The sequence below is a fragment of the Pararge aegeria genome, chromosome 21 (genome assembly GCF_905163445.1).
Source record: "Pararge aegeria chromosome 21, ilParAegt1.1, whole genome shotgun sequence".
Classification (NCBI taxonomy): domain Eukaryota; kingdom Metazoa; phylum Arthropoda; class Insecta; order Lepidoptera; family Nymphalidae; genus Pararge; species Pararge aegeria.
The window spans coordinates 3,395,783-3,467,871 of record NC_053200.1 but is presented as its reverse complement, the minus strand read 5'-3'; the positions used below and the strand labels follow the sequence as shown (position 1 = coordinate 3,467,871).

General features: G+C 36.9%; 1 protein-coding gene across 1 annotated transcript; it reads right to left on the bottom strand.

Moving 5' to 3' along the window:
• Positions 1 to 15,891: 15,891 nt before the first annotated feature.
• On the bottom strand, positions 15,892 to 31,800 carry LOC120633407. Its single transcript, XM_039903614.1, has 2 exons — positions 31,770 to 31,800; positions 15,892 to 16,322 (listed from the first exon to the last, which is right to left on the bottom strand). The coding sequence occupies exons 1-2, from the start codon at positions 31,798 to 31,800 to the stop codon at positions 15,892 to 15,894; spliced, it is 462 nt and encodes a 153-aa protein (XP_039759548.1).
• Between the last annotated feature and the right edge of the window lie 40,289 nt (positions 31,801 to 72,089).

Below are 72,089 nucleotides of genomic sequence, written 5' to 3'. Positions count from 1 at the left end.
CCAGTCAGCCGTTGATATCTTGATAATGTATTGAATCCCTTTACATAAAATAATTCACAAATCACAAATCTGGAGTCAGAGATATCCTTTGATATTACTCAGCTCTATTGACGTGTAAAATGAGTTGTCTTCGGTCATCTATTTATAATAGGTATATGAATTGTATAAACACATTTGTTCCGCTCTTACGAGTATGTGCTCTTATTGTCTAGTGGGAGGCTTTGGCCGTGGCTAGTTACCACACTTATGACAAAGACATGCCACTAACGTTCCTATAGAAACCGATTAGGGCATGGGTATATTATAACTGTAATACAGTTAAGCCCGTTATCATCTTAGACTACATCTCACCAGCAGATGAGACAATGAGACAATCTCACCTGCTGGTAAGATTGTCAGTCTCACAAGGGCTAACTTGTAGAGGACAAAAAACAAGCGAAGTTGTTATGGCATGGAGACTGACCAGTGTAGTTTCGTGGTAAAGTGAAGTGAAAGCCTCGGTTTCTAATTTATTTTACAGTTAATTGATGCTTTGAACACGCTCGACCCTTAAAGCGGTTATATGCGGTGTTATAAGCCCACTTACAAAAAGAGCCTATCAAAAATAAGTTACAGTATCCTCTAACATATTTATATCTTTATATATATATTTCATGTGTCACTGAACTCCTCCTAAACAGCTGGACCGATTTCAATTAATTCGGCATGCGTTTGGGTGGATGGTTTAGATTCACAAATCAGCCAGATAGATGGAGCTGGGGTCCGCTAGTTAAGGATATATTAGCATCGCAAAATATGTCACTTCCTCACTGAAAACAAATCTTCATAGAGTTCACTTCTAAAAATGCATGTTAACAGCTAATGATGGCTGGGGCTAACCATACTGCCTTTTTTATCTTTCCGCCATACAAATATCACTTGCAATTCTATACTTTGTTTAAGGATACATATCCTGCTTAGGCAATCCTGCTATACACACACAAACTGAATTTTACTTGCACGCCAGCTCTAAAATTGCTGTATACTTATAACGTGCAGTCAACTCGCCGAATTGCAAGAGTCACACACCCAGTCGGATTACAGTTTTGATGTAGTTATGCCAACCACACCAAAACTGCTTCCAATTGCTGCAATTTTGCAGCTGGCGTGCAGTTCCAATGCAGTCCATTCGTGAAGACAGTTAGGCTGCAGGGTGAGAATAGACTCAACTAAGTACACGCATAATAATTAAATATTATGAAAACCTGAAATACATTACGTCTTATTATTTGACTGTGATTTAGTAGCTGCAAATTATTGGGCTACGATTGGGGCAAAAGGGTAGTCCATTGTTTTGCACTTGTTGGGTAATATTGTTTAATCTATGTTATAAGATGATGATGATGATGATGGTAAGCATTTTCTACCAGTCAGCAGTGAAGCATGCATGTTATTTATGAAAGAGCAAAATAAACATTTTTCGCTATCAGGGAATGAGTTCAAAGTTGAATGACTTGAAAGATAAAGGAATTAGAGAGGTAAGTGGAAGAAGGTGTGGAAAAGTTCAATTTGGAATTGTAAGAAGATCCAATTTGAGAGTGTAAAGGTAATTAAGTTTAGTTACGAGGTAAGGAAACTTTAATGAGAGCTGTAGGAAGAGAAAAATACATAAGATAAATAATAATGTTATTGAAGTCTTCTTTAGGCGCGAATAGGGAGTAACTCAGATTTTATTTCTGACGGAAGTAACGCTTACGTCAGACGTCTGTGTAGTTTCCGCTATTTAAAAATAATAAGTTGGATTGGTCGTAAGTATACTCTAGAAAAAACTTTGCAATTTAAAAGTATTTTAAATTGCAAAGTTTTTTGAATATCTCTAAATATACTTGTTTATTTATTACTAAATAAATAAATTATTAATGAATTTCCTGACGATTGCGACATTTTATAATATTCAGTGACGAGGTTATATTGACATGTGCTGATTCTAACCTTCAGTTTTCGACTCTCAATTATTAGAAAATATTTATAAATTGTGAAAGTGATATTAATGAATTTTTTATGTACCTCAATAACTCCTGCACAGCATGAACGAAGTAGATTCTGCCATTGTTAGGCATTATTTTAACTAAAAAAACGCTAAGAAGTTCTAGTATATTTCTGACAACTCTATGAACAATATTGGCAGGCATGCAGGTTTCCTCATGCTGTTTTCCTTCACCGTTAAAGCAAGTGTTATTTAATTGATTCATAATTATTTCAATATCTGTATAAATAAAATACACAGATTATGTAAATTGTAAATAGGTCGTAACATACAACCTTCTGTAGCTTTGAAAACTACAATTACATCTTCGGGTAAAGGCCGCCTCCACTCTCACTCCACTCCTCACTCCTCACTCATAATATTCAGTGACGAGGTTATATTGACATGTGCTGATTCTAACCTTCAGTTTTCGACTCTCAATTATTAGAAAATATTTATAAATTGTGAAAGTGATATTAATGAATTTTACATAGAATATAAAATGAAATAGTGAATATTAAATGAAATGGCGGAGCCCGTTAACTCTTTCATCAATAAATAATAATAGAAGTTTTATTTCAATCGCGCGTAAAGGTTACACGCACACACTTTTTTTATGTACCTCAATAACTCCTGCACAGCATGAACGAAGTAGATTCTGCCATTGTTAGGCATTATTTTAACTAAAAAAACGCTAAGAAGTTCTAGTATATTTCTGACAACTCTATGAACAATATTGGCAGGCATGCAGGTTTCCTCATGCTGTTTTCCTTCACCGTTAAAGCAAGTGTTATTTAATTGATTCATAATTATATCAATATCTGTATAAATAAAATACACAGATTATGTAAATTGTAAATAGGTCGTAACATACAACCTTCTGTAGCTTTGAAAACTACAATTACATCTTCGGGTAAAGGCCTCCTCCACTCTCACTCCACTCCTCACTCCTCACTCATAATATTCAGTGACGAGGTTATATTGACATGTGCTGATTCTAACCTTCAGTTTTCGACTCACAATTATTAGAAAATATTTATAAATTGTGAAAGTGATATTAATGAATTTTAAATAGAATATAAAATGAAATAGTGAATATTAAATGAAATGGCGGAGCCCGTTAACTCTCTCATCAATAAATAATAATAGAAGTTTTATTTCAATCGCGCGTAAAGGTTACACGCACACACTTTTTTTATGTACCTCAATAACTCCTGCACAGCATGAACGAAGTAGATTCTGTCATTGTTAGGCATTATTTTAACTAAAAAAACGCTAAGAAGTTCTAGTATATTTCTGACAACTCTATGAACAATATTTTTACAAAAATGAATATAATTACAAACTAACATTAATATTTACAAAAAATATAAGCCGTCTATCTGTTCACTTACGCGCATGGTGTTCAAAATGCTGGCGCTATTGCCCCTTTGAATTGCTAGGCTTAGCCGTTAGCGTCAGCTCTTGGTTCACCAGACGTCAAGACCAATTTTTGGGACACGATGTCAATCAAATTTTTCGTCTCCGATGACCATGGGCCCAGAGTCTCAAACATAAGATTTCAACGTAAGAATAGGTTGAAATATCTAATAACACTGCGTAAAAAAGTCTTAACTTCCATTTACTTGGAACTGTGTATGACGTAATCCCAAATAACTTATCGAAATCATTTCCAAAAGTTATCAAAGATAAAGGAAAAACGAAAATAAATTTTCATCCACTTGATTACACGTTTTCGTGAACGTTTTGCCTTTTTTATCCTGTTTCTTTACCGTTTATAATAGCGGTAGATTATTTACGAATGACGTATTTAAAATACTATTTATGGTCGGACTGTTTTTCTGTTTACACAATACTATAATAGTTTTACTCGTATTTCTAGTATTGATATCATCTAGCTAATTGGAGTTTATTTCCAATATTTGTTTATCAATTTCTCAGGGAATAAAATATTTTATGTAATAGTTTGCCTGTTTTTATCCATTTCGGAACGCATGCAAGTCATGCGTTCAGTAATAGAGACTATGAGCATGTGAGTGCGTTAGATTTTTGAAATAAACAAAATGTAATTTAACATTTTTTAAGTCTGAGCAAAATTAAAAAACATGCACTCAATATTGATCTCAGCCTAAATTATGATTAAATGGTCTTGGTTACTAGTGGGCTTTTAATAAGTTACTTATAAGTTTTTTTTATTTTGACGAAATCCCTACTAGTGTTATATATGCGAAAGTGTATTTAATTGTCCTAACCTTCCTTAGCAAACAATCGACTTAATTCTTATCACAAAGATAGCGGGAAGGACGGAGAGTAACAAAGACTAGTTTTAGTCTTGAAAAAAAACATCAATTTCTAAACAGATATAATAGTATAATCTAGTTCTCTTTTTCTCCGAACTGAAAAATAATGCTCCGTAAACAACGCGGAAAAAGAACGCGGGCAACCGCAAGGCCATCATAAATTTTTAATGTCGATATTAATTAAGAAAAAAGCTATTATAGATTTGCCCATGATAGAGGAAAAACGAATATAGATTTTCATACACGTGATTTAAGGTTTTTGGAGAAAGTTTTCCTGCTTTTATCCTGCGTCTCGACCGTATACATTACTGGTAAGTTATATACGAATGGTGTGGCTCATGTTTTATTTATATGCGTACATACTATTTTTCTCAATTGTTCACACACTGTTATATTGCTATTTTTAGGTTTATTCTTCATTTGTTCTTCGAACATGAGTGATAGTTTGCTAAGGATATAACGTATAGCGAATGAAGTGGTAACTTTTTTTAAGTTAGAACTGTCTATCACCGAATCTCTCATATATTGAGATCAATTCCGAAAGTGGCCAAATATTAAGGAAAAATGGGAATAGATTTTCATCCGTACGATTTAAGGTTTTTGGGAAAGTTTTCGTCTTTTATTCTATCTTTCGACCGTATATATTACTATGTATATATACTTGTAAGTGATATACGAATTTCTTGGCTCATGGTTAATTTATTTTCTTACTATTTCTCTGAATTGTTCACACACTGTAATAATGTTGTTTTTGGTATAACTGCCCTTTTAGTTGGTCTAGTATTTGTTGTTTTTCCTGATTTTTTTATTTGATTAAACTTCTTCGTCATTTGTTGAATTAACTTATTCACAAATTACTCGGCATAGAATTATTATTGTTCTATTATTAGTTACAGTTTCTTTAGAATATTGATTGTCATGTGTTCTAAAACTATAATAACTATTAGACCCTACTCAGTATTTATTCAGTAAATACTTAGTATACATTTAGTGGCTCTTGAAGGAAGTCTCTTAAGAAATATGTCTCTTAATAAGTTATTCTTCTTATTTGCTTTTTTACGTTAATTGTTTGATAGTATCTAAACAAAACTTATGTTATATACATTTACAGTGCCTTGTCGATATTCATGACTAAAAACTTTTTGGAAACATGGTTCAAACATAAGGCTGCTTTCACACCAAACGTACTGTCGACTGTTGATTGTAAGCGAGAGTTGAGAACCGTCTCGCAGTTTATTGCTTTTCATTCATATTCAGCTATTCGCTCACAACCAACCGACAACACATAACCAGCTATTACGCTATGTATTGTCGCTGAATCTGAATATGTACAACGGGCCGCTGACGCTGAGTGACCCCACGGCCTCAACCCTTTTTATTCTGAGAGGAGACGCATGCCCTGTAGTAGGCTGGTTCTGTCCCATAATGACGGTAATGATGATAAGTAAATAATACCAAGGAAAAGACCTAGTATTTTTACATTTAACTCGTTCCCATTAGTTGCTTTTTAGTTGTTCAACAAAGTAGGTTTTTTATGTCAACACTTTTTCTATCATGGTAATGGCACATTTTATTTAATCTCTCATAGTTCTGTACCCAATAAAAAAAAAGGTGTGTGTACTTGTGTACACGCGTTAGAAATTATACTTTTTTGGCGTAACAAGATAAAAATCTTTAAAATATCTTGCGGTCTATTGTACGTTTTAAGAGAAAACGACAGTAGAAAAAAGGTATTTAATACATAGAAAATTTTATTATAACGCATTATCTAGTTATCTCAGTATCGCACGACCAAGTTTTACTAAACATTTAAATTTTACATTTTTGTACAATTAAATCAATTAAATCGCCGGATTTAGTCCACAGATTTTGACAATTGAAAGTGTACACTGTCAAACCTTTTTTTGAAAAACTAAAATGTCAATGTATTTCCCTCTCACTCGGTCAAAATCGTGTAAGTACGTGCGCATTTCGTAACATTTTATAATTTCACTCCCATGATTTTTTCCCAACCCCGCTAAAGAACTATAACTTCAAAAAGTCCACAAAGACTTGAGTTGACGACAGAAACTAGTATAAAATTATAATATAAATACATGAAACCAACCGTAACTTTATCAGGAACAAACTTGCGATGCGAGTTCCTTAATTGTCATCATAAGAGCATTGCATCGTTGGCAATTATAACATAACTTGCAATATAGCAGCTGGAATCTCGACGGGCCCTCATGTATTCATAACGGTGAACGACCCTAGTTACTTATTCCAAGCTCTTCGGGGACACCTGGCTAGCTAGATAGCTTAATACTCTGAATCTTGATTAACTTGAGACAAGCATCCACGTACAGCGAATATATAAGTGCTATTATATTTTAAGAGGCCCGTGGGATTATTAGTTTAACGTACTAAATCCTACTTACATAATAAATGTGAAAGTGTAGATGTTTGTTACTTAATTACGCAAAAACGGCAGAACGGATTTGGATGAAATTTGGCATGCATGGAGCCTTTGTCATGGAAAATAACATAGGTGCTACCTTTTATCCCGATTCCTTAAGTAGCTCCTGAGGGAGACTTGAAAATTGTCGAGCTAAGCCGCGGGCAGACAGCTTTGACATTAGGTATTCATGTCTATACTATGGAAAAGGACATGTACTTTCTCAACCGATCTCTAAAATAGTTCCCGTGGTAGGATTCTGAAGTCAACGCAGAAGAAGTCGCGGGCATAAACTAGTGTTCAAATAACTTAATATAAATAGTTTAGCAGAATGTTCCATCTATGGGCCCTATGTTTAAACATAAATTTAGTTTAATCAGGGGTTCCAAACCTTATATAGCCAGCGACGCATTTACAAGTTTAGAAATTTGCTACGGATCCCGTGCCCTAGAGTAGCCAGTTAAAATAGGTACTAATGAATTAGGCACATAGGCTAAAAAAACATCTTCATGGTGAAACTAATAAAACCATAATCCCTACTAATGTTATAAATGTCAATTATTTACTAATACTCCATAAATATATGCACTTGGAAGAATTATCAAGTTCCGAAATTTTTTATATGCATTTTACATCAGCGACTGTAGCGCCATCTAGTAGAAAACGTTGCAGTTTCGATCTACTTTTCAAAGGTCCATATCACAATGAGACACGTTTGAAACAAGAGATGACACGTTGCTTTTTTTTCTATATTTTTAAAATTTTTACTAGTGTTTTTACCTACACTTGGAGGAATTATCAAGTTCCGAAATTTTTTATATGCATATTAACTATTTCAGAAGCCAGACGGTCCCGCATGTGAGGCGTGCAACATACGAGTACGCTTCGCTACCGAAGTCGCTTATAAAGCTCACTTGAGCGTCTCACCGAAACATACGTGAGTTACTTGTAACGTCTATTGAGAAAAAGAATGGCTTCGCGGTTTTTTCTGATTTTTCTTTGGATTAATTGTAAGTTTGTTTGTTACGCTAAACTACTTAACCAATCCTCATGAAACTTTGTACACATATTTTGGAAGTCTTAGAAGTAATATAGGATAATTTTTATCCCGACATTAAGCTCGGTTCCTTTGGGAGAGGTGATGAAAGTGTTTGACGATTTTACACCATAACTCCGAAAAATTATAACAAAATAAATAATTATTATTGTACTATAGAGGCTATAATCAGTGTTTAATTTTGCCCAAACTTTGTGTAGATCTGATGAATATGATTGAAGATGGAGGACAGAACTCCTCAGCGGACAGCAGCAAACCCCTTATTTAAGGTTTAGCGATACTGAGTACCTTAAATTTTTTTAGAACTACAACAAAATTGAATGCCTCATCAAAAAACAAATCAAAAAATCAAACGCGGATGAAGTCGCGGGCAACAGCTAGTAAATAAATTCAGCATCAAAGCTAGTAAATAAATTTAACGAAATAAAACCATACCAATGATAGTTGAGCTTTGAGATCTTCCCAATTTTTTTTAAAATGTGGACAAATCGTGACACTGCACGAAGGAAAATAATTTTTCATGTTTTTTTACAGTACAGAAGGAGCGTCTTGCGCTGCATCTCTGTTCTTTCTTCTGCGCCTCAGGTGGAAAGCCCTGAGTTAAACGTAATTGTTGCAAGCACCTCTAACATTTTAAAGGTACATGCGTTTAAGTAAGTATCTCAAAGGTGTGTGGTGTTCACCAATCCGACCATTGACCCAGCATCGTGGACTACGGGGACAACACCTTCTCATTGTGGGAGGAGATTCGTTATCTGTAGTGGGCCGGTAATATGTTGATGTGATGATGACGACTGTACTTTCCACGGCGCCCCGAGCCTTGGCCTAGGAAGCCCTCAGTTAATAGTAAATATATTCAATATATTGCACCAGCCACCTTAAATTTATAGTTTACTAAATCTTTAAAGTCCTTTAAGGCCTTTAATTGCTTGGAATAGATCGCTGTGTAGCAAAAATGCTACCAAAATATTATGTCTATCTTACGTTTATTGGCGTTTAGCCCGCTTCCATCTTAGAGTGAATCATTTCCGTCAAGATCGGACTGGCAGTGTAAAATAAAATTATTGCCCGCATACTTAGCTACATTATGGTCGCGTATGGTAGTCGTGGTCCCTTCTGATCTGAATCACAAAATAATCAGAACAAGTTTTTCATATCTTGACATAAATGCTAATAGTACTGAATCTATTTAATTTCGCTTGAAAGTATAGCTTCTCAAGGTCACTGTCCTAACATTTGCAAATTCTATGAATTTACAGATAAGCTATTTGGAATATTAAACAGGTTATTTTAGTTCAAATTCAATAGGTAGCTATTGAATTATAGCTAGGTATTGTCCCTAGTCTTGTCTCTAGGTCAGTTTTCCACTAAAGTTTTCTAAAATACAAAATACAAATTAAGAAGGTAATTTTTAAAACATGAATGTGTTTCAGTGTCTGGGTGTTTATCTGTTTATTATATTATTCATAAAAATATTCATCAGTCCTCTTAGTACCCATAACACAAGCTGCGCTTACTTTGGGGCTAGATGGCGATGTGTGTATTGTCGTAGTATATTTATTTATTATTTATGCACGCACGACTACAAAATAGGTGTTGTCGTCTTCCAGTTCTGTTCCAGTTAAGGGACGCTTGATAAACGCTGCGAGGGGTAAATTTCAGCAAGAAGAACCCAAGCGTACTTCGTTTCTGCGAGTTATATCTATACCCTGCCTCCTGCCCAATACCACTTCAGATTAATAAAAAAAAAACAATACAGTTCAATAAACATCGCTACCTAGCCCCAAAGTCAGCGCTTTTGATATGAGTATTAAGCTAACCGATGAATATTTATGAATACGTGATTTTTTATATTCCGCTACAAGTTAGCCCTTGACTGCACTGCTTGACTTCACATGGTGGTAAGTGATGATGCAGTCTGATATGGTAGCGGGCTATCCTGTTATGGTAATCATACCCCTAATCGGTATCCACGCAACATCGCGCCACTAGCCATGGCCAAAGCCTCCCTCCGGAACAGACCAGAGAAAATTCAGAAATCATTAATTCCCAAATTGCCCATGACGGGAATCGAACCCGGGACCTCCTACTAAAATTCACAGCACTCACCGTTGCGCCAGGGAGGTCGTCAAAATAAACCCCTATAACTTTTACTTTGTATTACTCATGCGGGGAAAGTAGTGTCTTGACGCTCGCTGTTGCGGTTGAAAAAGAACCGTTTGCCCATTTTAAAATTTTCAAATTATTCTTGGCACACGCAAATTGAGGTTGACGCGTCTGACAGTTTAATTTAATAAATAAAATTGTAATTAAATTAAAATTAGTTTAAAAACTTTCCCCGCATGAGTAATACAAAATAGTATGTGCAACAAGTGCGACATCGATTACCCACTCAAGCGAGTGAGCGCACTCGCTTCTCTCGTGCGTTCAACTTCGCTTTCGTGGGCAATCGACAACTTGTCGCACTTGTTGCACAATATACTATAATAGGTGTGTCCTAATTATAGTTTTCCTTCGTGGTACGTACGTATACGTATTTGTAATTACAATCTTTATAATTAAATACCGTTTTTAATTGTTAGTAAAACACTTAAAGTAGAATGGTTTATTTCGTTTTGACGAGCTTAATTTGGCATTTTCCATTAAATTACTCCGCAAGTTCGTTTATGAATCATTATGGTAATATAATTCGGTATTAAATCGAATTACTTACAATAAAGTACTTGACTTACATTTTCATTTTTGGTTTTGAGTGTTTTAATTATTATACATACTTATATTATTAAATTAGTGAAAGTGTGTCTGTTCTTTTGTCTTTTTGTTTGTTTGATGCTTATAACCACCGCTGGAAAGATATGGAAATGAAATTTGGAAAATGTATAAGGATCTTTGTAAACTTTGTAAAAACAAAGTTCCCCCCATATACCCCACCCCATATACAAATTATGTTTAGAAAGTTGTTGACCGCGACTTCGTTCGGAAATTTCGATGTGCAACAGTGACCCCAGAACTAACACAAACTAAAAAACATGTCGATCTCTTGCTCGAAAACAAAAACAAATCTATCTTATGGTCGCTTATAGAGTCACTCAGCGGAAGATGTAGCGAGTAATGTTGATTGTTGGGAGTATCCCTACGTTATCAAATCGGGAATGAGGAGATCAGTAGAAGATCCAGAATTACCGACATTGCTCAGCTAGTCGCAAAGCTGAAGTGGAAATGGGCGGGGCACATAGCTCGGAGAACCGATGGACGTTGGGGTTCCAAGGTGCTGGAATGGCGACCACGCAAAAGAAAACGCAGCGTTGGTCGGCCCCAACGAGGTGGACAGACGACATCAAAGAGCCGCTGGAAACAAGAGGCCTAGGACCGTGGATTTTGGAACTCCCCACAAAAGACCTATGAGCAGTAGTGGACTTCAATCGCTTGAAGCGATGATGACGGTGTCTATAATATTAAAAGAAAGATGCACTGCCTGACGATATATCAATATAAAAAATGGGCATAAAGAAGTTGGCATCATGGAAATATGCTTTTTACCCCGGAATGAAGAACGATGATCGCGAGATTATTAAAAGACCAAAACAAACGCGGACGGAGCATCAGACAAGCTAGTAAAGTTTAAAGAATAAATTACAAGGATATGCTCTTAATGTCTTTCATTAATTATCTATTCTAGAAGCCTGACTTTATGGGTATGATATTAATTTGAATAATTTCAACGAGTCTTGTTCAACATGAGAATAACAAACATTTATTGCCTTCATTGAATATTGGTGAAATTTTAATTCTCTCGGGGACCTCAGTTATTACCATTTAATATAAATAACTTTATAATATTAATGTATAACTAAATTTTAATGTAACATGGTCCATAACAATATACGTTATTGATATGAAAATAAGTAATTACGTAGAGCCCAATACATAAAAAATTTTCGAGGTACAAGTTTATTACTATTTAATAATATATTATGTATAGAGGACCGATTAATAAATATACTACGAAAATACACTCAGCGCCATCAAGCCCCAAAGTAAGCGTAGCTTGTGTTATGGGTACTAAGATGACGGATGAATATTTTTATAAAACAAAAAGCTTCTACCCGCGATTTTCGTGGACTTCAGAACTGGGTCAAAAGCTTCGTTCGTTAAATTTTTTTTATCTTACCACGGTAACTATTTAGAGAGATCGGTATAGAAAGTACATGTCATTTTCCATAGTACCTATGACACCTATGTGTCATGCATACCATTTCAAACCTCGCCAAGGCAAGCTCGTAAACAATTTTAAATTTTCCTTCATAAACTACTTAAGGAATCGGGATAAACAATAGCCAATATGTCAAAGGCTACATGCATGCTTGATTACTTTTATTTTATCTTAATCCGTTCAGCCGTTTTTGCGTGATTGAGTAACAAACATCCAAACATCCACACTTTCAGTAGGATATAATAAATATACTCGTAAATACTTGTAATAACCATGTGTATATTCTAAGTATTTATGTTTATTATTTATAAAAATATTCATCAGTCATCTTAGTACCCATAACACAAGCTACGCTCACTTTGGGGCTAGATGGCGACGTGTGCGTTGTCGTAATATATTTATACATTTATACATATATACATATAAACACCCAGACACTGAAAAACTTTCATACAAAATATAATGGACGTTGAGATCCCATGAAGATGGATTTGGGGCCGCATTAGAAAGCGCTGAGTTGGTAGACCCTCTACTAAGTGGCCGATGACATGAAACGAGTAGCAGGGGTCACTGAACGCAAGCGGCACAAGACCGTGGTATTTGGAACTCCCTACAAAATACCTATGTCCAACAGTGGACTTCCATTGGTTGACATGACGATAATGATGAACGTATTTATTGGGATAAAGATTAATATCAAGCTTATAAAAACACCTTCGCAAATAATGCATTTTAAGGGATAATTTTTCCGTTTTTAACATTCTTCATAGATTCTCCGCTCTTATGGATTGTAACGTAATGTTATATAGCCTATAGCCTTTCTTGATAAACGGACTAATCAACTAAAAATATTTCTTCTAATTCGACCGAAAAAGTTTCTGAGATTAGCGCGATCAACCAAACAAACTCTTCAGCTTGTCAATATCTATATATATATAAAAGAAAGTTGTGTTAGTTGCACCATTTATAACTAAAAAACGGCTTATGATATTAGATTTTTTGGATTTCTCTTAGACCGGAATAGGTATTAAAATATAACATTCATAAAAAAAAAAATGATCCGTGGTACGAAGTTCGCCGGGATAGCTAGTTAAGCATACTTATATATTAATATGGATTTCCGACTGCTATATTAATTAGTTCAGAAGACCGATAAAGACGTGCTGGTTAGCGCTTTAGCGTTACGGTACGATGTCGCTTAGAAACCAAGTTAAGGTTAGAGTTTATTAAACTGCCATACTCCATAACAGGTTAACCCACTACAATCTTAGACTGTAATGAATGATTACTCTCCACCAAGTTTAATTGCAGTCAAGAACTAACAGCTTGTAAAAGAATTTAAAAAAAAAGGTTTTAAATATTGCTTTCAGTTACTGTAGTCGGAAAGATTAAAGGTTCAGTCGATGTTCTAAGATTAAAAATCTTTAGTAACGTTAGTGTTGCTAAACATAAGTGATCTTTAATCTTTAATCCCACTTAAGGTTTTAAGTACACTAGTTAATACTAACAAATAAAAACTTAAGTAGGAGCGCCACCCACGATGCGAGAGTTTAGCTGAATTGCCATTGAATAATCCAAACATACAACCGTGAATTTTACATGAGGCGCAAAACAATGAAAAATGCTGGCATCCGCTTTGCGTTCCACTATGTTGTTTTGTTTGTTTTTCACTGTTATTGCTTGTATTTCCTTTCTGCTATGTTTCATTATTTACGGACATTACCAGTGTTAGATGCCGGTTGAATAATTCGCGGAACTTGTGCACGAAACGTGTGTTAAAAGTAGCTGCTGCCCGCAACCTTTTTTTAGTAGTACTATAGCTTTATGTGTCAGAGCTTGTCCGGGGAAGTAGTATCGCCATGCTTATTTCTGCCGCTAAGCAGCATTGTTGCAATACTGTGTTCCAGTCTGAAGGGCGTCGTTGCCGGTGTATACGCATGTAGGCTCATAAGGCTTAACACCTACGCCTTAAGTTGATGGACACATGGCGACATGTTGCAGGACGTGCTCCATGCACGTGCCCCGTAAAGCGTAACTCTGTTTATAGGCTTTTTATAGTGCCATCTACTAGGTCTGTCAACAATTACTATAATCAAAAAACTTGTCCCGAAACGTTAACGTTAAAACTATGTGCTTTCAATGGATTAAATAAAATGCCTTTAACATGTCTCTATTCAGTGTCCATAGATGACATTTCTGATGAATAAATTACGAGGAAAATTTTGAAAATTTTGAAAATTTTGTTATATAACTTAATGGCATCGTAATCTTGTTGTAACCAGCCGGTCAGAACACACCACTTTTCTAGCGAGGTCACGGAGACAGTTGGGGACTCACGGATTCTCCTAATCTTATACGGTAAATAAAGTCGGCCGTACAAAAATATAGTTTATAAATCCTAAATCAGTGGCGGTCGTAAAATGTGGTCTCTATCCACAAAGCAGGAGTATAAGTTATTCATAAACGACGGGCGCTGTCAGGATTCCCGAGCCTAACGAGACAAAATGCCCTAAAAGGCAGTGACATATGCGGCAGAGTTTTTTTTTCATACCCAACCTCTCCCTGCGGAACAAACAACCTGAAGTCCCGTATACTCCATACGCGCTTTTATTACGGGGGAAAATATGTGAGATTTCTTAAGGAAAATTTGTAAGATCGTAGTTTATGTCTGTTTAGATGAGTTTCGGGGATCTCTTGTGTGCATTTATGCGGAATCTCGGTTGAAGAATTGTTCAATTTAAAGAAAGAAAGAAAGAAAGAAAAATTGTCTTTATTATCACACATTTGTGTAAAATGTTACATTTGTGTCATAAATTTGTTTAAATTGAAAATGTGTTACAAAACAAACTGGCTCAGTATAGCTGCATACTTGAAAGCGAAGCACTGGTTTTCAGCCAGCCCCCTTAACTTCGATGTCGCCGAACCCTCGCGCCTAAACAATAACAAAACAATCAAAATTGGTCTGGACGTCTGGTGACCCAAGAGCTGGCGCTTATTTAGCCCAACGGCTAAGTCTAGCAATTCAAAGGGGCAACAGCGCTAGCATTTTGGGTACCATGGCCATAAGTGAACAGTAAGACGGCTTATATTTATTGTAAATATTAACTTTAGTTTGTAATTATTATTATTTATAACTTAAAGTCTGATTTCTGACAATATTTTGACTTTCCAATAAAAAATTCGAATCTTAGCTAAATACATTCATAAAAAAAGAACAATACACAGAATATAATAAATGAACAAACGATAGTATCGCTTGTCGTAGAAATTCGACCAATAATTGCGTAAGGACTTTAAAGTAACAAAAAAAGCTTTTCATTTGTTAAAGCGTTTCGTATGCTTTTATATTGTGGCTGTAAACCACAAACGTGCATATTTTCTACAACTTTAATGCGTAATTATATAAACACTAGAGGTCCCTCGCGACTCCTTATGAGTTTCCCATACAATCTTTCTTACGCTACTCTACAAACGACCTACAGCGTCGACTCGCCCGCCTCTACTTTTACTACGTTTGTTTGACTCCTAAGGTTTATTGTTAATTACCCTATAACATTTCTCAACAATTGACTGTCCAAAGCCAATAAGATGTATTACTGGATTCCTTAGTATATTTCTTATCTTCTATTCTTATTTTATCAAATATCAGTATATTTCTTGACTTTAGCGCATCCTTTTTTTTTTTTTTTTTGTTGACGGGGGGGGAAATCTTCTCAAAAGATGCCCAATTCTCTGTGGGAGAATTTGGGTTATGTGGGATTTCTACCCACTAAAACCCCCTCGGTTGCCAGCCTCAGTACATAATGGGAGGCGCCGGGATCTCCTAGGAACGCACCGGTGCCTCCCTTGCACAACGCTTATAGCTCGTCCCGGGAAGATTTATGATTCCCGATTACCTGTAGGGCGCTGTCTTCTACGAGCAGGATTGGCTCGCTCTCGATCTCGCTCAGCAGCCTCCTTCTTGACTAGTACAGTTTCGCAGAAGGCCACCGCCTTCCACGCTCTATCCTCCGCGAGCATTGCTGCTATCACTGCTGCAGGAGAAAGATCTCTTCCAACGTGGCTGATCAGTAGATGGCGCTCCTGGTCCCAGGCCGGGCACTCTTCGAGTGTATGCTGCGCGGTGTCCCGGTCTCCTCCGCAATGGTGGCATTTTGGTGTCGCCTCACGACCAATCCGACACAAGTACTCCCCGAAACAACCATGCCCGGTGAGTACCTGAGTCAGTCTAAAGGTTACACTTCCACTTTTCCTTGACAACCAGGCCTCGAGGTTTGGTAGTATGGCACCAACAGCGACTTTAGCGCATCCTAACAAAAAACTTCGCTTAAGTAGTTGTTACTTATACTTCTTCATCATTACCGGCCAACTACAGCGCACGGGTTTAAGACCGTAGCCCATCACGCTGGCCCAGTGCGGATTGGTGGACTGTTACTATACTGTACTGTTACTTATATATAACCTAAGAACATTCCTAATAAACTCACACTGAGTAAAATTAATGCATAAATATAAAACCTTTTTCCAGGATTTTCAGGTAAAGTGGTGCTGATAGGTACGAGTCACATTAATATTGTACCTTGCTCTCTTCGTCACAAATCTAACATGACAATATAACTTATTCCCAAGCGCATACAACTGCGAGAGTCGTATGAGGGTTTTCAGTACCTTTGCCCCTATGAGACAGCTTGGTCGTAAGTAAAAAGATACATACTTTATATTATGTGTCATTCTGTATTTTATGTGACTAACATTATCTTGTCTCGTAAGTTCCTATTAGAATCAGGTCACTAAAGAAATTTCGGTATAACATTTTCAATGTTATTCTTATGTACGCATCAAAAGTGCCACCTATTACTACCTTGGGCCTACTTGAATAAAGATATTTTTGACTTTGACTTTGACTTTGACTTTGAATGGTATAGTAAGAATAATTTAGAAGTCAGACGAGAAACGTGGTGACACACGGGACATGATCATCATGTCCCGTGTGTCACCACGGAAAAACAAAATACAGTTGTCACCACATTTATCCTCGCTGCGTATACCTTACATGATATCTTAATTATTAATTATCAAATATTTATTAATAATAGTGTGATATTAAATCCTAATTCTATAATTATTATATACATCGAAATTAACTTATGTTTTGAGTTGACAAATTCTAATTTTTTGTTTTTTTTAGTTCCAAGTTGACATATTTTAATATTTAAATCAATTGCAATAATAAAATTTTAATTTGGGTATAATAATTTAAATTCAGTAAAGTAATAATAATTATTTCGACAAATTTTATTGCAATGCCCCGGCGGGGCGTCATGTCTCTTATGTATGTACATGAAGCAATAAATAAACAATAAACAATACGACTCCGGGTAATAAGGGTACTCGTACAATACTCGTACAGAGTGAGGAGCAGCGTGCTCTGTGCTACTACCACCATCTCATGCGATTGGTATCCCCAGCGTAGTGGTTATGGGTAAAACCGTTCCGTTGGGGGCCATTAGTCCATCAGTGGACTGTTAAAGGCTATTGACGATATAAATTCTATTCTAACGTCACTGTTTATAAAACAATAAAAATTATAGATCCATTTTGTCAAGAATGTGTTGATACCCGATACTTTTCTGGTGATTTGTACCAGCATTTATAACTCAAGAACGGCTGGACCAATTTTTATGATATTTTTTTTTTGGATTTCTCTTAGACCGAAATAGGATATTAAATATTGAAATATAACATTCATCAAATAAAAAGATCCGTGGTACGAAGTTCGCCGGGACAGCTAGTATGTATTTGACGGCCGACTGGCGCAGTGGGCAGGGACCCTGCTTTCTGAATCCAAGGCCGTGGGTTCGATTCCCACAACTGGGAAAATGTTTTCAGTGTCTGGGTGTTTATCTGTATATAATAAGTATTTATATGTATTATTTTCATAAAAATATTCATCAGCTATCTTAGTAACTATAACACAAGCTACGCTTACTTTGGGGCTAGATGGCGATGTGTGTATTGTCGTAGTATTTATTATTTATGTATATAAACATAAACATAAATACACATACATACACATATAGTATTAAAATATTTATAGTGACAAATAGTGCCTCCTTTGAACAAAAGTCGTGTACTTTTAAAAAACGCAATGGACTTTGAACAGAAATACATAGTAGCTTAGAGATGAGTGTGTTCGCTAGCAAATAATTCTGTTGTATCTGATAACAATACCTACCTAATGAATGTAGCAAACAAGTTGTACTGGTTTTGTTCAATAAAACTCTTTTAATGTTTTCATTTTCATAGCGTTAGAAGGTACTTCCCCGGATAAGCTCTGACAAAATAAGCTCTACTACTGTACTACTGTTTTGCTTTGCACACCAAATTTCGAATAGGTGGTATCCGACTTTTTTGGATCATCATCTTATCGACTTACTTGAGATGAAGAACCCTGCCTGTGACTGATTTGAACTTTTAAAACAAAAAGTTACTTTTGTTACGTTTTATCTGCTGACTTTTTATAACCCCGAATCCAATTTTGTCCTCACATAAACGGGGTTCAAATATATTTCTTATTTGAGCAGGCAAATAAAAGCTAAAACAACATTTGAGTAATAAAACTTCGCGCACTTTCAAAAAGGTTAGACCACTTGAGCTAATATGCTAAAACAATATAAAACGTTTTTCTTAACCAAAAAGACGCTGCTCATGCTAAAATATACGTTTTGCATAAAATCTAACGTTTTTTCATTTATTACTTAAAACATAATTTCATTATCTCAAGTACAAGCTGGTGAAAATTTAGTTAGAAGATGATAAATGGTACTTAATTGTATATGACTGCACTGAAACAAAAACTAGCTTTTCTCCTAACTTCGACGGCGTACTTCTAATCATCCGCTATAATTATTGAACGCAATATCAACTGCGCTACACTTTCTGTTTAAATTTTCGAAATTATCCCCGTGACTTCACCGGCGTAAAACTTCTGAATTGCATTTTTCCCCTTCTAGACTGTCCTATGCTATACTTATTGAACGCAAAAGCAACGGCACTACACTTAGGGTTCTTTCTGTTTAATTTTTTTTCATATGATAACTAGCTTGTCTTGTAACTTCGCCGGCATAAAACTTCTGAGTTGCATTTTCCCCTTTCTAGACTGTCATATGCTATTCTTATTGAAAGCAATAGCGACGATATATGATAGATGATGATAACTAATAGATGATAACATGATGTTTAATAGCATATAATATGAGACATCTATATATGATAACTAGCTTCTCCCCGTGTCTTCGCTGGCATACAACTTCTGAATTGCTTTTTTTCTCTTCTAGACTGTCATATGCTATACTTATTGAACGCAATAGCGACGGCACTACACTTAGCGTTCTTTCTGTTTAAATGTTTTGATATGATAAATAGCTTCTCCCGTGACTTCGCCGGCATAAAACTTCTGAATTGCATTTTCCCCCTTTCTAGACTGTCATATGCTATACTTATTGAAAGCAATAGCGAGGGCACTACACTTAGCGTTCTTTCTGTTTAAATGTTATTATATGATAACTAGCTTCTCCCCTCGTCTTCGCTGGCGTACAACTTCTGAATTGCTTTTTTTTCTTTTGTAGACTGTCATATGCTATACTTATTGAACACAATAGCGACGGCACTATACTTAGCGTTCTTTCTGTTTATTTTATTGTCATGTGATAACTAGCTTCTCCCGTGACTTCGCCGGCATAAAACTTATGAGTTGCATTTTCCCCCTTTCTAGACTGTCATATGCTATACTTATTGAAAGCAATAGCGAGGGCACTACACTTAGCGTTCTTTCTGTTTAAATGTTATTATATGATAACTAGCTTCTCCCCGTGTCTTCGCCGGCGTGCAACTTCTGAATTGCAATTTTTTTTCCTTCTAAACTGTCATCCGTTTGACTTATTTAACGCAATAGCGACTGCGCTATATTTCTTCCAAAAATAACGCGTTAAGACAACAAAAAAGTAACTCTCAGCATAAATATTATTAATATAGATTAAACTGCTCTTCGAAGTTTAATAAATCTAAACCTTTAAAGAACTTAATTTATTTATATGAACAGTACATTTTTATCTGTCGAAAAGTAAAATGTTGTAAAGTTGTGTTATAAATATGTATGTAATATAAATAATGTAACGTAATGTTGTGTTGTAGAGGTACTACGGCGTAGTAGCAAAGTCGCCGTAGTACCTCTACGTGATGTACTTTTAAATCAATACGAGACATCTATTTATAAAAACAGCTTTCAAACCCGAATACAAACAAATGGAAAAAGATGTCCGATTTTCGGTTGTAATTTTAAGAGAACTATGTTCGCTTCATAGCACGAAGTGAAGGTAAATAGCCCATGGTAAAGTAAACGTTAAAGTCATTTAGGCTCAAAACTTATTATTCATAAAGTCTGTCAAGAATATCTCGCCCTTGAGCAATAAAATACCGTAGAAGAGGGTCTTATGACACTTTCTGTAAGGTCAGAGGTTTTCTACATAAGTTCAAGTCTATATTACATGTAGTCTAGGCTGGATCAATTTAATTGACAAATATATTAGATATCTGATTAAGAGTCTCTTCAGTAGTCGGTACCACTTACGTACGTATACGTAATATATACATGTATATATATATTGCCAAACCTTTTGATTTGAACCCAGCAATATTCTGTATATTGTCAATATAATGCAGCTGGAATGCTTTGCCAGTTTAGCTACGGTCCACGTAGGTACGTGGACTGCGGCTAAACTAAAACCATTTCTACAACTTCGTTTATATACACATATAAATAGTTATACTTCTTCGCAGACTTTATCTCGGTAAAATTTGCCTTCTAGACCTATGCAATGGTAGAATCACTACTAACAGATAAACTAAAATTTTCAATGCTACCACTGCTTGAAATAAATTAATTTAAATTTGAAGATGATGGAGTGAATGACTGATTTTAAAATGCACAAATAGATTCGGACTATGGATGTTAACCTGAACTACGGATATTATGCTAGCTTAATGGTAAAGCGCTCAGGCCACGATTGCCAGAGGTTCAAATCCTTTCGTTTCCGATATTTAAATATTTCCTGTACCTTTTAAAAATGTATAATATTGATATTTCTTCCGAGTGTAGGTAAAAATACTTAATAATTATTGCAAAATGACTGGTTGTTATCAATGCACAATCTAAGCTACTGGACGGATCTAGCTTATATTAAGTAAACAGATGGCTTCGTAACGTTGGCTTAAAGTAGTTTTGAAAATTCAACCACTAAAAGAGTGAAACGTGAAATTTTTGGAGCCTAAACCATTCTAACTCTTTAAATAGAGAATAGTTATTTCATAGAGAGTGAGAAAAGTTAACAATGATGAAGAGGAGATAATAGGAGTTTGAAATTTCAACTTAATAATCAAAATTGAACTTAAAGTGAGCGCAATAGCAAAAGCTTTTCATATAAACATTAAAAAAATATATAGAGATATATTAGAATATATTTCTACGTTATTTGATAGAGAGTGAGAGAAGTTGACAATGATGAAGAGGAGATAATAGGAGTTTGAAATTTCAACTTAATAATCAAATTGAACTTAAAGTGAGCGCAAGATTTGCTCTTGCGCTCACTTTAAGTTTTTCATATTATAGTGCATTAAAAATATAAAGAGATTTATTAGAATATATTGCTACTATCATTTATATTTTCTAGATCAATTAATGTCTGCACTCGACCTCAGCTTGTCGTGTGTGAGAAAATATTCGTCCCCGAGCTGTCACATCAGGCTGAGTCTTAAAATATTATACCCGTAGTTTTGTACACTCACCTAGAGTGTATGGTACTGTGGGGTACGCCTAGGTGGCGTAACAGGGTAAGGACCATTGGGCATTGGTATTGATTAATTGATAAAACTTGTAAGGATTCCCATAAAGAGCCGATATAAGTGACAGGAAACAGTACGAACTTTATTGTCTTAAATTATAGCTAGCTAGCTGTAGTCTGCGTTCTTCGCCCGCGTTAATAAGGGTTTTTTTTACAAATTCCGAGGTAACCGTTAGTTTTATTCAGATAAAAAATAACCCGCGTTAGTAAGTGGCTTGGTTAGGGCGTGAGCAAGGACAAACACAGAAACTTTCACATTTATTTTAGAATCAGTTTACGATGTCTACATGAGGTCGATGTGGTGTTACATGAGTCTATATAATCGTAATCAAAAAATATTGAAATTATTTAAATAAATAACTAAAATGCCGAAATTGAGGTTACGTACAAGTAAAAGGTAACTCTTTAAGAAATCTGTGTGTTTGTGTGTGTGGATGTGTCTCTCTCTCACTCTGTGTGTGTGTGTGTGTGTGTTTGCGTGTGTATCCAAGTTTCGGTTACCATTAAGATTATGTACAAAATATAATAACAAATTATTGGAGTTATGAGTGTGTTACGATGCAGCAACCCAAGTTTCCGATACTGGACGCCTCGTCTGAACAAAACCACGCGAAGATAGTTATATCACGACGTCTGCTACTTGCCAAGTATCGGCGTTGCCTTCCCAACTAGAGTATTTTAAACATTCAGTAGTCTCGGGTACCGATACGTTTGGTCTAGACTATAGAAAAGTCCTATTATAGTATAAAGGACTACATAAACGATAAAAAAGCTTGGGTGTAAACTATTGCTCTAACCAGGTTGCTCTTCTAATGATTTAAAATGACATTGTGAGATGGTGATAACAAAAAAAAAAAAACACCCGGCTAAGTTTGTTGTGGGCTTATTCTTAGACCAGGACGCGTTTGGAACCCTCGTAGCTTTAGTTTTAAGTTTACGAATGTGGTTATCGCCATCATCTCACTACCGTGTAATTCTTATGTACGCATCAAAAGTGCCAACTATGGGCCTACTTGAATAAAGATATTTTTGACTTTGACTTTTGACTTTGACTTTATAGACACGATTGTGTTGTTAATTTTTTATTATAATAATTTTATTTAAAAAGATATAAAAATGTATTTGCTCCCCGCACAGATTGGAAGTTCCATCTAATAAATTTAATCCTCCTGAATGCGTTTACCTTTATAATGTAGTTTTGTAACATTTGTAGAAATTATATTTGTGATTTAGTTACTTTGTTTGTATTCAGTCTACATTCAATTCAACTGAATGAATTTAATTGATTAAGTAATCCTAAAATTGCATTATTTATTGCTACATCTTGTCAAAGAATAATAAGTTGCTTAATTTCTTTGGAGAAGTCTTGTAGTCTTTGGAGAAGTCTTGCAGTCTTTGGATATCCGAGAACTTTGATCTTGGATGTTGGTGTCCCGAGATTTGAAAAAGGTGAAACTACTCCAATTCCAAAATAGACCTGATGCAACTACTACTCACAAAATTCCTCTTGTTAATTAAAATTTAACACATCTTAACGAAATAACTATCAAAGTTTATCACAAAAATCAGGGCCTTCACTATTAAAACCAAAAGCAATGCAGCAATTTATACATCTTGCTCCACTTTAATCTACTACAATCCACACTTACAAAATAAAAGCAGCGAGAGATTAAAAAAATATAATGAAGATAACATCATCGTGGAAACTGTGGTACCCATTATACTAATGCTGAAACACCTCGTTGGGTGAAACTTAGATTATTTAACTCGAGTATAAAATACGTGCTGCTTTATGGATGCGAGACGTGGAAGAACACAGTTCAGTTGACACGTTCACCAGGTATTTGTTGATCGCTGCCTATGACGTAATTTAAAAATCTTGTGACCAGATACGATTACTTATTTGGATTAATGGAGGCTTTGCCACGAATATCCAATTGAAGTCCAAATACTTCGCCGCAAATGTAACTGGATTGGTCACACCCTAAGGAGGAACCTGGGTCACGTTCCCAGACAGGCCTTTGACTGGACCCACAGAGGAATCATAAAAGGGGAAAACCGAAAGAAACCTGGCGAAGAACTTCCATAATTGAATCGCGGAGGATTGGCCTAAGCTGACAGGTCGCAATGGAGAAGTATTGTGTCTGCCCTGTGCCCCAAAGCAGGGCGCAAAGATGAAGAAATGCTGATGATATTTATTTAGTGGCAGACAAGACGAAGCGGTGATATTTATCATTTATTATGTTGCTACTTATTATAGTATCCAAATTATCACATTTGAATAGATTATAAAACAACTAATCAACTTGACCTCTGATATGAGATAATTGAAAGCCACTACAAGATGAACAAATAAAACACGTATTTTAAAGACCGGTGATTATTCGAGCCTAATTATGTCAAATGAGTAGATTATTCTAACTTATGTATATTAAATCAACGAAAATATTACTAAGCCTGCAACATAAGGTGATAAGAAAATGTTTTATGATCTAATATTTTAGCCATCTAACGCTAGATGGTCATGATAAATTTGCCTTCTTGCGTATTTCTGTTGCTCTTTTTTTATTTATAATTCTAAGGAGAGAAATCTAACATTTTTTTCTCTTTTTAATATTTTTGTTTCAAAATATGAAAAACTTACCAATAGTCGGTCATTTAAATGAATCTCTTTGGTAAAGACATAGGAAGTTGCTCGCTGTGAATTTTTTAATTGCCAGCTAAATAAAACCTGAGTGGACTCCAATTATAAATAGCAAACTGCAAAATAAGAAAAATTATGAGGACAAGATTGGAAGAAGCGGTTGAAATTCAGAAATTTCATAAAAGAAAATTACATTAATTAAAACGGCTTCTGATGCTAAAGCCTAATTAAAAACATTTTTTGGTTTATTTATTCTTGGCTTCCGAAAATGGACGCGACTATGTTTAACAGATTATTTTATTAATTCATAATAATTAAAATTATATGGTTTTTGGGTGGCCTATTTTATTGAACTGAACTTTAGAACGTGCTATTTGTAGGCTGCGCTGGTACAGTTATTACAAAACATTGCTTAAAATAGAAGAATGCTCCGTTTTGATCTGTTTTTCTTCGAGCCCTAAGATCTAACCCCTGCAGTAGCCACCTTATTGGTCCAAATCCTCAGTGTTATTGTGACAACCAATCTGATAAATAGTTCTGTGCTAACCAAAAGGTGTAGTCAATGCTGTGTATACACATACAAGACAAAATTATTATTTTAAATATGTTTTAGAAAAACCTATGTTAATATTATAAAGAGGAAATATTTATTTGTCTGTTTGTGATCGGTAAACTCTTAAACTTTTTTTTTTTTTTTAGAAGAACGTTTTTAATAGCTCTTTTAGCCAGAAATAACATATGTTTTATTTTATTTCAGTACCGAGAAGAGAGAGTGTATCTGTATATTATAAGTTTATGTACATTATTCATAAAAATATTCATAAGTTATCTTAGTACCCATAACACAAGCTACGCTTACTTTGGCGCTAGAAGGCGATGCGTGTACTGTCGAAGTATGTATATATATTCATTTCAGCACGAAATAATTTTATATACACACTAATATCATAGTTCTTGTTCATAGTTGTTTTTTATGTTTATAGACGAGCGCTTGGCTGCAATCACACCTGATGGTAAGCGATGATGCAGCCTAAGGTGGAGCGCGTGAAATAGTGCTACTGCAATGCTTTATCCGCGTGCGCTGACTAAATAGTACGTCGGGCAGGGTCTTTAGCTTTCGTTCTGTCTCCCTCTTTTGAGCCGCTCCATTACTGGAGGTTGGCCGTCAGCTTACGCCAAGCGAAACAATGTTTCCACGCTTACGATATTGGTCCAATGATGCGCAACTATGCCTTCTTCCTTCTTCCAATGATGTGTTCGTCATTTGACCTATACTTTGTCCATATTATGAGCTGGAGCAGTTGGTAACGCTCATGTCTCAGGACGCGTTGGAGTACTGGAGAGCATTATGCGGTAGCACCACATCTCAAAGCCTTCGAGACGTTAGCTTTCGTTAAGTTATACTTTTTAATGCGAAAAAGAACCCTCCAGAACACAAAATAGCCTTTGTTACGCGGACTTACTCGTACTTGCTAAATCCTTGACAGCATGAATCCTTGAGGTGGTCGAAGAAAGCTTAGCGCGTTCAGAAATACGGTTCCCGACGCGGACTCAATCTAATAAAACAGCTAGATGTTTGCTAGTGTAAAATTACTAGTAATTTTATACCAAAACCGCACTGTAAATCTAGTACTAAATAAACATCGTTCAATATAATATTGATCTAGTTATCGTGATTGTTTATTTAATGGGAATACCATGTAGTAACAATCACTTCAATTTACCAACACAATATTTGATTGGCCAAATATTTGTTCGAAGGTGACGAGGTTAAAATATTGTATAATAAAATCGCTATCAATAATATATATAATAAATTATTTTATTGGTTACTGTTGTGAATAGGTTATCAGAAAAACGTGGAAATTCATAGAAACGAATAAAACTGGTTTGGAGGATCTGTAATGACAACCCCGCACCCGTAGGCGCAGCGATGTCCAACCCAAAACGAGGTGTACAACGATATCGCAAGAAGCTAGAAGCTCACAAAGACCTACGTCCCGAAGTAGTTATAAATTGGTTGATGGTAAAAAATGTGCTATTTGGAATGCTGGCTCTTTTTAAATACATTTACTTATGTGCATTATTTATCTGGACGATAGCATATTCTAAAAGCATGTTCTTTTTCAGGCAATAGTTCCAGGGTTATTGTTTGTATTTCTTTCTATTTGTTCAGCCAAAACTTTGGAACGGCTCATGCGATTCGGACACAGCTTTTACAGACTGAGCGCTACCAGTCTGTAAAAGCTGTGTATCCTTTTTTCGAGCAAGGATTATAGAAAATCCGAAATTAGCAGCAGAAGTAAGCTAAGGCAGTTGCGGTAAACTCTTGCGCTGATTCAATAAATTGCAGGAATTATCACGTGAATTTCACTTTTATAATCGACTTACCGCACATCTGCGAATCGGCGTGAAGCCTTTAAATTTTGCCTTTATTTTGAATTTTCAATTACCTATTTTACACAAAATTTAATTTTTTTAAGTGATTTTTATTAAAATATTATACCCACAACCAATATTGTCACTTTATCTTGGCGAAATGACCATTAAGCTTATTTAGCTAGAATCCGCGTAATCCAGGAAAATCTCAACGGTGGAATTTTTATCTTAATCTATCTTTATACTCACAACCAGATCTTCCAAAAGAAGAAGCAGAAGAAATACTTTATTGCACACAAACATCAAAATATACATAAAATAAAAATAAACTAAAAGAACTATAAGAACAAAAATTGCACAACACAACATAACAAAAGGTCTACGCAAGTATTTTCACTCCGACGGCGGAGATTCATAAGATGTTGAACGTACAGTGAATAATTGCAAAATTAGTCAGCTTTTATACCTTTTTTCTCCATCTTACACGTCTAGAGCCACCTCATAAGCACCACTTCATAAACTGTTTTTATCCGACCCCAAATAAATAAACTATAACTACGCAATATATTTATTCAATATTCGCAGTAATATAGATAATCTGTCAAATTTATTCTTTAGGTATGTTACCTAATGATTATTTGATCGGTAGAAAATAACCTACTTCGTAACAGAACACCTTTCCACACTTACTATAGTAATATGCTATAAGCAATACTGAGCTTTATTTATACTAGTCTCAATATGTATCAATGTCCCCTGCACACATTTCACAAACGATATTTTCCATGCTGACGTTTCATATCGCACATTGGTCGCAATTAATATGGCAACATTTCCTCTCTAAAACGAATTCTATTTGAAACCTGTCGCAATATGACAAGCTGTATTTTGATTATATATATATATATATATATATATATATATATATATTCAAACTATTCAAAGGTCCCAAACTCGTCTATCCCGCTTTTGTGATGTCCTTTCCTCTAAAGTTCCCTGTTTTTAATTGTTATTATATGTTCAATATATATATATATATATAAAACTAACTGTTAACTGTAAATGGTAAGCGTTGGTCGACCCCCAACGAGGTGGACAGACGTTATTAAGAGCGATGCAGGTAGCCGTTGGACCCGAGTGGCACAAAACCGTGGAATTTTGTACTCCCTACAAAATACAGCAGCAGACATTTATCGGTGGATATGATGATTATGACCAAAATTAAAGTTTAATATATGTAGATTTTTCATAAATAGGAAATAGTACCAATTTAATTAGTTTATTACTCATATTTGTATTGTCGGTGCTGCATAAGAACTACCAATCTAATTTCAATCATCTCTTTTTTTTTCTTTATTGCCGCCGATCAATCTCCTTCCTGCCATCTCCACGTCATTCGCAAATACCTTGTGCCCACTTGGCACACTCAAGGCCATAAACAAGAATTGAATTAAATTGAATATATTCAAACTAAATAATAACCTCGCTGCGGTGGTTTCGAGGACGTTTTAGATTTTATTTAGTTTTTAAATAGTTTACTTTAGGTTATAGTTACGTATTAATAAAAATTATATTTACTACAAATTAATTTGATAAAAAATAAATAACAATTAATATATTCAAACGAAAAATATTTTTACCTCAAGTAGACTTATGTTTCGTTCAAAAGTAAGTCCGAGAAAAAACACGATCTTGGGTTCATTGCAAATAAGATAGGTTAATGAAGTAAAATAACTTAGTATTGTTTTAGCGCAACAATAGTCTGTAACAGTCCACTTTTGGAATACAGGCCCCTGTCAATGGGAAGGTTTGCTCATAATCACTACGCTGTGGAAAAGGGTTGGCGAATCGCAGTAGATGTAGTAATAGCGCCAAGATCACTACTGCCCGGTCTCCGATATATTCCCTTAATCGCCTCGTACCACACCCGCGGAAAGTTAAGTGGTGGTAACAATTACACTCTAATCTGCCGTGCTGACCTCACATCATAAAGATCTTGTACTACTAAAATGCGAGAATACTTGGCGTTATAACTTTGCTGTTAGCAAAGTAAACCATGCCTAAAATATCTTTTAAAAATTCAATTCAAATAAATTACGGTAAAAAATTAGTGTTACTGACAGCTGTAAAGGATTAAGGCCACTTATAAAGTCTGCCTTTGAAACTCAGAAGTGAAAGGGATTCAATTTAAAATGGGTTTAATTTAAATTACAAGTCTTATTTAATAACTAACATATTGTACGCACACCAAACTTTTTATTCATCATCAATAAAAAGTCGCGACGTCCACTGCTTGACATGGTAGTTTTTATCGATTTCAAGCCACTCACTACGATTTTAAGCCACTTGTACTACATGACACATATGTCCGACACTAACTAATCTATCCGACTCGTAGGGGGTCCAATAATTTAATAAACACGCACGTAAAGTTTTGAACCACGTTTCTGATACATAATGCTAGGATGTCAACCTCTTTCCTTCAACTGTGTTTCCTGCCACTTATAACTTGTACAACTTCAAGGTATGATATCTTCGTATGATAAATACGAAGAAATATCATGAAGTTTGTAAGGATGAATGGGTGGATGCATGTTTGTTCACACAAAAATCGCTAAACCATTCTGATTGAATTTTGGAATAGAGATAGATTATGCCCTAGATTAACATATAGACTGCTTTTTATCCCGGAAAAATGTTCGGTTCCGCAGAACTCATGAAAAACCAAAAAACCGCCTTCGAAGACGCGGGCTACGGCTGGTTTAGTCATACGTTTAATTGTTACATTATTAAAATTGTATCGTTCTCATAACCTGTAATATCTAAAAATAACAATAAAAATAGGCACAACATAACGAAATAATAAAATAAACATATATAGCTTGGAGGCGAACTGTTAAATAAATACACAGACAATGTCCTTCTATAGCACGTAAGCACATAAAAGCCTATACAAATTCGGAAAGAGGCCCTTCACAGACCGCAGGTAACCGCATGCAATCCACCCTCACGTTTATAAGCAATAGAAAGCGTATAACATTATACGGATGACGCCGAAACTGTGTATAAGCGTCCATTTTGGGCCCCTTCGTGTAATTTCACGTCTTTTCGTTTCACGGAACTTTTTGCTACGATAGTCTGTGCTCGCGAATGACGTCACAATTACGCATTTTTAGCTATGAAAAATGGCAGCGCGATATACAAATTTTAGGGTAATAGTGCTCCTTACCATAATGATAAAATATAGTTGTATAAAATAGTGTGTAGGTGCATATACCGAAAAACCCAAAAAAAATTGAAGTAGTAGTTTGGATTTCAGTGGCAGAGCTCGTCCAGGGATTATCGCCATGCTTATTTCTGTCTGTTATTGTACAAAGGGCGTGGTTGGCGACGTAATTAGATACATTGAGATTTACACCCACGCTTCTGGTTAATGGAGACTTGGCAGCACAGGGCGGCGTTCCAAGCTTGCTTGGTCTTTCAAATATTATTATAAGAAAAAAAACTAAATCAAATAGGAGTAAAAGAAAGTTTACGTGAACTTTACGTTTTACGTGAATTTTACGCTTAAATTTTCTTTGTAAATATTTAAATGTAGAATGTAAATAGTTGATGTTGAAAAAGCACAACTGCTGAGTTTCTTGCCGGCTTCTTCTCGTTAGAATCTGTCTTCCGAACCGGTGGTAATGTCACTACAAACAGACGAACTTGACGTTTTAAAAGTACCTTTACTACTTGAAATAAATGAAATTAGATTTATTTTTTAAATTTTGCGTATCAGCGAAACAAACAATGTTTGTTTTGTGCTTCATTAAGAAAAGGGGTTTTCGTAAAATGGCCTCATCCATGAACTGTTATTTTAGTTTAACTGAGATTTTATACTTAACTAGCTAAAACCCTTTTTTGGCCGTGGAAACATCAAGATTAAAAACATATAAATCACTCTTATTTAGTAATGCAATAAAACAATAAAATAAATCTTTTTCCGGAGATTAGTTTGGTCTAAAACCCTTAACGTCCAAGAAATTTTCTAAGCTTTCATCCCGAATTATCCCGTCCATCCAGAGTCCCTGGGGTAGCTAAGTGTGCATGACAGCTAAAAGGATTACTCCATTCCAGAAGTCTGCTTTCGAAATATTGAATGAAGTACGCGAAGGATCCAATTTAAAATGGCTATTTGAAAGTCCCTTTTAGAAATAAATTAATGTTTGGTTAGCTCGAACCGCTACTTTGGATTTAATATTATCATTTTAGCACGCTTAGGAATATTTTATAACTGTTAATTATTTCGCTGACTGTAATTTGCCGAATTTCCATTTTTTTTTCGTTTTGATTGAAAATATCTAAAGTACTTGCAGGGCTTTCAGTCGTAGTTGTAAGCGGTTGCCCCCCCTGGCTGATACCTACGCTACGCCATAAACATGTTGTGACGTTACTACAAGATTCATTAGTATAGAATTGCTTTAACAGTTCTATGTTGCTTTCGTAATAATACTTGCCTAAATATTTACGAACGAACGACGAATATTACGACACGAACACGAATGTAAAAAGCGGAAAAATAGTATTATTCCAAGTCCTATCCCCACGTTCTCCAACATAGTACAATTTTGGTGACAGAGCTCATCGGAGAATGTACTATCACCATTTTTATTTCTGCCGCTAAGCAGCATTATTGCAATGCCGTGTTCGCGGTCTGAAGGGCGTGGTTCCTGGTGTAATTACAGGCACATGAGTCTTACCACCTACGCAATAAATTGCTGGACACGGGGCGACATGTTGCAGGACGTGCTCTTTGCCTGATGCTGTTTTATAGGCGATGGTTGTCCACTTACCATCAAGTACGCCATCTGCATGGTCTGTCATTATTGTAATCAGTACTCTTGTTAAAACTTTGGCAAGTTGTTTGAATCAATAATAGTACCATAAAAAATAAAAATCATAATATAAAAAAAATATATATTGTCCTAATCCAAAGGTTGCCTGGCAGAGATCGCTACTAAGCGATAAGGCCGCCTTTTGTATTGTATTTCTGTCTTTGTATTTCTTTTGTTATTTTTTTTAGTTTCCTAACTTCATAGTTGGGTACAAATAAGGATTAAAATAATAATTATTATTATTATCGACACAGCTTCGACCAATATCTTAAGAAGCTTTCGCTTGGTTGTTGGATCAAGGGTCGGATACAGAAGGAAGTAGTCCTTGAAACGGCCGGTTGCTTGGGCATTCAAAAGCCCCGCAAGCGAAGGGTGGATGTTTTTTTATAAATTTTTAATAGTGTTTTTTATTTTATTTTTTAGCATTGTTAAGAATTAAAAAAAAATGATGAAAAAGAATTAATGATAGATAATGATAATAATAATAAAACGTAAGATTAAGATTGATAATATGAAGATAAATATGTGTCCGACATAAATTCGTCTTGTTTTAAAACTAACTTGAACTCGATCTATCTCAAGTTCTTTGTTTGCGTTAGCCTGTCAAAAAAAAAAAAAACATGTTTGGGGATGTTATTCATAAATCCCCTCGTATATTTCTGTGCTCCTTTTTTTGTTTTTTTTTTATTCTGGGGAAATGGAGACCACCACACCACAGGGAGGTAAAGTGGTTATGTCGGACTCTTACCAACTAAAACCCAACTATGTTCCAACTCGTCGCTGGTGACTGGGTCATGGGACGCTTTCGCACAAAACCGCAACAAAGCCAGCGGCGCCTACCTAGGCAGACACTCCTCTCAGAGAACAACAATAACCCCTAAACACCATCGAAGGCAAATCAGGATCACGGGGTGTACCTTTTAACTCGAGGACTCATCTCTGACGGGCTACAGAATCAAATACTTCAGTGTCCCTAGAGTGATTTAACAATAATAAGTAACTGTGGCGTTAAGAAAACCTGGTCAGTTTAATAAATAAATAAATATACTACGACAATACACACATCGACCCAAAGTAAGCGTAGCTTGTGTTATGGGTACTTACGAATGATGAATATTTTTATGAATAATATACATAAATACTTAAAAAAATTCATGCTCATCACACAAACATTATCCAGTAGTGGGTATCGAACCTAAGGCCTTGGGCTCAGAAAGCAGGGTCGCTGCAAACTGCGCCAATCGGCCGTCAATATAGTTTGGTATGAAGTATCAAATTTAGCATTTGGCCCTCCATAAACATTGATAGATTTACGCTAACCTGTGACTTTAGCTTACATGAAAAGCCTTAGTTTGTGTTTTCTGGACTTCGAAATATTATCACCTGAAGTGGATGATTGGTGTTATCTGAGTTTCTAAGTTATATTGTAGTATGTGAAAGTGAAAATAATGTTTTCATTCAAAAAGCATACATAACGATTGAATTCAATTTGAATTCATTTTGCCGCAGAAACAAAGCATCCATATTGCGGGCTCCATTTTAATTGCGAGGCGTCGTGTATCCGCGAAACATCATATCGAATGGTGGAATATCAATTGTTAATAACCAGCAGGGCATATTGAGCTCTATGTTGTAAGAATAGGGTTTAAAATAGCAGAATGTGTTGGTATAACGTCGCATGTCGTTGGGCAGGTACGAGTGGATGTGTCAGTTTTCCCGTGAGAATAACCGATTTGGTTCGGAACAGGCGAATATTTGCTTACGTAGGATGTTCATTAGTACACCGTAGTTTCTTTTTACCTAGCTTTACGACACCGCTTTAACCGCAAGGAAAATGTATTTAGGTATTTGTTTGTTTACAAGGTCATTTATTTATCAGGTTCACCAAGAGATTATACACTGAAACTAGCGTAGGAACTACAAATTGAAGAAACATAAAGTTGTAGTACTATGGGCCTCATAAGAAGGCTCAGAGTCACTCAACGGGCGATGGAGAGAGCTATGCTCGGAGTATCTCTACGCGATCAAATAAGAAACGTGCAGATTTGTAGAAGAACCAGAGTTGCCGACATAGCTCAACGAGTCGCGAAGCTGAAGTGGCAATGGGCCGGGCAAATTGTTCGGAGAAAGGATGGACGGTGGGGTCCCAAGGTGCTGGAATGGCAGCCCCGAACTGGTAAGCGCAGCCTTGGTCAACCCTTAACGAGGGTCTACTTCACAGTGTTATTATTGTTGTAACGAAGGAAAAACTGTATAATGAAGTTGTTACGTAGGCATACCCACGGGATAGCCATAGTACGCGTGCTAACCAAGAAGCGGCCGTATCGCATCATGGTTAAGTTACGTCGGCGCAGCAAATTCCGAAGGCTAGCTTTGAATCGTGATGCGATACCTTTTTAAACTCGCTTCCTATTGGAATTAATTATAAGACCTAGGCTAGGGAGTTAATAAGTTTAGTTTTAATATTAAAATAATTATAAATGTAATTCTTACACAAATAAGACTAATTTATATTAGTCTAAGATGCTAAGACTAATTTATAGTGTTAGCATCAGGGTGCAGAGTAAAAAGATGTTAAGTCTTAACATCTTTTTACTCTGCACCCTGCTGCGACTCTAAATATAAGTATGTTTCTACAATATCCATGAGTTTCAAACTTTATAGACCTCGAAATCACGACTTGCATTATCTAATCAGGTGTATATTTTAAAAGTAGATAATAGGAAATAATAAATACTATGTTATATATATATAAATCTCCTGTCACGATGTTTGTCCGCGATGGACTCCTAAACTACTTAACCGATTTTAAATTAAATTGGCACACCGTCAGCATTCTGGTCCAACTTAAGAGATAGGATAGCTTAGATCTTTAATTATAGTCGCAATTTTATTTTATTGCAAATTATTTGTCTATAATTAATTGACAGTCACATGTTATATATATATATATATATATATATACTACTATACTCATTTAAGGCTTAGTGATACCGAATACTTTAAAAACAAAATCAAACGCAGACGAAGTTGCGGGCTAGTGTTATATAAAGTTAAATAATCGTCTTATTTCAATTTATTTTCATGACATACCACAGTAATTTTTAACATAATTTTATGACAAAACAATTGGCTGAGCAATTATTTAATATTAAAATAGATTTATTAACCTGACGATAACACAAACCTTTTCCAGTTGTGGGAATCGAACCCACGACCTTGGACTCAGAAAGCAAGGTCGCTGCCCACTGCGTCACTCGGCCGTCATAATTTACGCCGTAGTTCTAACCCGGATATAGTTTCACGACCTCCCCCGCGCAACGGTGAGGTTGGATGTCCCGGGTTCAATTCCCGGAAGGGCTATTTGGGAATTTATAATTTCTGAATTTTCGCTGGTCTGGTCTGGTGGGAGGCTTTGGCCGTGGCTAGTTAGCACCCTACCGACAAACACGTACCGCTAAGCGATTTAGTGTTCCGGTGCGATGTCGCGTACAAACCAATTAGAGGTATGACTACCATAATCCCTAAAAGGTTACCCGTTACCATCTTAGTCAGACTGTCGAGGGCTTGCAGTAGAATACAAAAAAAAATGGTTCAACCAAGCTGGCCAAGTGCGGATTTTAACGCCCATGAGTATATTATGAAGAACTCTCCAGCATGCAAGTTTCCTCACCATGTTTTCCTTCACCGTTCAAGGAAGTAATATTTAAATGCTTAGAACGCACATAACTCCGAAAAGTTCATGTGTGTCATCATCATCATGGCAAGCAATCGACGTCCACTGCTGGACATAAGTCTTTTGTAGGGAGTTCCACAATGAACGGTCCGGTGCCGCTTGCCTCCAGCAGCTCCCATCGACTCGCCTGATGTCATTCGTCCACCTCGTTGGGGCCCGAGCTACGCTGCGTTTACCTGTGCGGGGTCGCCATTCCAGCACCTTAAGACCCCAACGTCCATCGGTTCTCCGAGCTATGTGCCCTGCCCATTGCCACACCAGCTTCGCGACTAGCTGAGCTATTTCGGATCTAGTTCTTCTACGGATCTCCTCATTTCTGATTTGATCACGTAGAGATACTCCTAGCATAGGTATAGGTGTGTGCCGGGTATCAAACCTACATCCACCGAAAGGGAAATCGAAGCCCTTCCCACTAGACTATCACCGCTTCTAAAGTATAGATATGGTAGCTAAGAATGTTTCATGACTTTTAAAACATATTCGGGACTATTTTAATTACCTACCAATTTACTTATTAATTTTTATTGTTCCTATAAAGAATAAGGGTGAATGGAGTCGTTATTGTAGTAATGAAATAATTTCATTTTCAGATTGTTTTGTATTTATGTTCTATGGAATCAATTAAATAAAAAACCTTTTGTGTTTATTATTTTCTTTTCATTCTTATGCTATTGTTTTTTTATTTGCCAATTATTGGTTTTAGAACAATAAATAAGTGTGAATTTGTACACCATTTTTTTTTCAGATAATTGATTACGCACCTTTCTAGTGGGGTAATCCCACTGGACTTATAAAGTAACTGCAATAAAGCACACTTTATGGATCTTTGGCAACATCCTTTGCACAGTGGTGAGCGCAGTGGTCCCAGGTTCATTCCCCGCCAGTGGCAATTTAAGAATTTATAATTTATCTGATTTTCTCTGGTCTCGCTTGGCTTTGGCCGTGGCTTGTTACCACCCTATCGACAATAACTTCCCACAGCGATTAGTGTTCTGGTACGATGTCGCGTAGAAACCGATATAACTTTCCAAAAGGCTAGCCCGTTACCATCTTAGACTGAGGTTTCTTTATAATATGATTTTTGTATCGTATAGTTTTGTATTAAAGCCTCTTAAATAACAGAACAGAGGGATATAGAGATCCGCTATGTCACTCCAATGCGAGTTTAGGAGCCTTCAGCTGTCCCATCATCAACTCAACCACGGTACGTCCACTTATGAACATAGCGTATGTAATGCCGAGAGGATACTGACGTTTCTAGCAAATAAATACCACTTTTTTTTTTTTTTTTTTTTTATATTAGGAGGGGAAAATCCTCATGGACATCCCTATGGATAGTGCCGGACTCCTACCGACTAAAAACCCCTCCTGCCTTCTAAACGTTAGTGTACCTGCCATTTGGCCTACCACTAGCGTCGTTGTCCTACCTTCCTTCTCTTTTCTTTTTTAGCTTGTGAAAAGGCTCAAAAGACTGTTAAAGCACTCTGCACAATTCTACCCAACACACGTGGACCAAGCTCAGGAAAAAGAAGGACTTTGGCACTAGCAATGCAGGCTGTAGTTATGTATGCGGCACCAATCTGGGTAACAGCCATGCACAAGGAAGTACACAGAAAGACGGTTCTAAGCGCCCAGAGAACGATGGCACTTAGAACTTGCTCTGCATATAAAACAACATCCACCGACGCTGCCCTTGTACTGGCAAACCTCATCCCAGCCCACATCTTGGCACAGGAGAGATCAGGTACATATTGCTTAAACCTACCGGAGAAAAGATATGCGGCCAGAGAAAGGACCTTGGAGATATGGCAACAAGAATGGAACCAGTCTACCAAAGGCCGATGGACGCATAGACTAATTGGGGATATAAAGGGATGGGTACATAGGAAACATGGAAATATAACGTTTAGGATGACACAGTGCTTTACAGGCCATGGGGTTTTTATGCAATACATAGCACGCATAAAGAAAAGAGTGAGTAGTGATTGCATGTATTGTGAACACCCATGTGATGATGCAGAACATACCCTGTTTCACTGCCCACGATTTGAAGAAGAAAGGGAGAATGTGAAGAAGGAAATAGGAAGTGAAATAAAGACAGAAAACCTAACCTCCATAATGCTAGAGGCATCAGAGAAATGGGAGTCCATAAAAAAATACATGGAAGAGATAATAAAAGTAAAGGAAAGGGACGAAAGAGAAGGAAATAAATACCACTTGCTTTAACATTGAATGAATGAATGAATGATTTACTCGTATTTATTTCTCAACATGAATACTTTTATAATTACAGTAGATACTAATAAATTGAATGAAAACATCGATCTCCATAAAAGCGTGTAAACTCAAATAGTCCCACTGGGCCAGCGTGGTGGGCTGATGACCTAAACCCTTCTCATTCATAGCTGTCCTGAAGCGGTCACGTACTAAGATGATAATGATAATGATAATTGTATGATTAATATTAAGATTTTTTTTTTTTTAAGTATATAGTCAAGTGCTTGACTGCAATCACACCTGTTGGTAAGTGATGATGCAGCCTAAGATGAAGCGCGCTTGCCTAGAAGATGCCTTTCACTCTTGATTTGAAGGTACACAAATTATAGGTATCGGGGAAGACGGAAGATGGGAGGGCATTCCAGGCCTTTGCTGTGCGAATCAGAAAGGATGCAATTATACACGGTTTTGATACAAAGCCTTTTTTAAATTTAGTTTGCCGTCCAATATAGGTACTTTATAATTTATGGTTAGTAGGGTCAGACATGATCTGAAACTAAAAGCTGAGTCTTGCGCTAATTCCTGTAAAATATTTCACAAAGTTCGAGAAAACTCGATTCGATTTACGTAATATCGTTAGAGATTGGAAAAGGCAAAAGAAAACGGGAAAGTGGGATTAAAATTTGGATTCGTAACCGCAGGCATGTTAAATATAATGAAATAATAAGCCAAAGTCACCATTTTTCATAATTCCCTGCCCCGTGGCCGTACCTCCATAATTTACTTTTGTTTCAATTGTAACAAGTTTAAGAAGAAAAAGATTTATTCGACAGGCCCTCAAAGTTTTATCGTAAAAAAATGTTCCCAAGATTTGATGGGAAATTTTCACGAGGAAATATTACTTAGAGTTAAATTTCACCTAATTTATTTTGTATGGTTTCAACAAAGAATTAAGAACGTACAGAATCTTCATTTAACCATTATTGCATGCAGTGCATTGTGTCCAAAAACAGGGAAGACGCCCCGAGCACGTGCCATTTCACACCCACGGAATGTTTCTAGCTCACAGACTTTTCCCAGTTTTTGGTAAACGTTAAGAATAGTAGATGTAAAATATTTTCTATAAAGTGACTAAAGGCCTGTTCGTAAAACACCACTAAAGTGGAGTGGTTTTGTATTACAATATTACTCGTGTACACGGATTCTGTGTGTTTTTGATTACGGTATGAACTAATTTATACACTGGATTACGATAACTGGAAAAATCGCTTTTCTGAATATATACTTTTTGAAAAATGCTACTGGAATCTAGTTAACTTTTCGGGAAAGCAAAAAACTTTGTTGAAATTTTAAACTTAAAATTTTAAAGACTCATTTTCAAAATGTTTCTTTTTTAGTGAACCTTGTAAATTCGCTTCTGCATTTAAACAATGGCAAAAGTTTTGCCATGTAGTTTTAAAGCACGTTGGACTTTAGGACCTTGATACATAAATAAATAAATAAATAAATAAATATACTAAGACAATACACACATCGCCACCTAGCCCCAAAGTAAGCGTAGCTTGTGTTATGGGTACTAAGATGACTGATGAATATTTTTAGGAATTATATATAAATAAATACTTAGAAAATACATATAAACATCTGGGTGTTTATATGTATTTTCTAAGTATTTATTGAAAAACACTTATGCTCATCACACAAACATTTTCCAGTTGTGGGAATCGAACCCACGGCCTTGGACTCAGAAAGCAGGGTCGCTGCCCACTGCGCCAGTCAGCCGTCATACACACATAATAGATACTACTGATAATAAAGTCACAAAGTAATCTTAACCAAGTAAGCTTCTTAAAAATAAAAATTTAATGTCTCAAGCCACCGCTGAGCGTTATGAAGAACTTCGAGTCTAAGCCCATTAAACTACAAAGTCGTATTTTCAATACCACAAGTTATTTCATACCAAGTCCCAAGGAACTTGGAAGTTCTTTACTTGGGTAACTTCCAACAACGGACTTTACCTGTAAGGTACCCATTGTTTGAATGTTTACTTTAACGTTTAACAGAGAAGAAGAGTATAGTGGTAAAGAGGGCAAAACAATCCAAGAGCTAAAAATATACTTTCTTGAAAATTAAAATAAGACTTTTATTTTAACTCTCAAACTTTTATTTTAGTTTCCTTACATTTTTCCCATACATTATCAATGATTATTTATTTGCAGTTTTTAAGGTTACTTTTAATATTTATGAAGCATTTATTGGATATAATATAGAATATTGAATAGAAGCAGGCGTTACTTTGCGGAAATCCATAAAATATTATGAAAATTAAGCTTAATTTGCTATACTCCGCGAACAGCAGGAGAATCTGTATGGTGTAATTTATAATTACTTAAATTTGTATACTACACCCCAAACAGATCCTCGGCAATGTACCCTCTACGCACGTTTTGCTCCGAAACCGGAAAATCCTCAGGAGATGTTGACTTTACAATGAATGATTGTTAAGTGAGGCCTTTATTTCTTGACCTTGAAACTTTGGGCATGTTTAATGACAGCGAAAATTGCAGTCTATCACACTTTTTCCCTTCTTGTTTTTTACATGTTTTGTACAACACATATGGATACTATAACTTAAACAGGCTTGCGATTTTAGTTTTGGCATAGTTAGTTCTCTGCTTTGTTTTCTAATTCCGGGAATAGAAGTGGTATTTCAATCTTAAACCTCTTTACTGTATACAGTCAAAAACAGTTTCCCTGGCCGATTCCGGCCACGGTGATCTTCAGAGATTTCCAAATTGTGCAGGAGATATCATAAACACAGGCGCCCTCTATTTCCTCACTCTAATAGTGCGATGGAATGACAGCTCTGACACGGAAGTTAATAAACAGCTTAACATAATCTCGGAGGTTCGGGGGTGCATCACAGCCAATTCCCAAAGTCAGGGCTGGAAGGTACGGAAGGTTTTTGTATAAAAACCAATAAGTACTATTCATAGGCCTAACCCGAGGATCGAACCAAGTACCTCGTGATCTGCAAACGAACATGCTTACCACTAGACTAACGACGCAGTTATCTAACCAAAAATTGAGTAACATAGCAAATAATACTCTTTGGTATCGTCATCATCAACCCCTTACCGGCCCAGTACAGGGTTCGGGTCTCCTCAAAGGATCAGACGGGCTTAGGCCGTATCTAGGATGATGGCCCAGTGCGGATTGGTAGACTCCACACACCGTTGAGAACATTATGGAGAACTTAAGCAAGCAGGTTTCCCCACGATGTTTTCCTTCACCGTTAAAGCAAATTATACTTAAATTGTTTGAATTACTCTTCAATATATTTTATAACAATAGTAGGGTTAATGGGGTCATTTACTTGAGATTTTAACATTAAACTTTAATTTTAAACATAAAACCCATAAAACCTCCAACCTGTGAATTGTGATTTCAATGGACCCAAGTTACTTAGCATTACAAATGCCCGAGAAACTTGGAAGTTCTTTCACTTGGATAACTTAGAAACTTCACCTGGCACTGTTACAATTTGTTACTTATTATTTTACAGAGTAACTTTAAAGGCGTATCCTTGAAAGGTTTTTTGACCAGTTAATGTCGTTGAAGATTTCTCTACCTATAAAACTGTTTTTTATATACTAATTGTAATTGGAAAACCATCGCCTGAAAACAAATCAAAAAATCGAGAAACAACTCCTACAACGTGCTACCCCGCGTCCATCAACCTTATACGTATTGGATAGAAGCAGGAGTTACTTTGCGGAATTCCATGATATATTATGAAAATTAAACTTAATTTGCCATACTTCGCGAAAAGGAGGAGAATCAGTATGTGTAATTTATAATTTCCCCAATCTTTATACTCCACACCAAACAGATCTTCGGCAATGTACTCTCTACGCACGTTTCGCTCTGAAACCGAATACACAAGAGATGTTGTTTTTACAATGAATAATCGCTAAGTGACTCTTTCGCTTTTTCATAATATAAACCGGAGGCGTATTGGATAGTGTAGTATATATGTGGGTAGTTTAATAATGAATGTTAATCTTAAAAACTAAGTGTGTGTAACTAGCCAGTTTGAAATAAACGATTGCTCGGACTACGCGTTGTTATTTCTCAAGTATATTACAGTGGCGCAGTCGGTATAGTTTTTTTTTTTTGTGAAATTCAGGGCGTGCGAGATGTCGGTGGGACGGTTAGGCGAATTTAACCTTAGTTCGGGGACATGGACAACATACATTGAAAGGATGGAGCAATATTTTCTGGCAAACGATGTAAAAGTTAATTTACAAGTGCCTACTTTGCTCGCCTGTGTCGGTGACGCAACATATGAGCTAATGGTGGATTTGTGTTCGCCGAGGAAGCCCGGCGAGATGAAATTCAGTGAACTCGTCCAACTGGTTAAAAAGCACATCCAGCCTACGCCATCTATTCTCGCTGAGAGGTATAAATTTCGGAAACGAACACAGACTGTGAACGAAACGGTTGCCCAGTTTGCAGCAGCTTTGAAACATTTGGCCAGAGATTGTGAATTTAAAGATAATCTTGAAGAGAATTTACGAGACCAGTTCGTATGTGGCTTGTCAAGGGAATCTACGCGGCAAAGATGTTCTGCGAGGACAGCGTGACCTTCACGGTAGCCTTCAAAAAGGCTGTGGCGCTGGAGGCGGCGGCTAATGACGCGGCGGTAGTCGAGCAACGGGCAGCAGAGGGCGCGGTGCACGCGGTACAAGCGCGTGGCGCGCGGGCAGCTGTGGCCGTCAGGGGCGCAGCTCCACGATGGCGCGGCGAGGTTTCGAGCAGCAGGGTCCGGTATTCCGGCGGTTATAATAATAATAGGAATCGTCCAATGAATCTATTGTGTGCGTGTTGTGGGAGCAGAGAACACACCAGACTAACATGTAAATATGCAGATTGGACCTGTAGAATCTGTCTGAAACCCGGACACCTGAAGCGGGTCTGTCCAAATGTAAGCAAGAAACCAGAGGGTCAGGTTCTTCGATTGGATACGGCGCGATCGGGAGTGCTGATTGGATGTGATGACATCAGCAGTGAACATGCGAGCTCGGCCGGGGAGTATGATGACGAGGGGACCGGCGGGCCCAGTGGATTATACATGGTGCAGCTTACGGGGAGTGAGCCTGTCATGGCCGAGGTTACCGTGGCGAAGAGACGGCTGGCTATGCATGTGGATACCGGTTCGCCTATATCGTGTATAGGCAACAAAATGTATACGGAACTGTTTTCGGATTACCGGTTACAAGATAACAGTTATAAGTTAAAGAGTTACGACGGAAGCGTTATTAAGTGAATGGCTTACAAAGTTGTCTTTGAGTGTAATAGTGCCAAAATCGGTCCTAGCCATCAATAATGATAAACGTGATGACGTCGGGGGCGTATTCGATAAGACTAGGTTCATAAGTAAGTACCCGGCAGTGTTCAGCGGCAAGCTGGGCTGCCTGCGCAGCCAACGCGCCACGTTGCGCGTGCGCGCCGGCGCGGCGCCAGTGTTTCGCCGCGCACGCCCTCTGCCGCTGGCGCTGCGCGCGGACGTCGACGCCGAGCTACAGCGCATGCAGGCCGCAGGTATCATACAGCCCGTACCCTCCTCAGACTGGGCCTCGTGTTTGGTAGTTGTGCTCAAAAATAATGGCGCTTTAAGGATTTGTGGCGATTACAAAAGTACGATCAATCCTGTGCTAGAAATTGATAAATATCCGCTTCCTAGGTCCGAGGTATTATTCAATAACTTAAACGGTGGCAAAAGATTTACTAAGATCGATTTATCTGAGGCGTATAGCCAAGTAACCTTAGATGAATCAAAGAAATATACAGTTGTTAACACCCACCGGGGACTATATGTTTACAATAGACTAGTATACGGGTTAGCCTCGGCTCCGTCCATTTTCCAGCGCATTATGGAGCAATTGGTGGTAGGTATTCCTAACGTATCTATATTTTTAGATGACATTCTCATTACCGGTAAAACGGAGCACGAACATGTTAGAAATTTACATTCCGTTTTTGAAAGATTAGCAAAGGAGGGGCTCACCGTGCGGCAAGAAAAATGTAATTTTTTTGAAAAGGAAGTAAGCTACTTGGGTTTTATCATATCGGAACACGGGGTTAGGACCGACGATAGAAAGACCGAAGCCGTAGTCAGAGCACCGAAACCGGAAAACATAACTGAGTTGAAATCGTTTCTTGGAATGGTTAACTTTTATGCAAAATTCATTAAAAATATATCGATTTTATTAGCTCCCCTCTATGCATTGCTAAGAAAAGGTGTTGAATGGCAATGGACGGAAGCACAGGACAGGGCGTTCCAGGAGGTTAAGGCCGCATTAACTAGTTGCCCGGTTTTGGTGCATTATGACGAGCGGCTCCCGCTTATCGTGTCGTGCGACGCGAGCGCGCGGGGGGTGGGTGCCGTGTTGTCGCAGCGCGGGGAGGGAGGCGAGCGGCCGGTGTCGTACGCGTCGCGTACGCTGAACTCCGCGGAGTGTAATTATAGTCAAATCCAACGCGAAGCGCTGGCGATTATATTCGCGGTAAAAAAATTCCATACCTACCTGTATGGACGGAGGTTTGTTTTGCGCACCGACCATCAGCCTTTGATAGCTATTTTCGGGTCTAAAAAGGATATCCCTCATATGGCTTCCGGGCAGTTAATCCGATGGGCTATTTTACTGTCCGGTTATCAGTACGATATCGAATACGTACAATCGAAGGCAAACAGCGCCGACGCGTTATCTAGATTACCTATCGATACAGGAGAAGAGAATAACGATGCAAATACATTTATTAAATTCATAGAAAACAAATTTCCGATTGACTCGAACCAAATTAAAATTGAATCGGGAAAGGATAAATGCATATCTCGGATTTTAGAGTTTGTTAAGACCGGCTGGCCCAAGTCAGGCTTTAAGGAACCGGACCAAGAAATGACCGCATACTGGCGGCGTCGCGAGGAGCTGTATGTGGAGAACGGGTGTCTGATGTGGGGGTGTAGAGTGGTTGTGCCGCGTGCACTTCGGCCAGCGGTTTTGGCTGAGCTGCATGGCTCTCATCTCGGGATGGTCAAATGTAAGGGACTGGCTCGCAGTTTTGTGTTTTGGCCGGGGTTGGATAATGACCTGGAGCGAATGTGCTCAGCATGTCGGACGTGTGGAGAGGTGGCGGATTTGCCACCAAAAGCGCCGGTAGTTCCGTGGTCGTGGCCGTCTAATCCATTTGATAGGGTTCACATTGATTTTTTTTCATTTAGAAATATTACGTATCTGATTTTGGTTGACGCTTACTCTAAATGGATAGAAGTTAGCCCTATGTCCACGACGACCGCTTCGAACACGATTTTGAAGTTACAGGAGATATTTTCGCGATTCGGAATTTGTCGCGTCCTTGTTAGTGATAATGGCCCCCCGTTTTCCAGCGAGGAATTTAAGCTATTTTTGAAAAACAATGGGATCAAACATGTCACCTCCGCCCCGTATCACCCCGCTTCGAACGGAGAAGTTGAAAACGCAGTTCGAACGGTTAAAAGATCCTTAAAGAAGGCGGACGTCGAGAAAATTTGTATTTTTAGTTTTTTACATAGATTTCTTCTGGATTATCGTAATAGTATTCACGGCACAACAGGAGATACACCTGCGAGATTGATGTTCGGGCGGCACCTTAGATCGCGATTAGACTTACTAAAATCGGGAATCGTAGAATCCGTTTCAGATCGCTTACAGCAAAGGGCGCTTGCTAAAGGGGGAACTTTTAGATGTTGGGTAGAAGGGGATAAAGTATGGGCTAAAGATTTTCGTAAGAATAAAAGTTGGTGTTCTGCGATCATTATAAGTAGGAAAGGTCAGAATATGTACGAGGTCGAGACTGTGGAGGGTTTGCGTTGGAATCGGCACACTGATCAATTGCGTTCTAACTCGGCGGTTGACGATCGAGACTCGAGTACACGGGATGGACAGCCGACAGTATCTGCTCAGGCAGCTTTAGCTGACTATGCCATCGCGGGTAATGGTAATAGCGCTATGGATGTTGATGTTGGCGAATCTCATATTGTAACGTCACCCGTTCCGAATAAACGTGACCGACGACCACCAGTTCGTTTTGGCTATGATTAAAATAAGTAACTAGTTAGTTGTTAAGATAAGAGAATGTAGTAGCTATTATAATATAAGATAGTTAAGATTTAATTATAAAAAGGGGGGGATAATGTAGTATATATGTGGGTAGTTTAATAATGAATGTTAATCTTAAAAACTAAGTGTGTGTAACTAGCCAGTTTGAAATAAACGATTGCTCGGACTACGCGTTGTTATTTCTCAAGTATATTACAGATAGAAGCAGGAGTTACTTTGCGGAATTCCATGATATATTATAAAAATTAAACTTAATTTGCTAAACTCCGCGAAAAGCAGGAGAATCTGCATGGTGTTATTTATAATTTCTTCCATCTTTATACTCCACACCAAGCAGATCTTCGGCAATGTACTCTCTACGCACGTTTCGCTCTGAAACCGCATACACAAGAGATGTTGTTTTACAATGAATAATCGTTAAGTGACTCTTTCGCTTTTTCATAATATAATCCTGAAGCGTAGGTGATAAACCTCTCGAAATAGTTTTATTTAAATGTGGTAAAAATCTTAAGATTGAAATTTTTTACCACAGCAAATCCCAGACAACATATTAATATTTTAATTCGTCATTATCACCATTGCCAACCTGCCACTACAGGCCTCAGGTCCTCCTCCTAGAATGGGCAGGGTTTTGAACGTAGTAAACCACGCCAGCTTAGTGCGGTATTGCAGTACTGACTACCCCTTTGAGAAAATTAAGGAGAAGTCTTACGTATTTATCTTTTGTAGGGAGATAAACAATCCTCGGCCTTGGGCCGCTTGCTTCCAGCGGCTCATTGCGACTCGCTTAATGTTAATGTGCATTTATAATATTAGTAGGGATAGGGATAGGGATGACTTTTTTTAGCCATGATCATCAGGGGGGCCACTGCTAAGTCCATCAATTATTGCAATAAAATAATGGCGGGAAAGCTAAGCAAAGGAAAAATAAGACCTAACTACTCAAAAACCTATTTCTATTTCCACAACTTCGCTATGAAACTAGGTATGAAGTTTACTGCTAACAGGCAACGTATGTCGCAATATATCCTCTAAAAGCCTATTTCCACATTTCCTGTGCAGAATCCGGCATCATTATCATTGCATTATCATCATTTTTATGCTGCTAATTTATGTCATCTTTCCACTAGTTGGGGTCCAACCTACGCTGCGGTTACTGCTCCAGGGTCGCCATTCCAACACCATAAAACCCCAACGTTCGGTTCTCCGAGCTACATGCCCTGCGAATTGCCACTTCAGCTTCGCAACTTGCTGAGCTATGTCGGTAACTCTTGTTTTTAGTACGGATCTCCTCATTTCTTATTTGATAACGTAGAAATACTCCTAGCACAGCTCTCTCCATCGCCCGCAAAGTAGCTCCGAGCCTTCTTAAGAGCCCCATAAAAAAGTGAGAATATACTTTTCAACAATTATCAAAACAAACTGGTGATTTGTTTTACCTGAATTGTATAAGTCCCTAAGCGCAAATCTGATACTCAACATCAATATAGTCGGATAGGGAAAATAAAGAAAAATATATTGGATACGAGAAAATACACACAATTCTAAAGGCTTTTACGGATAAACACAAGAACGGTTGGAATAACAACAAAGAGTTCGTTCTAAAATATTCATTTGAAATACGAGAATGTAAGAGGTAAAATTAACTCCGTTTCGTTATGTTACAAAATACTGCATAAATAAAATACGCGACTACAAATGGGTCATGATTTTATATTTGTAGTCTGTTATAACCAACGAGGCTCTGATAAAATTGTTAATCTAATGTATATACATTACTGAGACGTAGTTTTTGACACGAGTTCGAGTGAAAGTACTGTAATTTTTTGTGATTTGACTTTTGTCTCTAATGTTTTGTAATTTGTTATATACAACGTGTAACAGAATTACAAAATAATATTGAAGGATGCATTAGTATATTTTATAAGGAATAACCCTATAAAAATATTAAATCAAAAGAAGCAATTCTTTCAACATTTATTACACACAAGTATTTACTTATGACAACCCTATTGAAGATAAAATACCGACACGCGCATAGTACCTATGCTATGCGACGCGTGCCTAATAAAGTGACAGGTGTCACATGATTTTAATTTTGCATGTGATGTTAGGGCTGTATCAGATAAGAGGAAGATAAGTCTCAGAAACATGATTTCCATCCTCACTTTGAAGAAAAAGCTTTACGAAATTTTGATGATCGGATTCAAAAGCGGGCTGTTCGCTTTGCTAACAATCCCAAATTGACTTGTCACTTAGTCCCTCGGGCAGCGAAGAGATGTTAACTCCCTTTGTGTATTCTATAGACTTTATAATGGAGGGTTTTTATACCACCTTCAATGTTCTCTGGCCGCCCCCACGCCGTGGAAACAAATGACATCTTCACCATCTCTGGACGCCTGGTATTCTTTAACAAGTATCACTTCTAACGCGTTCATGCATGTTGTGTAATAATCAATCATCTAATGTGTCCTTAAAACTAAGATTTAGGATTATTTGAGGGGCGGACAAACACGCATTCGTTGCTCCTCTGATGCTGTAGGTGTTTAAAAGTGGCGGTGATCGCTTAAAATCAGGTGGCCCACTCGTTTGCTTGCTGTTATATAAAAAAAGAGTTTTTTAATAATAAATAAATAAATATACTACGAAAATACACACATCGCCATCTAGCCCCAAAGTAAGCGTAGTTTGTGCTGCTGCTCTCTTTGTGTTGAATGTTGGGATAAAAGTATTCTATGTCCTACCGCGGTGTCATTTTATTCCCATACTAAAACTGTTTTTTGACCGACCTCCTTTATACTAAGACACCATTAGGTACCTTTGCATCGTTCGAGTCTCCTGAGACTGAAGTGAATCGAAAAAGCACCCGTACCAAAATACCCACCCACCGAAAACAATAAATTAATTAAATAAGAACTAATTATCAGTAGGTTAAAATGCGTATTAATTTGATAAAAATTAATACGCATTTTAAATTAAAATTAATTAAATTTTTAATTTAAATTTCATTTCATTTGCATACTGACAATTATCTATACCAAATAATGGACAGCTGCCTCGCTACACTTCCACAGAAGCATGGCTTCTCCTGAGGGGCTCCACTTCTTGTGGTTGTCATGAGAACTTATCAATGATGGCGAGAGATATGTGTTATTGTTTAAAATTATAAGATAATTTATATATTCGTACATTTCCCACTACAACTCGTTCGTTGAACTCTTTAAGCAATATGGTGGAATCGCGACCACTGCCCAGCGTCCGTACTAGCCCTCTACAACTACCCGAACGTTAAGATGTGTTAAGATGACTGATAAATATTTTTATGAACAATATACATTAAAACTTTTATCATACCGATAGACACACCTAGGCAATGAAAAACATTAATGTTCATCACACAAACCTTTTACAGTTGTGGAAATCAAACCCACGGCCTCGGACTCAGAAAGCAGAGTCGCTGCCTACTGCGCCAGTCGACCGCTACCTTCAAATACCATATATATCTAATGAAAACGATTTCCGCAAATCCTCGATCCAACTGAAAATGTTGCTGTTTCTTTGTTTGTTCGTTACCTATTTTAGGCTCTACGGTTGGACCGATCTCGAAAAAACGCCTCTATATATATTGCAACCTGGAGATATACATAGCATACTAATAAAAAGAAAAGCTGCTGGTAAAATTTACCCGCAGGACTTAAATAATAAGGCATTTATTCTGTGCACGGCTTGACCGCTATACTTATCTTGCTAAAATTTTGCATATAAATAGTTTGAAACCTGTAGATGGCCCTAGACAAACGTGGGCGAAGTCGCGGCCAACTGCTAGTCAAGTATATTGCGATGAAGATAAGTAGGACATCGTATATCTTGTAATAAATTTTATTTTAGGGCACGTGTGTTTTACACGGCAATATAAAGCTATATTCACAGTAGCCTCTGAACTAAGTAAGTTTATTTATATTTTGAATATATAGTAGACCCCTGGTAGTTCTACAAACATTTTGCAGGGCAGTGTCGATCTATCGAATTCGTCGGATTATAGAGTACTGCCTAAGAGCCCCTATAGTCCGGATTTTTTTACAAAAGAGTACCTTGTAATCCGACCACAATAGTGATGGTGCGTACAAGTTGTAACTTGTTCAATCATGCTTAGCGAATACGTATTCAATAATAAATAATAGACCATGTCGGATTACAGGGGGCGCCGGATTAGACATGGGCTGGACTACCGCGGGTCCACTGTAGTAGCATTTGCTCTGTTTTGGTCTGAAGGGCGTTGTTGCCGGTGAACTTACAGGCACAGGCTTTGTAGGACATGTTCATGGCATGCCCTGCGAGGTGTTGATCAGTCTACTATAGTTTAGAAATTAGTGCACAACCGAACCAGCGCACAGCGCAGCGCAATACCAGCGCACAGTATCTTATTAAACGTAAGCCTAGTGTGAACATTGCCTTATGGGAAAATAAATTCCCATTTTGTCACGTGTCCAGAATTTGAAATTGGCTTATGTAATCCACGTTATGCCGGGTAACACAGGTTTTAGCTAATTATGTAACAAAAATATCCTACTGCTGAACAAAAGCTTTGTATTATCTCTGTTTGAAGAGAGGTATTACTGAATTGCCAACCGGTGGTTGAACCCTAACAGAAGGTAAATGCCATGCATGTAATTATTTCATGTGTACGAAATGTCCACAGGTACCTACCTGTGGACATTTCCTATTGAAAAGAACTGCAAAAATGACAGATGGTGATAACAAAAAGAGCCACCAGCTAAGTTTTTTGTTGGCTTCGTAGACTCTGGGCGTGTTTAGAACCCTCGTAGCTTACGACCCGTAAACGTCATGAGGCCTAGTTTTAAAGTAAGGAACATTATTTCAAGTTGGTTTTTTATTATTAACCGTGTCAAATTAGAAAAGTTATAACTTAAGCGTCATTCAAGTATAGTTTTTAATTCGGCTTCCTTTATAAATTTGAAGTGTAGTTTGGCGCGTTTTAAGTGTGTGTGTGTGTGTGCGGATCTACCAATTTTTATTTTGTTTTTGGGCGGCAAATTGGTCCAAGATGGCCGCCGCCAAATGGCGTATGGATGGCGGATGGATGGCGGAGGACCTTAAAATGGCGGATTACATTTTACTGTCACAAGTTGCTCAATATGGGTATCAATAACGATATTGATAGTCGGTGGTTTGTTAAGTTTTAATTTATATGTTAACCACAACGCAGGTAGACCTTTTAATTATGCCCTCCCGTTCTCCCCGTATGCTCTTGCCTTTAGGTAGAGGAGTGGTGCGTAATATTGTCATATTTTGATATATTTAGGAAGCTTTATACGAAAGCTTTCCATCGCTTTAAAGTATTATTATTTTAAAACGACTGTTGATGGGATATACCTTGACGTCATAAAATATAAATTATAGTTTTGTAACAAAACGTTAAAAAACAAGTCAATATGAAAATATTACTCCTTTAAGCAATGGTATTAAAAGTCCTGCTATGCAATACCTTAACATGATCTTAACTTATGAAGATATATATTTCACATGACTCCAAAAGTCATATACAAAACGGATAAGAAGAACAGACGGCTGTTATAATAAATTTTAGAGCCCTTTAATTTCAGGGGACGTCTAATATATTACGATGTAACGGGGAAAATTAATTCCCACTTTGTCACGTGTCGAGAATTTCTTAATTAATTGGCTTACATCGTCTTTGTTATTTTGGTATATTATAATTTAAGGATTATGAGATTTTGGCTGACTTTCATCGGTAACACACATGAGAATCGTTAACAGAATTTCACTTAACTTTGCAGCTTGTAACACTTAACTGTGCAGCTTGTGACATGGCCGCTTACTTTGGGCATCATAAGAAGGCTCAGAGTCACACAGCGGGCGATGGAGAGAGCTATGCTAGGAGTATCTCTACGTGATCAAATCAGAAACGAGGAGATCCGTGGAAGAAATACAGTTACCAACATAGCTCAGCGAGTCGCGAAGCTGAAGTGGCAATGGGCAGGGCACATAGCTCGGAGAACCGATGGACGTTGGGGTCTTCTCTCTCTCTCTCTCTTTTTGTGCCTCTCCACTACTGGAGGTTGGACGTCAGCTCAGCGAACTTCTCGCGGTCTTGTGCCAAGCGAAACAATGCTTCCACGCTTACAACATTGATCCATTCACGGATGTTGCGCAACCACGACTTCTTCCTCAGACTTCCTCCAGATGACATCAGGCGAGTCACTTGGAGACGCCGGAGGCAAGCGGCCCAGGACCGTGTATTGTGGAACCCCCAACAAAAGACCTATGTCCAGCTGTGGACGTCGATTGGTTGACATGATGATGATGATGTTCAGCTTTGTTTATAACTGACGAAGCAACAAATCGAAATTGTAGAACCATCTCCTGTAAACACAGCAATACTCTCTCGCAGGGCATATTAGAAACATGTCCTACAAGTTGCCGCCCTCTATCCATCAATCTAAGGTGTTAAGTATTGGAAAGAAGCAGCCGTTAATTTGCGGAATACCATGATATATTATGAAAATTGAGCTTAATTTGCTATACTCCGAAAGCCGGAGAATCTGTATGGTGTAATTTATAATTTATTCAATCCTTTTACATCCTCACCACACAGATCTTCGGCAATGTACCCTCTACGCACGTTTCGCTCCGAAACCGAAGCATCCGTAGGAGACGTTGACTTTACATTGAATAATTGTTAAGTTATATATTTTGTACTCATGCGGGGAAAGTAGTATCTTGACGCTCGCTGTTGCGATTGAAAAAGAACCGTTTGCCCATTTTAAAATTACGCGTGAGATTTTTCATAAATAAAACTGTTATTTGAGTGCGACAAGTTTACTTGTCGCTCGCAAATTATTCTTGGCACACGCAAATTTAGATAAAATTGCTTAAATAATATACTATACTGACGGTTTTGTAGCGATACGTGCGTAGAGGTACATTGCCGACGATCTATTTGGTATGGAGTAAAAGGATTAAAGAAATTATAAATTACACATACATATTCTCCTGCTTTCCGCGGAGTATAGCATTTTCATAATTGGTTGTTAAGCCGCATGAGCCTGTAATAACGCCGGTACACACGCTTTTTAGACCGGAACACAGCAAAACCTCCTGGCGGCAGACACAACCATGGCGGTAGTAGATTCCCCGGACAGACTCTGTTGCAAAAAGCTACTACTAAATCTATTAATAAAAAGTGAATTTCTTCGCCTTGCATTCCCGCCTTACACCGTACCCGCACTCGTGCCTTAGCCGTACACAGTGTTACCGTGCAGGCGAAGCGCGGCGTCGTGATTAGCATGTGCGGCTTAGTTGGTCTAATGTCAGAGTGGAGAGCGGTGTCCTGGGAAGTGGCGTAGTCACTCCTAATTAATCATTCCTAAATAGATTTAACAAAAAAAAAATAGATGAATAAAACCTCTTCTCGGCTTGGCTGTTTATACCACTGCACCATAGTAAGTTTGCAAAATAATAATTGTCAACATAACTACTACCTAAATTAAATGCAATCAAGATACAGTGTAATAATGATATGTTTTCATTCCATTCGTATTGCGGTTCTAGAAAATAATTTCAAAATTGCAAACCAATTATCGATAAAGTATCAACAAAATACAAAAACTAATAGCACGCGAAAATATTGTAGTTTTCGTAAAATTGGATCCCAAACGGTTCGACGATTTAACGGACCGCTGCACTTCGTATTGGTGAACTAGTACTTTATTTAAGTTATCGAAGCAATAGATATTAACTTATATTACCGGAATGAAATAAAATGTTACTTTGTGTTTAATACACAAAGTTAACATTTTAGTCTATCATGTAATAGTAGATTGTTCAACAAGGGGGTAAAGCAATATCTTACGTTATGGACGCCGGGATAAATCCCAAGTAAACGAGGGAGTAGCATCTAGAATCCTGAGTGTAGCGAGGGTTTAAGGGCGCCCAAAACAATGGCAGCTCTAACCGCGAGTTTAATACTTTACTTTTCACACCTCGCGAGGCACTAAAATCTAGTTTTAAAGGGTTTTTTCCAATCTATACTCTATCGTTTGTGTTTCACAGGCTCTCGTGAGTGATAGGGTAGCCATTATGCGTTAGAGCGAGACAGCAATATTAGAATGAACAGATTTTATTCAGATACATATTTATGTTCCTTATTCAAATCATTAGAGCCCCAGTCCCAATCCAGTACAACATTACATACCCGCTAAGCCTGTAGGATGTATTAACATACTTGACCTTCCAATAGGCTAGGTAATAAAGCATTGTCGAGGTAAAGAAAATTTACATTTTTGATTTATTTTTATTTTGACAACCTCCCTACGGCGATATTCAATCACCCACTATTTACTAAATTACTCCAGTGCTACTAGTTTCTGTACTGCTAGTTTAATTCTCGATTTTACTAAACGACCTTCCTGGTATGTGAGCATGAGTGCGTGTGTGCGTGAGTGCGTGTGTGAGTGGGTGTTTGCGTGTGGGTGAATGCGTGTGTGTGTTAGTTTGCCTGATTCAATAACTATGTAAAAAATTAAAATAAAAAAAATCCGCCAAGGACTGCCGATAATCTAGAGATGTGTAGTCTAGTAGAAGCAATAATACTTGATAGCGCTGGACAAACAATTTTGGTCCAAGTCAGTAAATGGATGGGTGCCCGACTTTTGAAGTTTGAAAGACAATTTGGCATACAAAAGTCTTAGCTTCCATTTACAAATAATGGTGATGATCTTTAAAAGTAAAGTCGAAATCGCATTGTTAGTTGGCCCGTATACAGATGGTTAACCAATAATGTTTCAATCATTTTTATTCTGTCCTAACAGTGAAGCCTACTATATGTAACCACACTTTATGTATTCAGTATCTAAATAAGGGTTTTGCTGCTGTCCGCTGAAGAGGTCTATCCCCTTTTTCCAACCATATTCACCAGGTCCACACTAAACTGATGATACGAACTATCTTAAAGAATCATTAAAATCGGCTTACCTCTGATTTTGTAGTGGAGTTATGTTGTAAAATCGTCAAACACTTTAATCCCGAAGATAATTGTACTAACAATTACTTAAAATTACTTTTTGTACTTTCCTTTATCATTATGAACAAAGCAAACACAGATGCAGATTATTATGACAGGGCCCAATTCTACAGGGCCCTTCATAATCTCAAATACAGCATTACTGTATTCCGAGTTCATAATATAACAATAATTATAAGCCACCGGGGAGGGAAGGTTGGGGCGAGGTAGACATTTTCCTAACGGCGTCAAATTAATTATCCAACATGACCTAACCTAACCCTTTTATGTTTTACGGCGTTCTCCACAGGTAATGTAGGGGGCTGTCATATAAAATTAATTGTTTTGTTAACTTGATTACTCACTTGGTTTTACTTGATAATGTTCTCAAATTTGATTGGTGCATTTATGTAAGCTTTAGTTGGCAATGACGTCATAGTGGAAGCTTGCTCTGTGAGAATAAATTTCGTTCTTTTGCTTAAATATAAAATCATGTTTGAATGAAATTTTCCGTGATTAATTGTAGACATTATTTTATATATGTATTCTAAAATTTATTCTTTAAAATAATTGTTTTATAAATATAACCTAAAATAAACTATTTAAAACTAAATAAAATCTAAAACGTCCTCGAAACCACCGCAGCGAGACACAGTTCCTAAGATGCTGGCTGGCTGCATTGCCCCTTTGGATGGCCAAACTAATTCGTTGGCCAAGGTAAGTGCCCGCTCTAGAATCACCGGTAGACTCGATAACCCTTTTCTATAATTCTTTGAAAAGAGCTCTTGCCTCCGGACCCCACGGTCCCAAAGTCTCTACTCCAAAAGGCACAAAAATGAAGCTGCTATCCAGGTTTTCATATTTACGCCTCTTGGCCTGCTCGGCACTGGTAGCAGCCGTTTGCTTAAATAGTTTATTGCACCCAAATATTAAACAAAAAGTAAAGTCTATCGCCAAAGCGATCTCTTCTGAACAACCTTCGGCGAAGGGAAAAACAAAGAAACAGGTTGGTGCAGTAATATAATTTTAAATAAATACAAATAAAAAATAAATGAACATACGAGTAGTTTATTTTTTTCATAAATTTTAATTCTATACACGTATTTTACAAAATATTACACGTAATATATACAATGCATAGATAAGAAAACGTTTTCCAAATACTTCTTGAATATACTAAAGTATGTTTGTTTTTCTGTCTGTATGACGATATTTCACGATAAAACGAGTATCAGACCTTGAATTTTGAGTAGAAATGTTAACAAAAACCAAACAAAATTAAAAATACTAATCATCGCTTTACAAACAAAGAAGTTATGCGCGAACAAAATAAAAAAAAAACATATTCCTTCATACACATTGACAAACAACGACAGTCCCTCAAATATTTCCCATCTGAAACAGTAAGGAATATTCTAAATGATTGGATTTTCCCACATCAGTGATACAAAACGAAAACATTAATTTGTGCATTTTAACTAACTAAAACACGGAAGCAGCCAATCAAATATGTTTTTCTACTGGATCAACGGTATTTGATTGAATAGATACCGCCGCCGCACCGCACCGCTTACATTTTATATAGGATGCTTCTTATACACCACACTATTAGTTTCATTTATATATTTTTCTTTTTTTTTACCAAGGGTCAGATTAATAGATCTCCTTTTTTTAAAGTCGTGGGAAAGGAACTGCTTCGCCTAACGAATATGTTTTTTTTTTTTTTTTTTTTTTATATTTATAGACGAGCGCTTGACTGCAATCACACCTGATGGTAAGCGATGATGCAGCCTAAGGTGGAGCGCGCTTGCCTAGAAGATGCCTATTCACTCTTGATTTGAAGGTACTAATGTTGTAAGAACTGGGGAAAATGGAAGCTGGAAGAGCATTCCAGATCCTAGCGGTGCGAATTAGAAACGAAGATGCGAAGCGCTTCGTACGCGTCCGCGGTATATCGACCACGTAGGGATGCAGATCCTTCCGGTGCCTCGCGGTTCGATGGTAAAAAGGCGAGGGGGGAACTAGATCAAATAGTTCTTGAGCACACTCTCCGAAATATATCCTATAGAATACCGAAAGGCAGGCAACCTTGCGACGATGAAGTTGTATGTTGAAGAAAATAGATTGTGTTAGTATGTTTCTCTAATAATGTTTAACTACTGAATACTAGCAGTAGAATTAAAATAAGCGTCACTTAACTTGAGGCTGAATGTTTGACTCTGTACCTCTTCTTTCCTTGCAAATTCAAATTCAAAAATTCTTTATTCATGTAGGCCTACCACTTATGAAGCGTTCATACATATATATTTACACAATTGTAAGGGAATATAACTTCTTTCGCCAACCGAAACCTAAAGCTACAAGGGTTCCAAACGGGTTCTCATCTAACAAGAGCCCATAACAAACTTAGCCAGGTTTTTTTTTTGTTATCACCATCTCACAGTAAAATCATATTAAGCTATGAAGTTAGATCACACCCAAGTTTTTTTTGTCGTTTAAGTAATCCTTAACATCATAGTTAGCACGATCAGCTAGTAGATGCATCTCTATGGATTTCTCAACAAACTAAAGCAAGGTAGGACCGCTCATTTTTTTTTTACGATATATACCCTTATATATATAATATGAAACGTTATTTTCAGTGTCGACACAGTTGAGTCGCAAGGGTCTGATTTATGTACGGTGAACTTATATGGGAAACACTGTAATCTGGTATAATCCTATTAATACCATAACCCTTGTAAACCGATGGATAACTGAGCCTCCAGGCGCCATATTTATTTATGATGCTAATCTAATAATACCTAACTAGCTAGTACGTGACAGTGACAGTACTTTGGTTTTTTTTACGCGCCATCGTCTCGCAAAGCTAATTGTTTCATGACGTTTAGTTCTGGTGCTACTTTATTTATTTATTCATTTAATAACAAGTCCATTACAATGTCATATAACATAATTATTATATTTTCAAAAAATAATGTCAATCTAATGTTTACATTTGAAATTGAAGATTGAAACAACTACTAGATCATACCAGAGAATATTCTGAAATAATAAATTTCTAAGAAATTGGTAATTTTGTGTTGTGAATCGTGTGATGACGGCATATCAGTATAAAATTTTATGTTGTCACCATCCCTATTCTTCCAGCGGATGTCGTACGAGGCGACTAAGGAAATAATACAGAGAACGGGCAGCGTCCTCTGTACTACTACTACGATCTATTTCGGCAAACCTTCCGGTTGGCAGAGGCCTTTAGTCCTACAGTGAACTGTTATAGACTATTGAAGATTATTTTTGCGCTAAAGTAAGTCTATTAATTTAAGCAATGTTGAAGGAAAACATCGTGATGAAACCTGCATGCCTGAAAGTTCTCCATAATGTTCTCAAAGGTGTGTGGAGTCCACCAATCTACACTGGGTCAGCGTGGTGTACTAGGGCCTTAACCCTTTCTCAGTGTGGTTGGAGATCCGTGCTTTGTATATATATATATATATATATATATGTTTTGATATGATGATTATGATGAATAGTAAATTACAGGAACAGAATTAAAACGGCTTAACCACTTTTAACGAAACTTTCACACGTAGATAATTTTACCCAGAAGGATCTCTCGAAAACTTCCAGATGGAGTCGCAGGCAACTTCTAATAGTATATATTTAGTACTCACCTAGTGGCCAGTGGGTGCATTCTAAGATGGTAGTGCAAACCCCAGTGGTATGGCCCCCCAATCGATTACTACGCGGCATATACTAAGTCAGTATATCTTTGTCGTTAGGGTGGTAACTAGCCACAGCCGAATCCTCACCCCAGACCGGACCAGAGAAGATTCGGGAATTATAAATACCTACATAGCCTTCGCCGGGAATCAAACCCGAGACCTTCAATAAAAATACCACTGTGCTAGGGGGTCATCAAAGTAGTTGCAAGGTTGATAGGGATTGGAAGTAAGAGGATTATAGTAGGTAATTATAACGAGATATTATGCAAATGACATTAATTAGTAAGTCGTTAACGGAGTTAATTATATTAACCTGTTTTATTGTAGGTATTATATAACTAAATTGTTGCTCTTGGAATTATTGGGATGGAGACTGAACGCCTTACGTACTCTCTGAGGCACGCGGGTGGAGGTAAAAGGGGGATGGCAGTCACCATATTTCTTTATGACGACCACCCTAACGCAACGGTAAGCGCTGTGAATTTAAGTAGAAGGTCCCGGGTTCAGCATTTGGGAATTTATAATTTCTGAATTTTGTCTGGTCTGGTCTGGTGGGAGGCTTTTGCCGGGGTTAGTTCACTATCCTACCGACAATGACGTGCCGTAAAGCGATTTAGTGTTCCGATGCGATGTGTGATGTTGCATAGAAATTATGGGTTTGACTACCATACTCTCTAACAGGTTAGGTTAGTTAGTCTTCTTAGACTGCATTCGCGTGCCATCACACGTGCAGTCAAAGGTTAACTTGTAATGAATGAATGAACACACTTTTATTTTAGGTGTTAAAAAGGGTCTATTAAAATATATAGTTAGTTGAATATGTATTTTTTTTTTAATTTTCTTTCTTATATTTTAATTTTTTAAGTTTTCACTGAACCTAGGCTAGGCTTTGACCTACACCGAATGTAATGATTTAGACGATGTACATAGTAAAAAAAAGGATTCACCAACTCTTGATAAGTATTGTTGAACGGTAAATAGAAGCGGTAATTGAACGGTGAGCGAAAATTGAAGGAATTCTTAACTGACTATCATTAATTTGACATGAATTTTACTATTATACGAACATGATTTGCATTAAAGCTTAAGGAATTTGCTTAAGAGCTAACCATATTATTTAAGACCCAAATATGTTTTAACTAAAACAGTGGTTACCACCGTTCCTTACATTATAGAAGAAATCCGTTTTAAATGAGACACAATAAAGACAATTATTATCATTATTATTCATAATAATAAAGCCTTTCAACTTCAGCAAGGCTATTCTGAATAATGCCATCTCGATATCCAAGCTCACTTAAGTGAGAAAGATCACTTCGAAAGCGATCTCACATGAAAAAAAAAAAAAAAAAACGTTAACGTTACAAACACGTCCTTCCAGAATAGCAGTGCTGGCCGGATTAGAAACTCGAACCCACAACCTCGTGATCCAAGTCAAGCTAGTCACTTGACTCACGGGTCAGTAGATGTGAAACAGCTATACAAATTCCGATAAAAATCTCAATCGTGTAACAACATAATATTATTTTCTTTTATAAAACTCTACATCGAAACCCCTAGTGATTTTGCAGATCGCTGCACATTGTTATTGAAAAAGCATTCCACTTTTTCAACTAGTTTACTTTTGTAGTAAAATGCAGAATAAAATTTTTATTACAAAATTAAACTAGAAAATATATGAAATATATTTTTATGAGAACCTTCCATCATACTTGTTTCAGATGAAAATAATTTGAGCATTGAAATTAAATAAGCTTAACTAAAGTTCTGTTCATTTTTTTTTTTTTTTTCGTGACAAGCTTATTATTCATTCAGACAGCCGATTGGCAACGTTTGCAGCTTTCTGAGTCCAAGGCTTTGGGTTCGATTCCAACAACTGGAAAATGTAAGTGTGATGAACATGAATATTTTTCAGTGTCTGGGTGTTTATCTCTACATTATAAGTATTTATGTATAGGTATAATTCATAACAATATTCATCAGACATCTTAGTACCCATAACACAAACTAAACTTACTATAGGACTAGATGGTGCTGTGTGTATTGTCGTAATATATTTATTTAAAAAAAAACACTCATTCCATAACATGCGTTCCTTTACACGCAGACATACATACGATGCGACATAGAAAGTGATAAGGGATATGTGCTTAATATAACCTAATATTTCTGCCTACAGTAACTACTGAAGTGTGATAGATTAAAGAGGATGTCGACTACTGATTATGCGCCAGTGACGGCCGATAAAAATACAGTTTTCACTATCCCTTCTCTTTCCGAGTGTCTCGTATGAGGCGAGTAAAGGAATATAACGGAGAACAGGAATCAGGTCCTCTGTGCTGTTAATAATACTATTTACTGCGATAGCCCACCCAGCTGTCCGGCGCTGTGATTATAGGAAAATGCTCCCATTGGCAGAAGCCTTTAGTCCATCAGTGGACCGTTATAGACTATTATATGATGCATAGGCTCTTATTGCATGTCGATAAAAAATGCTAAAAGCAAAATGAAGAGCATTTTGTTATTTCCTGTTTGATTGATTCGAAAGCGTCAGCGTAACAAATATCCCGCCATCCACAGCGCCCAATTCCAATATTGATGGCAATATTTTTAAGCCAATACACTTCTTTTAAAATTGACCTGTCTATTAAATATCATAAAATGTATACAACTAACCACAGTGGCTTATTTCTGTTTATAAAGGGCTTAGTTGGCTTATCGATAAGAGCTACAGAAGTAAGAAAATGCTAATTACTCAGTTATATTAATGATAATTAATGACAAGGTTGCTTGGAAGCATCACAAGATAGAAAAATGAATGTTAAAATGTAAAATGTAAATTGTTGATGTTGGAAAAGAGCAACTGCTGAGTTTCTTGCCGGCTTCTTCTCGGTAGAATCTGCCTTCCGAATCGTTGGTAGAGTCACTACAAACAGACCGACTTGACGTTTCAAAAGTGCTTATATTAGGCCTACTCGAAATAAATGAATTTTGAATTTTTTGAATTTTTATTTATTATTATTGTCGTTTTATCAAAATTGGCCTATAACAATTCCAATATGGATGCTAATATTTATAAGCCAATATAATTTCTTCTGAAATTGACATGTCTATAAATATCGTAAAATGATAAAAACTAACCTTAGGAGTATATTTCTGTGTATGTAGGGCTTGGCTGGCTTATCGGTAAGAGCTACAGAAGAAAGAAAACACTGATTCATTATCATCATCATCATATCAACCCATTGATGGCCCACTACAGGATACGGGTCTCCTCCCACAATAAGAAGGGGTTAAGGCCAGGTCCAACACGCTGGCCCGATCAGTCTTAAAGCTGTTGTAGCTTGTTTATTCCAAATCTAGGTAAAAACACTAAATAATAAAAGTATATTAAACGCCGTATACTTGACAGGTTATAACAGTTACACGTTTTCTGTTAATTTATTTTTGACAAAACGGCCTTATTAAAAACAACAGTCTTATGCCATGCTCCGTGAAATGTAACATAATTTCTGGATACTTGTGGCTATTTTTTCGCTCCGCTTGCCATTGTATGTCTGACGTCCAATCAAGATAATAAAGCGGTATACATATATCGCGTGACCAAAATATTTCATACTTTTTAACTGTAAAGACTTTCTTTAAACCTTAATGTTATGACTTAGGCAATTTTAATGTACATTCCTTTCCTTTTCTGATAGAAATTAGTGGAATGGAAACAAATTCAGCAAAAATTTGAAAAAGCATTGCGGTATTTTGTTTTTTTTATTGAAAGATTATAAAGAAAACCGGCAATGTTTAGTTACCGAGTTTAGTTAGATAATCGTGCACTGAGCGTACCGTTCTTTGCCGAACAATTATTATTGTACGTATTATTATCATTTTTGGAGTTTACTCCTTAAGAATCTATTTTCATATATAAGGCGTCTGGTATGAGAAAAATGTGAGGAGTAAAATCTACTGATGAATTACCTCGTTACGTTTTCGCTTTGCGACGTTGCATGCCTGTAATGCGCAAACAGGCAACGTCGCTTTCTTTTAATTAACGTAATTTTCCTATTTAAGGAAACCGAGGAAACCAAGGAAACCGAATATTATCTAGGTATACAAAAAAACACATAAATATATGGGACAGAGTGAGATAGAAAACATTATACATTTTTTTTCCTTTACTTGTTACCATGGAAACTAAATAATAAACATTACATTTATCCTAATAGTTCTGATACTCTACATCCACCTCAATTTCCCGTAGGCTACTTTTAAGAAGTTACACTTCCCCGTGTGTGAATAAATTGCACATGATTTTAAATTACCCTTTCATATGGTACTTATCTTTATTCAGTTAAATAAACTCTTTTTGCGTATGTTTAGACAATCGTACTTAAGGAGTAAACTCGTCGTGCGTTGGAGCTGACACACACTTTTTTTTTTTTAATTAATAATGTTACAATAAAACTCATGACTAAACTAATTAGAGTACAAGTCAAGCCCGCGTGGAATGGTGCCAAGAATGCTGGCTGTATTTACGCATTGAACAGCTAGGCTGATTCTTTGTGTATCTCGCAAAATATCATCATATCAACCCACTACTTGCCCACTACAGGGCACGGGTCACCTGCCACAATGAAGGGGTTACGGCAGTAGTCCACCACGCTGGCCCAGTGATGTTTTACTTCACCGTTGCAGCAAGTAATATTTTAATGTTCCAATGGGAGGAGAACCATGCCCTGTAGGCGGGTAACGCAACTATACCTTCAAGGCCATCAAGATACAGTTCTCTAATCTGGCTCAGAAAGCAGCAGCGGAATCGACAGCAGGGTCGCTGCCAGTGGGCAGCGACCCTGCTGTCGATTCCTACAACTGGACAATGTTAGTGTGATGAACAAATAAATGTGATGAACATGAATGTTTTTCAGTGTCTGGGTGTTTATCTATATTATAAGTATTTACGTATATTATTCATATAATTATTCATCAGCCATCTTAGTACCCATAACACAAGCTACGCTTACTTTGGGGCTGGATGGCGATGTGTGTATTGTCGTAGTATATTTATTTATTTAATAAAAAAAAAAATACCTACCAATCAATACCCCGTGGAAAAAAATCAAATTTACATTAAAAAAAAAAATACGCGTTTTATAAGTCGCGAATATTACCACACTACACCAAATGTTGTTTATTTAACCTTATCGAATAAATAATCGCACCACATTATCGAGTTTGACTCTGTTATTGTTTCGGCAAACCGCAAAGCCTGGGAGGAGTCACGTGATGCACTTGGTGTGTTCTGTGACTTATCTAAGGCGTTTGATTGTGTTCAACACGAAACGTTAGTTAGGAAACTACACCACTATGGAATTCAGGGTGTAGCTCTAGACTTAATGAGTAACTATCTACGCGATAGAATTCAGAAAGTCGACGTGAATGGAAAACGGTCTAATGGATCAGTTATGAAAATAGGTGTCCCACAGGGGTCTATATTAGGACCATTTCTGTTCCTTATTTACATTAATGACCTTCCTTACCTTGCCAAGGATAAACACGGGATAGTTCTGTTTGCCGATGATACATCACTGACTTTTAAAATAAATCGACGTGAACTAGCTTTTGACGACGTAAACAACTCTCTCGCTAAAGTGGTACAGTGGTTTGAAGCTAATAATTTGGTTCTTAACGGAAAAAAAACCAAGTGTATAAAATTCACTTTACCTAATGTTAAACACGTGAAAACCACTGTACTACTTAATAATGAGGAACTGAAACTGGAGGATACGACAGTTTTTCTAGGAATAACGTTAGATTCTAAACTTCAATGGGGCCCTCATGTAAATAATTTATCGAACAGGCTTAGTTCTGCTGCCTATGCGGTAAAGAAGATACGCCATATGACCGACGTAGAAACTGCTAGACTGGTATATTTTAGTTACTTTCACAGCATTATGTCATATGGAATTTTACTTTGGGGTAATGCTGCTGATATTAGCACTATTTTCGTGCTGCAGAAGAGGGCTGTTCGTTCTATCTACAAAATGGGTCCGAGAGAGTCATTGAGAGATAAATTTAAAGATTTTAAAATAATGACAGTGTATAGTCAGTACATATTTGAAAATTTAATGTACGTCCATAAAAACATTTCTAAATTTAAGAAAAAATGTGACTGCAATAATTTAAACATTAGAAGTAAGAATAAACTTACAGTGCAATATACTAGGTTACATAAAATTCATAATTCGTTTAAAGGAAATTGCATACAATTCTACAATAAACTACCAATTGACATCTTGGAGATGTCTCTTAAAAAGTTCAAAGTTTGTATTAAACGTAAGCTTATAGAAAAGTCCTATTATAGTATAAAGGACTACGTAAACGATAAAAAAGCTTGGGTGTAAATTATTGCTCTAACCAGGTTGCTCTTCTAATAATTTAAAATTACATTGTGAGATGGCGATAACAAAAAAAAAAAAAAAAAACACCCGGCTAAGTTTGTTGTGGGCTTCTTCTTAGACCGGGACGCGTTTGGAACCCTCGTAGCTTTAGTTTTAAGTTTACGAATGTGGTTATCGCCATCATCTCACTACCGTGTAATTCTTATGTACGCATCAAAAGTGCCACCTGTGGGCCTACTTGAATAAAGATATTTTTGACTTTGACTTTGACTTTGCAACTGCAAGCCAATGCATGGAAATAAATGTCTCGCAATTTAGACCTAAATGGGACACAAGTATAGACATTATCGGTCGCTGCATTCAAAAGTCATGCAAGGCTATATTAATCTAATGACTAAATGAATGGCAACACAACTGAACTCCGGTGATTTGGTATCTCATTGTTTAAAGTCAGTTAATTATTTTATCAAATCAAATGCTTTGTTTATGGAATAACTGAATAGGAATTTCGCAGTTAATGCAACTTAAATTCCTTTTCAATATGAGAGAAGGCGTATGCCCAGTTGTAATGATGGTAAACATCATACAAACTCCCTGGAGATAGATCATAAAGCCTCAAAGCCAACTAAGAAAAATCCATAAATTCTATATAAAAACTATGCCATCATTGTCATCATCAATTTGAACAATTGACGTCCACTGCTGGACATAGGTATTTTGTAGGAATTTCCGCAATCCACGGTCCTGGGCCAGTTGCCTCCAGCGGGTCCCAGCGACTCGCCTGATGTCGTCTGTCCACCTCGTGGGGGCCCACCAAAGCTGCGTTTACCGGTGCGAGGTCGCCATTCAGCACCTTAAGACCCCAACGTCCATCGGTTCCCCGAGCTATGTGCCCCGTCCATTGCCACTTCAGCTGCGCGACTTGGTGAGCTATTTTGACTCGTACCTACTCATACTCTTGTCAAAGCTCTCTCAATCACCCGCTGAGTGACTCTGGGCCTTCTTACGAGGCCTATAGTAATAAAAAGTAAATATTCGTTGATAACTCATCATCAATAACCCACTAAAGGTCCGCTATAAGGCACGTGTCTCATCTCAGAAAGAGAAGACTTCAGGCCTTAGCCGTTGAAAACATGATTGTGAACTCTCAGTCATACAGGTTTCCTCACGATGTTTTCCTTTACCATTAAAGTAAATTATATTTTAATTGATTGAAATAAAAACGCACATAACTCCAAAGCGTACCAGGGACAGAACTCGGCCCCCCTTAAAGGGAGAACGAAGCACTAGGCTATACCACCACTAATTCATAGAAGCAAAAATGGTGGATATCCGCCCGTTGCTCTGAAATGGCAATGTGTTGTTTCCGCAATTTAACCAACAGTAGCCCCAGGTGGGTGGTCGCAAGAGCCATAAGCCGTTAAAAAGGATCGTGACCCATAGTTACAACTGCTCTGCAAAAAATGAACGACTCGGAAGAATGAGAAAGATATAACAACCTTCGATTATCATGTTATGTATGTCTTATAAGTAAATAAATAAATATACTACGACAATACACACATCGCCATCTAGCCCCAAAGTAAGCATAGCTGTGTGTTTATGAGTGTGTGTGTTATGAGTACTAAGATGACTGATAAATAATTGTATGAATAATATACATAAATACTTCTAATGTATAGATAAACACCCAGACACTGAAAAACATTCATGTTCATCACACAAACACTGTCCAGCTGTGGGAATCGAATCCACGGCCTTGGCTCAGAAAGCAGGGTCGCTGGCCACTACGCCAATCGGCCGTCAAAGTGGAGGTCCCGGGTTCTAATAATTACTGAAATTTCTCTGGTCTGGTCTGGTGGGAGGCTTCGGTCATGGCTTGTTATCACATTAATAGCAAAGGCGTGCCACCAAGCGATTTAGCGTTCAGGTATGAGTCCGCGCATAATTCGATTAATATCTCTGCCATACCTCAAACACGTTAGCCTGTTGCCATCTTACACTGCATCACCACTACCAACTGTGAAATAGAAGCCAAGGGCCAACATCTTGTAGCAGAAAAAATGACATTTTCTCATGATTTCTAGGGGCTTCTAAAAGTTACACATCATTACGATATAAACACTTTGTGAATATAACTTGAAATTCGTATATTATACAATATTGTACCATGGACAGTGTGAGTCAAATTGTTTGTATTAAGAGTACCGGTACGCAAGCAAAACGAACTAGTCTAGCCGAGGTGACGCGGTTAGAAGGGGGACTCAGCACTTTCTAAACGCACCCATTTATTGCCCTATCGGGAGGACATTTTGAGTAATAACACAATTTTGTTGCTAATAAAAAGGTGCTGTTTGAAATTCTGCTAAGTACTTGTCCTGCTTATGCAAAAGGATACGTAAGTACACTTCTACTTACGTATCTCACTATTTTTTTTCTGTGTCTCGGCGTTTTCGGTTTTCCGATATTACATCTACCTACGTTTCACATTCATTATTTTTCGTATGTTACTGTTTTCGGTTTCTGAAATTACGTCTAACTGCGTTCGCAAATTTTTGCTGTGTTTCCGTTTTTGTTTCTGATAAAAACGTGTAAGATACCTAGGTATAGCTCCTTTGGCAGATGCAGGACAAGTCTGAAACTCCGTTTGCGATATAGTATGTGTCACTAACATGCGATTATCAGAGCACCATAGGTTGGCGCAATTTATATTTTAATTTTACTTTACCACATATATTGCTATATAACGTGTACCTATTAATTTATATACTACTTGGACATTAGTGCTAGCAGTGGTTGGCGTGTATATGATTATAAGGTAATTTTGGACCTACCAATGCATAAGTTTAAACGTGTGTTAAAACACATTTATTACAACAAGGCTACTATACAACTGATGAATGTCTTATTGACAAAGTTGCTTGGAAGCATCCGGCTCTTTACAGTTTACTACAGAAATTTTTAATGTTGGAAAAAGGCAACTGTTTCTTGGCGGATTCTTCTCATTAGAGAACCGGTGGTAGAGTCACTACAAACAGACTTGTTACAAAAGTGTATTTTTTTGTATATGCCATTGGATATCTGATCAAAACTGCTAACGCCGAAACCCGTTTCACTCAGTCTTAACACCGTAAAAAATTAGCACGACACACGTACGATCCTACAACAGACAAAGAAATCCGCGACCATTAAACTCCACCGTCTTCCTCGCTGGCTTATAAAGTAACAATTCTTCGTGTTACGCGTGAATTACTGAACACAAATGAATCCACCAGAAATGTTTGTATACTCCCATAATACTAATATTTACACGACATCCGTACCTTAACACGGCAGTTGCCAAGTTCTAATTATGGGTTTTAGCAGCGGTGCAAGCGTGAACAAGTTTAATAATTGAGTTTAGAACTAAGACTTGCGGTTATAGCACACTTTCTGTACCTCCTGTGTTGTTGGAATACCGCGATAAACTAACACGTAAACGACAAAGGGAAATTATTAATGCCAATAAGGATTTCTAACTTATCTTATAAAATATTATACAATGTTTTATTTACTTCGTTAAGGCATGTTCTGTAGCGGTGAAGCGGACTTCGGCTTCTCTTTCGGGTATTAAAATATTAAATTAGCAAAAGTTCTCCATAATGTTCTCAAAATTAAAAATATTGTTGATCAGCACTGGTCCAGCGTGGTGGACTACGGCCTATACACTTCGCATTGTGGGAGGAGACCCGTGCTCTGTAGTGGGCCAGTAATGGGTGGATATGATGATGACGATGAAAGGTATATAAAAATAGTAAAAAGGGATATTAAATAAACTATTTTCTATAAAATATAGACGGCCGATTGGCGCAGTGGGCAGCGACCCAGCTTTCTGAGTCCAAGGCCGCGGGTTCGATTCCCTCAACTGGACAATATTTGTGTGATGAACATGAATGTTTTCCAGTGTCTGGGTGTTTATCTATATATTATAAGTATTTAGGTATATTATTCAAAAAAATATTCATCAGTTCACCCATAACACAAACTACGCGTGTATTGTCGTAGTAAATTTATTTATATAAATGCATGTATTTTTGTTATACTAGCTCGTCTGCGTACTTGGTCCACGTGTATTACGGTCTTTTACACATTCCGGTAGAACCATTGGTTTTCCTTGTATAACAAGGAGCCTATGTTACTCTCAGTCCTTTAAACTAATTCTATTCCAAAAATCTTGTTGCTTGTTGCTTAGTTCAGCTTAGTAGGCGTTCAAAGACACGGGGAACTCTATAATATAAAAAACAGTATGTTACTCTAGTATATTTTATTACTTCCTTAGATTTTTCTTAATTTTTTTAAATAAAAAAAAAACACGTATAATTGCTATTGGATGCCTGGATGCCTGCTATTGATCGCCTGAAGCAGGCGTTACTTTGCAGAAATCCATAAAATATTATGAAAACTAAGCTTAATTTGTTTTACTCCGCGAACAGCAGGAGAATCTGTATGGTGTAATTTATAATTTCTTCAATCCGTAAACTCCACACCAAACAGATCCTTGGCAACGCACGTTTCGCTCTGAAACCGGAGCATCCTCAGGAAATGTTGACTTTACAATTAAAAATTGTTAAGATGTTCACTTTACAATGAATAATAATTCTAAACAATAATTGCGTTTGATAAACACATTAAACATTAAAATACATCTTCAGTTTCAAGTCAACACAGTTTTTTAAGACTTTCAATTTCATCTCATTACTTCACCCTCTCAGTTCACTTGGCGAAGCTACTCCAGCCCTTAACATCAGACCTTCTATTGCTTTTGGATGCCAGCCAAGCTCATTTCTTTTTGCTCCAACTTTCTCCGCCGTCCCATTTTAGGTTAGTTTTTTTCCGCTTTTTTCGCTAGTTTTTGAAACATTTTTGTGTTTGTCAATTAGAGATTTTGCTGTTTATTTTTTCATCTTTACCTTTAATGGTTAAGTAGTTTGCATTATAAGCGATGAATTATTTATTATTTTTATAATAACTTAACTTTCTTTTTCAAATTTTGTGTGGCCCTATTTATTAATATAAGTGTAGTAATTCGTTGACAATGATAAATGACTTGTGATAATAATATTTTCTTTATAGCTACGCCTATTTTGTTATTTTTGTGCATAATTGTCTTTTGTCCCTAATAAACAAAATAAAAATAAAAATAAAATGCTATGTTTATTTTTAAATGTAATTATTCAGCAAACATATGATAAGGAAGTGAAGTGAATGAAATTCCTCCTAAAGTTACGGAACGCTTGAGAAAATGCAATTTTCAATCTGGCGATAAAATAGGTCTCAAAAGTTTGTTATTTTGCTAGCCCAAGTAGAAATTGTTACAGTTGCCAATATTATTAAGAAAATATTAATGAGTTGTGAGTTTGACTTTTTACATAATGCTTTTGACGTATCATGACAGTTTACGTGCCTTTGGACGTTAGGATCTCGTTAAAATAGTTCTTTATTCAAACTACTTAGAAAAATCATTATAACATTTTTAATTCCACTCAAATTCATCTTGTTACTCCACATTTTACACTTGGCCTGGTAAATCTCCCGGCCCTTGATATTACACTTGCAATTGTCTTTGGAGAGCTGCCAAGACTTCTTTTTGTTCGAACTTTCTCGTAGTAATACTCCAGTTTTATTTCCAGTTGTGAAATTTTTTTAATAGTTTTATTATTAGTTGTTATCTAAAAACTAGATAGTAATTGTGGGGAAATAGGTCTCAGAAGACTTGGACAGTAGAAATTTATATTATGACAGGCACTTCTCTTCCTTTATTCAGTACTTTCTTATTGAATCGTCGACACATATTTTTCACTGATTCTGATTTTGTGCTGTAGTAAAATTTTGTTTAATCAGAGATATCTTCATTGCTGAAATATCACACCAAGATTCAACAAGATATCTAAACCTGAGAAATTCATGATGAATAGCTATCTCGAAAATGAAAATGAAGAAAGATTTCCAATAAATGTATATGATTAAATATATATGTAATATATATCTCTATTTAAATATAAATAAAAAAAACATATACATCCGAGTTCAAATAAAATCATTCAAAGACATTTTACTTTCAGACGAAACTTAAATGTGGGAAGAGAATAACTTCGTGAATCTATCCTTTTAGTAGAGAAAAAGTAAAGGGAAATATCCATTGGATCTGAGTAGAACACTAACTAGATATAGTTGGTTAAAAATAGAAGCTACGTTCGTTAAACTTAGAGAATTTCCTTTTATGAAACTATGTTTCTTTAAGTAGAGGTTGTGATGACGTGAGGTTAACTAATATAGTTTCGTGGTTACATAGTTTTACAATAGCCTTGGTTAAAATATACTTCATATTAAAACAACACTTTGAAATTCGATCGGCTGTTATTTGAACACATTACGCGCGAGAGCCTACACAATACAGTGGGTTCCTAAATACTTTTTTTTATAGTTCTAAAAAATTATCATAATCTACTATCGTAGCATATAATATATGCCTGCCGTTGCTTCAATCATTCACGCTTACATCCTTACCTCACGCTTGGCAAAACTCTACGTTGATATCGAGCCTTCTATTACCTTTGGAAACCAGCCAAACTTTATTCCTTTTACACCAAATTTCTCGTATTTTTATTGCTATGTTACTCCACCCAGGATGTTTTTATATATTTTATCTTTTGCTTTTGACTTATTAAGTGAAATTTGTTTAATTCTTATTTCACATTTCACATTTTACACTAGTAGTTACAGTTTCATTCCCTTGCCTTTAACTTTGCGGAGTAATGTGCGTTTTTCATTTATGCAATTGAACATCACTTGTTTTAGCAGGAAAGGAAATTATCGTGAAGAATTCTCTAAAATGTTCACAAAGCGTGTGAAGTCAACCTATCCGTATTCGGTCAGCGTGATGGACTACGGCCTAAGCCCTTCTCATTCTGAGCGGAGACAGCAATTTTTTTTTTTATATTAATAGCGGGCAAACGTGCAAATG

Coding starts and splice junctions, on each gene's coding strand:
- LOC120633407 (XM_039903614.1), bottom strand. CDS start 31,800: ATGACAGACCATGCAGATGGCGTACTTGATG. Junction 16,323..31,769: donor TGCAGATGGCGTACTTGATG/GTAAGTGGACAA, acceptor GTTTTTTGTTAG/GATGCGCTAAAGTCGCTGTT.